Below are 71,931 nucleotides of genomic sequence, written 5' to 3' on the forward strand. Positions count from 1 at the left end.
CGCTGTCAATACTTTGGATGCATTGTAAGAATGCCTCGACGGGGAAGCAAAGGGGTGATCTCTGCCACTGGTGAAGCAGTGAAAATAAGAAAATTAGACATAATAAAAGAAAAGGAACGATAAAAAAAAAATGAATCATAAAACAAAACATTTATCAATAAAAAACGCCGCTAAAGTAAAATAAACATCTTGAGAAAAAACTTAAAGCAAAGTAGTGTGAAACTGTTAAAAGCCATGCAAATAGAGCAGAGGGGCATCACATATAGTTTGCCCTTTAATCATTTTTGGCATATGAAGTCGTCTCGGTCACACCCTTCCCGGCTACTACCTTCCCTTACTCTGCCCGCCATCTTCTGGAGAAGGAGGAGGAGATACATGTAGTCCTGGCTTTAGCCGGATTAGCATTAGCTGCACACAGCTAGGCGGAGGCGCAACAAGCTCCTTGAACGCCGAAATAAGTTCTTAGTGGAGATTCCCCCCCCCCGCTTGGAATTAGCCTGATTGTTTGTGTTTCTTGAGTAACAGCATAACCGGGCATAGCGTAAAAACTACGGTGAGTGACGACTTGCTTTCATTTAGAGTTGTTTTGTTTTTCCAGGGTGTCCTGTAATCCAGTTGGCTCTGGTGATGTCTCCACCGAGCACCCGTCTTGGCTGCTAACTCGGAAGTGTTGCTAACTAGCATAGCATGCTAATGAAAATACGCTGGGGAGCTGCCTGGGGCGGCTGTGGACTTTGGTTCAGTAATAACAGCAGATTCAGAAAATAAAACTCTTGATATTACATATACGTGGTGAGTAAACAGTGATTGTTTTATGCTGAAGTATATGAAAAAGAGGAACAGCTAGCCGACATATCAGCTTGGTTAGCTTTTATCCAACTTTTTCAAAGCAGAGTTTTCACTTCCGAATTAACATACAGTTGTCATTAAACATTTATTCAGGCGTAAACAAGTAACTGGCAATGTTGAACGGTACAAAGTATGTCATGTTAATACAACCAACTTTGACAGACATGCTAGGGGTCTCTGCTGCTGAAGGAAACTAGTTAGCGAAAAAACCCAATTAAAGCCACAAGTGAACGCCGTTCGCTAGCTTGGGTTGCTGGCTAACGAAAAGTATTTATCGCAAGTTTGCGATTAAGTTGTTAACATTAGCGGACCGCATGTGGGGATTTTTTTGAGTAGATGTTTAAAGTTGACGTTGCTTAAAGTTAGATATGTGCTATACTCATCATTAAACCGTGAGTCGGATGTCGATAAAATACAATTGACTAATCTTAGCTGACGCTACTTTAGCTTCTGTGCTATCAATCACATCACTTGAAGGCGGCACAATGATTCACGTTTGTTCTTTTTCTAAAAGTACAGCTTTCTTTTTTTTCCTGCGATTTGTTTGACTATACCGAATTGAATTTAACGACTGTGTCCTTGCAGCGATCATCGGAGTAACTGTAATAACAATGTAATGGGAATTCTTCTCAGTTTGGGCGCTGTCTCTGTTCAGCTGTGTTACTTGGTTAGTCTTCCCGAAGATGTTTAACGCTGGCCGCTTTAGCTGGTTTTTAATGCACGGGCAGAGATTTGTGTTCAGATTTGCGCGTATTAGCGGTTTCGCAGATGTCATTACTAACATAGCCAAAGAAGGGCCACGGCTTTATCTATTGTCAGAATAATCAGTCACAGTGACTGACAAATGCATCATCACCGTCCTCCTTCCGTCCCTGTCTATATGGGACAGCCAGGGAGGACAAAGGGCCATCACAAAGTGGGTTCTCCTGTCTTTCCCTAGTATTTAATGGTTGATCTTTATAATACCTAGAATTCATGTTTTTTTTTTTTGGATCTTCAGTTTTTTTTTTGTAGGGTCATAAAGTTGTAAAATAATAATAATTTGTGGTTATGATAATTGCTAAGTCACTAAAAGGAAGTCTCTGTGTGGTTCAGAAACAGGCTAGATGACTTGATGTAGCGCTGAGCTTGCTACATCAAGTCATCTAGCCTGTTTCTGAACCAGGCTAGATGTCACACTCATACACAGGTGCCTGGTTGCACAAGATTTTCTTTCACTAGATCAGCTTTAGTCTCTGTGTGACAAGGTGGACCTGTTCTCTGAGTGCTGCCTTATCGACCTTTAATGCTAATCACAGTTTACCTGGGTTTTGCCAAGACACACACACCAACTCACTCCCATACTGGTAAGCCATATAAGTCACTGCAGTTTATCTCACACTTGTGAAAAAGTCTTTTTTTGCACAATTTCTCACATTTAGCCTTGGCTGCACTAGCTTTCCAGAGTTTGATTCTGTGAAAAGACAATTTCAAACAAAGTTAAATGTTTTTGTGCTTTTTAGTTCACTTGCAGGACTGTGCGGTTTTTGTTTCTATCCGTGGAAAGAAATTGTCAGCTGTTGGACTTGAAGTAAACATTGTAGAACTGGGAAGAGGCCAGGCATTTTATCGTTGATGCCCCAGGAATCTGACAGATTCAGTCTTGATCTCTGAATGTGAAGATGTCTTTGTTGTGAATTATAAGTCAGCATGGGAATTTAACTTGTTGCTTATGTCAATCATACCAGTGGGAATGTGCATTTCTTGGAATAAAGATGAGGTTTATTTCTTTTTGCATTTGAGTAGTACTGCTAATGTAGGGCTTGCATTTAGAGTAGTTTTTGGTTTATTTATTTAAGAATAAAAGTGTGACTTATTGTTATGGATGTTATTTGAAAGCTGCTTTTCAATCATACAGCCATCTGTTAAAGACGGTTTGTTTTGCCTCAAAACGTTTCCACCTGAGACAGATGCCATGGTAACGGGGATTCCTAGATCTTAAAAAAGACACATAAGCCAGTTCCTAATTTAGATGATCAAGACACGGGCAAAAGGGCAAGATTTTCTTTTAGCAGTCAAAACTAATTTGACTGAGTTCAATATGAAAATAAGGGTTTTGCTATTGTGTGAACTTGGAGTGTGAAAATACATGCAGTTTATGAACGTAACAGTTTTGGAGACCTAGGAATAGCCCTGTTTAATTAGTAGGAATAAGAATCTCAAGACGCTTGATGAATTGACTTAATTACAGTTCAGAAGGTCAAGATGTTGGATTATAAATCGATGATGGTAAATTGACCCAACACCCCCATACACAACTACAGGTCTATTAGTGATCTGTAACTAAAACTAAGTCCTTCTTAGTGAAATGTCTTTTCTCTGTTAGAGAAGTGTACTGCACCTTTGATGCTCTTGTTTGGAGCACTCTGCTGCACATCATAATATGCACAGCTATGGCGCGATAATGTTACAGCTATTTTACCTGCTTTTGATCCCGTCACTCTGTTTTGGTCTTGCTATAGTGCCTTGGGATCAGTATCTAAGTGTCTTTGAGGGAGGATGCTGTGTAAACGGTTTGCTCCATAGTGTTAAGGGAAACCTTTAACATTGCTAGCTTGATGGGCTTCTGGTTTACAGTGGCAGCAAAAGATCAGGTGTTTTTCTTTCATCCCCTGGGTCAAAACATGCAATATTGTTTCTCGCATCTGAAAAGATTGCCTTGTCCAAATGGTTTTCTCTTTGCATGTGACCTTGAATATTTACCGCAAACTGTCCGGGTGTCGCATTTACACGCTTCAGAGTTTCTGCATTCCTCAAAATTGTCGATGAAAGAGAATTTAAAATACACAGGTGTCATCTGCTTGTAAATTAGGAAGAGCAATGTAACAATATTAGATTATTGAAAATTATAATTTGTGGATGATCAGACATGGTAGGATTGTTTATAGCGTACATTCTATGCATTGCAGTTCTCTGCTCCTGCTCAGATGTACAAGTTTTGTTTTTCCTCCTCTTCCATCAGTTTCATAAATTAGCTTTAATGTAGTAGAGATGAAACGGTTACTTGTTTTCATGCTTAATTAAAACTATTTAATATTTAGTTAATATTTAGTTAGTATTACATTTTTATTTGAAACAGTTACTCTAACATTCAAACATCGGCTGTGCCTATGAAACAGATGGCAGTAAAGCAGGGACATTTAAACCACCAAAGCACCCGAAGTGTTTAATGTAGCAGTATTTTGGACTCTCTACTTTATGCACAGCAGGAGTGTCTAAAGTTGGGGCTCGATGGCTGGTGTCCTGCATGTTTTAGGTGTTTCCCTGCTTCAGCACACCTGATTTCCATTAATGACTGATTAACAGGCTTTTGCTGAAATGCTATCACCTGAATCATGCGTGTTAAAGCATGGAAACATCTAAAACGTGCAGAACACTAGCCCTCGAGGACTGACTTTGGACACCCCTCCAGCAAGCACTACCTGCTTAGCAATTAATGTCAAGTAAGCTAACTAATACTTCATAGAAGTTTGCTGTGATCTCCTTGGACTTTTTTAAACTTGTCACCAGTTTGGAATATCAGCAGTGTAGTGGAAGGTCTGCTTTAACTCAGCCAAAAGCCTAAAAATCCTGCAAAATCCTTTGCAGTGTCAAGTAGGGTTGGGCATCAAAAATCAGTTGGAACTGGGACTAACATTCCCATTCTTCGTGTATGTGTACAACCATGGACAGTGTGTGGCAGTGATCTATAGTGTGTCTTAGCTATATTCAAAGAAATGACCAGTCGGCTCAGTCCAGCACTTGCAGTAGAATTATATCATGGAAAGGAGGGTGCATCGGTAAACAGCTCCTGATTAATGGTGTAGAAGTAACAGAGTGGGGCACGGTGCTGGTGGTGTAGGGGTTAAGCACGTGACCATGTGCAGAGGCTATAGTCCTCGATGCGGCTGTCCCAGGTTCAAGTCCCGGACTCGATGACCTTTGCTGAATGTCTCCCCCTCTCTTTGCCCTCTTTTCTGTCTACCTACTGTTGGAAAAATGAAAAAGTAAAGGCCTCTAGTGCCGCAAAAAAAATATTTAAAAAAGAAGCAAGAGTGCCCTGTTTTTCACATGCTGTGCTGGCCTTTCTCCGGTTCTGCCAATCCTACAGCACCACACTGCAGTCAGAATCAATTAAGTAAAACAATACAATATCTCCAAATGTACCAACTTAGAGGCAGCTAACAAGTTATACTCAACCTGAAACGGTGGATCAACTCAAATGCCAATACCCAACTAATGTTAAGCCATGTATTTTTTTGTGGCGTAAATTGTCTCTCAGGTTTTTTGTTCCTTCCCTTAAATCAAACATTTTATTTGTTTCAATTGTGAGACTGTCGTGGGCAAAGAGCAATCCATCCTCTCAACCTGTGTTTTCTTCCACACAGCTGTACCACATTCCCTGAGTAGATCTTTGGTGGAGAAGTACTGCTCCAAAGATCATACTATTTTCTTTTACTGCGGTGGCATTAAGCAGCCACACATCCATTCAACATATTCCTTTTGAAAATGTCTTTTCTGTTTAAGAAAACTATTTGTCTACAGCCATTGCAACTCACAGGCTTTAAAGACAATGCGGTTAAAGATAAATACATTTATCATTTCTATATGGTAGTGTCTTCCTGGCATGACTTAAAAGTCTCTTGTGTGTCAGAAAAGTGCATTTTAAAACGACTTATTGGGTTTGATAACCAATGGAATGGCTGTTTTCTGATTTATTTGTATTTCTTTTTTTATGTTTTCTGGCTTTAAAAATATATATATATTCCCCTTGAATCCATTAATTTCTTATACATGTTGTTATTATAACCAGAATGCTTAACATTAAGGTGGAAAAGAGGCAATGTATGATATGGATAATGATGTAGAATAAGAATCACTGTTTTAGCTGTAGATGACGAAAAGGAAACTGGGTCGGAATGATTGTGTCCTTTGCGTTAGTCTGGTAGTCGGATGAATCCAGAACGAGGGAAGAGGAAGTGGAATGTTTGGCAGCATGTGAACTCAGATTTTGAGGTTAAATTACCCCACTATTTTACATGGCTTACTGAAAATGACAGGATTGATGACAGAATCAATCATTTAGAGATAGCTGACTTTCCCTGACACACGAATATGCATTTCAGCAGACACACAAGCTGTGCGCTGCATCTTCTAGACCTACTCTGAGTGCAGCCCAGGACAGAGCAAAGCCAAGGCTGCTTGTGGGGGTTGAGCGGCGCTGTTCCAGGACAAGAAGGGGTTGCAGGAGGGGGGTTGTATGGACAGACTCTCCTCTCTTCCTCCTGTCAGCTTTGGGTGAATAGGTGATTATAGCAGCAGATGTGTCATTAGGTCTGAGCTGTATTCATGCGGATGCAGCGGGGTGGAGGGTGATGAGGGATTTTGGAGGGAGGGCGTGCTCCTCTGGGATCACGTTTCGCTGGTGTTAAGTGAATTTATGGGATGTGCCAAGTTGTTTTATTATCCCTTAAAAACATACTCTTTGTTTCCTTTCCTGTATTGCCTTCAGCTGTGTGTCTGTGGCACTACTTTACAGGAAGTCTATGAAATAATCACAAATGCAAGTGCAAATAGCCACTTGATGGTTTAAAAGAAAGTACAAATTACATTGTTAAGTCTTAACACTTATTCTCTAGAGAAACTGAAAAGAAAAACAAATTATTGTGAAAGCGCTTGTTGGTTCATGCTCGATGTGGAGATCAGATTACAGAGTTGCATAAGTCATCATTGGTGTACCTAAATGGCAGACGGACACGCGGAGGGCACAGAAAGCATTCAGCGACTTAAACGAGATCAGCAGAGTCGGTATGCATTATGCAACTTTCAAATAAACCTCGTATTTCATAGAATTGGTTTTCTTTACTTTCCAGCTGACTGCCACATTTGAGTATTAAAAGCACCACTTGTTAAAAAATAGATTAATTGCACTACCAAGTGTTTCCATGCCACACAGAGGTTCTCATGGTCAAAAGTTTTCATGTGGAACATGGATGTGTAGGTTATGCAGCTGCAAGTATACTCTCACTTTCTATATTTGTCAGGAAGTGGTTACAAGATGAGCTGTTTACCTTTTCATAGGCTGTTTCTGTGCAGGAACAATGAAGTCTACATTTGTGTTTTTGAGAATCTAATAGGAGAGAAAATAATAAAATTACATGTAAATTTATAGCAGTGAAGAGCCACAAGTGGGAAATTCAAATGTGTAAAAATGTTCAGTAGCATTTATTAGATCAATAGATTAAAGCTACTAGGTTACTACTACTTGATTCTTTTAACACTTTTTATGCCTTTTTAGAGATAGAAAAATGCGAACATTTGAATTCAGCATTTTGCCTCATTGTAAGTACTCGTACTCGTACTCGTCGTCTTCCGCTTATCCGGAACCGGGTCGCGGGGGCAGCAGACTCAGCAGAGACACCTCCTCCAGGGGGATCCCAAGGCATTCCCAGGCCAGCCGAGAGACATAGTCCCTCCAGCGTGTCCTGGGCCGTCCCCTGGGCCTCCTCTTAGTGGGACGTGCCTGGAACACCTCCCAAGGAAGGCGTCCAGGAGGCATCCGGTATAGATGCCCGAGCCACCTCAACTGGCTCCTCTCGATGTGGAGGAGCAGCGGCTCTACTCCGAGCCCCTCCCAGATGGCCAAGCTCCTCACCCTATCTCTAAGGGTTGTGGTGAAGAGAGAGCTGAGCTGAAAAGCAAAGCTCTCAATTTACCGGTCGGTCTACGTTCCTACCCTCACCTATGGCCATGAACTTTGGGTCATGACCGAAAGAACGAGATCCTGGATACAAGCGGCTGAAATGAGCTTCCTCCATAGGGTGGCCGGGCACTCCCTTAGAGATAGGGTGAGGAGCTCATTGTAAGTAAATATTTAAAAATCTGTGTGTATTTTTATTTATACACTGCTCAAAAAAATAAAGGGAAAACTCAAATAACACATCCTAGATCTGAATGAATGAAATATTCTCATTGAATACTTTGTTCTGTACAAAGTTGAATGTGCTGACAACAAAATCACACAAAAATCATCAATGGAAATCAAATTTATTAACCAACGGAGGCCTGGATTTGGAGTCACACAAAATTAAAGTGGAAAAACACACTACAGGCTGATCCAACTTTGATGTAATGTCCTTAAAACAAGTCAAAATGAGGCTCAGTATTGTGTGTGGCCTCCAGGTGTCTGTATGACCTCCCTACAACGCCTGGGTATGCTCCTGATGAGACGGTGGATGGTCTCCTGAGGGATCTCCTCCCAGACCTGGACTAAAGCATCCACCAACTCCTGGACAGTCTGTGGTGCAACGTGACGTTGGTGGATGGAGCGAGACATGATGTCCCAGATGTGCTCAATCAGATTCAGGTCTGGGGAACGGGCAGGCCAGTCCATAGCTTCAATGTCTTCATCTTGCAGGAACTGCTGACACACTCCAGCCACATGAGGTCTAACATTGTCCTGCATTAGGAGGAACCCAGGGCCAACCGTACCAGTATATGGTCTCACAAGGGGTCTGAGGATCTCATTTCGGTACCTAATGGCAGTCAGGCTACCTCTGGCGAGTACATGGAAAGAAATGCCACCCCACACCATTACTGACCCACTGCCAAACCGGTCATGCTGAAGGATGTTGCAGGCAGCAGATCGCTCTCCACGGTGTCTCCAGACTCTGTCACATCTGTCACATGTGCTCAGTGTGAACCTGCTTTCATCTGTGAAGAGCTCAGGGCGCCAGTGGCGAATTTGCCAATCCTGGTGTTCTCTGGCAAATGCCAAGCATCCTGCACGGTGTTGGGCTGTGAGCACAACCCCCATTTGTGGACATCGGACCCTCATACCATCCTCATGGAGTCGTTTCTAACCGTTTGTGCAGACACATGCACATTTGTGGCTTGCTGGAGGTCATTTTGCAGGGTTCTGGCAGTGCTCCTCCTGTTCCTCCTTGCATAAAGATGGAGGTAGAGGTCCTGCTGCTGGGTTGTTGCCCTCCTACGACCTCCTCCACGTCTCCTGGTGTACTGGCCTGTCTCCTGGTAGCGCCTCCAGGCTCTGGACACTACGCTGACAGACACAGCAAACCTTCTTGCCACAGCTCGCATTGATGTGCCATCCTGGATGAGCTGCACTACCTGAGCCACTTGTGTGGGTTGTAGAGTCCGTCTCATGCTACCACGAGTGTGAAAGCACCACCAACATTCAAAAGAGACCAAAACATCATCCAGAAAGCATCGGTACTGAGAAGTGGTCTGTGGTCCCACCTGCAGAACCACTCCTTTATTGAGTGTCTTGCTAATCGCCAAAGATTTCCCCCTGTTGTCTATTCCATTTGTACAACAACATGTGAAATTGATTGTCAATCAGTGTTGCTTCCTAAGTGGACAGTTTGATTTCACAGAAGTTTGATTTACTTGGAGTTATATTGTGTTTAAGTGTTCCCTTTATTTTTTTTGAGCAGTGTATATTGCAAGAGAAACACCGATCAGGATATTCCAGACTGACTCAGATCTATCGCAATTTTGATAGATTGATAAGAGAAAAGTATTTGTAAATTTTCTTTATCTATTAACAAATGTGTGTCACTTTTGCACAGGAAGCTCAAGCTGTCATGTCTACATCGTTTAGATTTCTTATAGTAATCTTGAATGAAAGCAACTGCTTAATACTTTCACATTAGTTTAGGAAACACTACATGCTTTTATATTTTTTTTTTATTCAACCTTTTTTACAAATTTTTTCCATTTATATTATGGATGCTGTCGCTGAGACAATAAGACTTTAAGTTGGGTGTTTTTTATTGTCAGCAACGTATTTTAAAATGAAGTCTGAGAGGGTGCATAAATGTGCAAAGCTCAAAGCAAACTGTAGTGTTGACACTGCAAGAAAGTGCAGATAACTGGAACTATACACAGTGAAACAGTGTTGCTCAGATTTATCTTTCTGAGCTTTCAAACACTTTCATGGAACATGGTGGATTTGGAAATGTTGGCGTTAGTGATGCTAGCTGCACTGGAGGCTAATGTAAGATGCTAAAGTCTGTTATTTTGTCTTTGCTTTTGCTAAATATTCCTAAAACTCTGTTTTACAGCTTCTGCTCTTGGACACACATGGCAGATTTCCAGTATGCTCCTAAATTCATTTGTTACCACTAAAAACAGGAAGGGTAGAAAAATATATTTTGATGACTGATTTATATATGCTTTTGTCATAGTTGGACAGACATTTTGAAACAGAAGTACAACAGGAATGAGCCTCTTTTTTTCTTTACTTAAGAAAGCAACAATAGGAACCTCCTTTTCCTTTTTTATTGCATAATTGGTTGGACAGTGCTATGTAAATATATAATAATTGTTTACTCCGAAGTTGAAATTTCCAAATTTAATATTAGAAATGCATGAAGTTGTGGTATTATTAGTCTTGCGATGATAACAATTAACTCGCATTCTCTGCACTTCTTTCCTTTACATCTTAGCTACGGCCCCACCATTATCCTTGAGCTTTAGCATCACTCGCATCTATATCCTGTTTGCACATAAAGGACAGTAATAGTCAATCCAGGTGGCCCAGTATATTACCGGCAAGCAGAGTTTGTGTGCAGACCCACTGAGATACTGTAACCTACCAATCATTGATTGTGATATTTGCACAAATTGAATTTTCGAAGCTTATGATTTGGTATATAGTTCAGCTCTACCACCTTGCATCTAAAGTTAGCAATAGCTGCAGTAAATAATTTCTTTCTTTACCTTTTGTTAATTATTTTTTTTTTATCTTATTAAATTTTCTCACAGCATTGTACAGCCCGCTTGAGTGAGCATGTTGCTGTAGTGTCTCCAAGGTCCAAAATCCAGAAAATTAGTAATTCCCACTGCTTATTTAAGTTGGAACGGGAATATAGTTAAGTTGGGTTTGGATGTTATTCGAAGAAGTTTCATCTTCGAGGCAAAAAGATCGCAGCATATGTTGCCATCAGTTCTTGTTCCTGGTTTACTGTGGTCCACTTCGGTTTGTGACGGAAGTTGTTGAATTTTCTCTGCTGCTCTTTGAGATCTTTCTGATGAAACAATTGAACAACTGCTCATTAGCTCTACACACAATTGTTTGTTGGTAATTTCGTTGCAGAAATGGTAGCAAAATTACACTACAGGCTGCCCAAGTAGAACGTTTTGAGAACCACGCGTCTAAACCAAGTATTTCAGACTTTAAATGTACTTGGTAAGCTGGTCTCTGAATCCAGATGTGTGCAAGTTCATTATTGCAGAGTTTTTCCACACGTTCTTCATTTAATTTCCCTGAAAGCCCACCATGTGTGCAACTTTACCACCTGAATTTCCCTGAGAAGCTTGAACATGGATGGAGAGCTAACTCTTCAGACATTACTCATCTTCAGTACCTTACCTTGTAATTTGCCATTGTGTCAAGTTATTGTAAACGTAAGTGATCTTGTAAAAGCTGAAACGCAGCTCTTTTCACAACACTAAGGCCCTGTGTGATCTGAAGTGGGCAGGTGTGGAAAATGCCTATCTAAGTCTGAAAGTATGAAACATGTTTGTCTGGTTTCAAAATAGAAGCAACTACAGCTGCCTATATAAATACAATTCAGCATGATCTTTTTGTTGAGATGTGTCAATTAGGATCGCAGTGAGATTCGTGAATGCAGTCAAATGTTTGTAGTTAGCCAGAAAGCTAATTCATTTTATACTTTTTAGCCTTTTTTTTCCTGTACACTCATTGGCTATCTGTCTTGTTTTAGGTGATGGCGTGGTCTTGTGTACTGCCTGCGTTACGTGTGTGGAGATGGTTTTAACAGATGCTCTTCTGGAGGACTCGGGAACACTGCACTGGCCTGGAGAAACCTCTTAAGCATACATAACACACTTCGATACAAAAGGATAAACATCAGTATAGCCCTGCTACAACTGTGCAGTAATAGAGGACACTGACACGTGGACTAGACAAAGTTCTTCTCAAGGATAAAAGTGTTTTTTTTTTTGTTTTTTTTTTACCACAGTACTGCTAGAGCCCAAGCTTCTCTCCATTTTTTTTATTTCTTCCTGTCTGTCCCATCTTCACCGCCACCATGCCAAGCACCATCCGCCGGCAGATGAAAAACATGGTCAACAATTACTCTGATGCCGAGAAGAAGGTCAGAGAGGCTACGTCCAACGACCCCTGGGGCCCGTCGTCTTCGCTCATGTCCGAGATCGCGGACCTCACCTACAACGTGGTGGCCTTCAGTGAGATCATGAACATGATTTGGAAGCGGCTCAACGATCATGGGAAGAACTGGCGCCACGTCTACAAAGCCCTCACGCTCCTCGACTACCTGATAAAGACGGGTTCAGAGAGGGTGGCGTTGCAGTGTAAGGAGAATATCTTCGCCATCCAGACCCTGAAGGACTTCCAGTACGTTGACAAAGACGGCAAAGATCAGGGCATCAATGTCAGGGAGAAGAGCAAGCAGTTGGTGGTCCTACTCAAAGATGAGGAACGCCTTAAAGGAGAGAGGTGAGAGTATTGACAAATTTCAGAAAGAATATGTAAATAAAACTTTGTAAATTCAACTGAAACCTTGTTTTCTAGCTTTCAGCATTTATACAGCAAAGTCTTCTGTTTGACTTATTTTTCTGTAATGGTTAAGAAGATTGGGTGACACGATATCTTCCAGAATCCACTACGGCTTTAAAGAGACTAAATGTTTTGGACCTTTCATTGGTGGGAACTGTTAGAATGATGATTTTATAGCTCATGAATGGGAAAAAGAAAAATGTTGCTGTTAAATCTGAGTGTTTGTGGGAACTAGACGACCTGATTCTTATTCTGGGTTGCTAATAGACCTTGGGTTCCTACACAGTGTTGAATCAAGTGGAAAATGATTTAGGTGCTTTCCAAGTTTGGATAAGTATGAAAAAAGAAAACGAACTAAAAACATGTTTATTTCTTTACATCATTTCCTTTCCAATTGTTTAACTGTACTCCATTGTTCTGTTGTTTCATTTGTTCATACGTTTGCCATCCATCCATCCATCCATCCATCCATCCGTCTCCCTATTGTTTTTATCTTGTTGTCCGTCCATCTATCCATTTTTAATTTTGGTCAATTTTTTGTCGATTTGTTCATTTCCACTCAGTTTTTTGCATGTTTTTTTTTTTTTTTTTGTACAGTAGAAATATCTGCATTAATCAATAAATTTTGAATTTATATGGCCCAAAAATGAACATATGGCTTTGCTAATTTGAGTCTGTAACCCTGAATATTGGCCCTTGTGCTATCTCTTACTTGACTATTCCCCCAACTCAGATTTTAATACGCAGAGGTCAAAATAATATGAATATCTCTTATTTTTGCCATGTTAGGTCTCAGGCTTTGAAGACTAAGGAGCGTATGGCCCAGGTGTCCACAGGGAGCACTCAGATGGGTTTTGGCCGGGGCTCATCCCAACCCAACCTCTCCACATCCTACAGCGAGGAATACGGCAGATCAGAGGGCTCCCCTGCCTCCTACCATGGCTGTAAGTATGTCCTCATAAATACCTGGCAGATGTTACGCAGGCACACAGGGTTTGTTCTTGTTTAAACAACAAATCAAGAAGGATTATATCAGCTGTTAATACTGTATCTCAGTGACTGTAACTTCTGCCCTACTATGAAGCCCTCCCCTCCCCCTGTTCCATCTCTGCCTCGCCGTTCTGGACTAGGACTGCATTCCTGAGCTCATTTCCACCCCCCATCACACACACACACACACACACACACACACACACACACACACAAACAGAAGAGGCAGGAGATCCCCACCCACCAACCCCCCCCCTAAATTCATCTTTCATCCACATGACAGAGGAATCTGCTCATGTCTTCAGTGATGTGCTCATTTCTCCTGACACAGTGACAGTGTGGCAGGGAGAACGGACGACAATCATTTTAAGGGAACTGGATAGTCTATTCTAGTTTTTATAAAGAGTTGTGCACATTACTCTACAAGGAGTTGAATTCAGCCCTTGGGGACTTGTAATCTGTTGAAAAATGATGGCATGGACGTGGCCACGTATAAAAAGCATGAGTCAAATTTAGGAAGTAGGTTACCACAGAGAAGGACAGAGGAGATGAAATGAAAGGAGTGAACCCTGACCTCTTTTTCTTTTACACTCTGACCCCTATTTCTTTGCACCCAGCAGGATGACTGTCTGCAAGGATGGCTATTGGCTTGTTTGTCTGCTTATGGTTTTAGCCTGCATGTATTAGATGAAACTCATCCCTATCGAGGGCAGGAAGTGCCACAATTTAGTCAACATGTATATTATTTGAATAAATCTGGAAACGCATACATTAAATAAATGCATTTCTGTAGCCTTATCGCATAGTTGCCCAAGTCATACTTTGGCTTACATGACTTAGGCAATTATGCTAGACCCTAATGATTTATAAGCAAGTACATTTTAAAATAAGTTGGTGAATAAATGTGCAAATAATTAAATGTAAACCAATAAAAAAATGTTTTCAATAAATGCTAAATGATCAATGATTATTTAGACCATGTACATGTCATGAATTCTTTATATATTTTCCATAATGATATATATCAGCCTTATTAATTAAAGTCACTGGGCATGATTGACACTTATAGCCAAAGTGATGGGAGTGTAGTTTAGCTGCTGTACCAATCAGATGTTGGGGCCTGTTTTATGACCTATAATGGCTTGCATGTTTTTATTATGATGGATTGTAGGTACAGGAAATGAGTGAATAAATTATGAAATGACGCTATGTGACTTTAACACGATGTGTATTCAGATTTTAATTCATTTTGACTGATAAATATTTATTGTTTAATAAATTGACCCTTTCAGTTAATTTGATTTGTTCTTATATATTGAATACGGTTTTATTACAAGAATTACGCATATCAATGTTGATTAACAACTTGTTTTTTGGATTTCTAGCATGTTTTGTCCTCTACACAAATGCTCAAGCTTTTTGGCCTGAATCTTTCCTCTGAACGTTATGATCAGGGCAGCAGAGAACCAATTGGAGTTTAGCCAGGCAGTCTGTGTGGGGGGGGGATTTTTGTCATTCCAGTCAAACCTTCCGAGTATTGTTGTCCAGACGTGGTGTGAATAAATGAATGGTCCCACAGCTGTGAGAGCAGCTTTTAACCTGACCTACAGTATCCAACGTTTCTGAAAACTCCCTAGATTTCAGTTCAGTGCAGTTAAATTTATTGGATATATTGTAAATTAAATGGTGCACGCAGCATGGTTATATACATATTCAAGGGGGTGGGTACAAGTATAAACCTGTCCAACCCCTCCTCCAAACATAATCCGATTGATCACATCCTATTTAGATAAGCATATTTCAGTTTCATCGACTATAATGCAGTCCATATAAATATATACTTATCCATAAAAATATACTCTCGCAAAATCCAATAACATATACGGGCAAAAATATTTTGAGATGCACCATATATAGAACTTAATGACACTAGTAAATCATTCTCATTATCATCATTACTGAATAAGTCATGTTAATGTTTTTAAAATCTCAATTCAGTTTCTCCAGTGTCATATAAATCCCACGTAACATTTTAATACAGTTTTCTCTCTTTTTTTTTTTATCACACTGCTGAGCAACATTGAACAGGCATTTCTAATCTATCCTTCTCTCCAGGTTCTGATCAGAATGAAAGTTTAACATAAAGCATGGATATTAGTTTATGTACACATTGGACACTTCGTCCCACAACAGCTGCTAAATTCCTTCCCTGCAGGTGCGAATGAGATGGGATTTCATGATTGTTCTCGATCTAAAACGTTGTACACTACTATCGGTTCAGAAATCCACCAGACTATTTCACTGTCTGAAATTCATTCTTCTATTCATAATAAGAATTATGTAGCGCTCAGGGAGTCTTAAGTTGGCAGGAAATGGCAGAAGGATAGATGAGAATCAGTTTTAGACACCCCGCCCCTGTAGGCACAGCTGCATTTCAACAGGATGCCATATATGGTCTATTCCCACAGTTGTGTGTTTTAGTTGGCATGGGGTTTATATACCTTCAAAGCAGACATGCAGCTGCTTTTAGACATAGCTCAGCTTTAATTCAATTCAGTTCAAAAATACTTATTAATCCCAAAGGCCAATTAAATGTTGTTGTAGCTCATATTATGAAGGTTTCTTCAAAGAAACCTTCTAGATGCTGATGGCTGTGGGCAGGAAGGATCTCCTGTAGCGCTCCGTCTTACAGCAGATCTGAAGAAGCCTCTGACTGAAGACACTCTGTTGTTGTAGGACAGTCTCATGAAGAGGATGCTCAGAGTTCTCCATAATGTTCTTCATTTTATGAAGAATCGGTCTTTCCACAATGATCTCCAGAGGTTCCAGAGGAGTCCCCAGAACAGAACCAGCCTTCTTTATCAGCTTGTTTTTAAGTCCCTGGCTCTGATGCTGCAAAATCTGAAACATGAAAATATCTCTGCTAAACAAAGAAATGCTCCCGGTCACGATCCCTTGAGATGTGACGGGCACAGGCAGGCGTTGACAGAAATGAGGCGGAATGTAATATTCATGGAGATGTAAACAAGAATTAAATGATGTGAGGAGAGTGGACCACAAATCCGCAAATGTGAACAGAATGAGACTTATTTACTGAGTGTAAAGAAAAGACACAGGTATTATTTAGCACGGTTTAAAAATGTAATTTTTATCAGCAGATGTGTGGAGGAATGTGTTTGGCTTACATGCAAAATGCTAAATGTGGTGGAAAACCAACACTGCTCAATACATGAAAAACACCATCCCCGTAGTAAAAACCAATAGTGGCGGCACTCACAGTCCCCATATTGAAACACGGTGGTGGCAGCCTCCGGCTCTGGGGGACTCTATCTTTAGTAGTTGGAGTTGGTAGGAAGCTGGATGTAGCTAAATATCAGATGTCTTACAGATGCACCTATCCAGCTTTTCCAGGCCGATGGTAATTTCAGGTTTTCTTTGTGGTTTCAATTTTGACTGATTCCATTTTTTTCCTAAGTACTATAACACATAAGAAAAATGTAAAGCAAGTACTTTTCTTAATGTCATTAAGTTACCACTACTTTTGTTATTGTCTGGAGGATAAAAACAATGCATCATCAGATTGAAGCCGTGAATGCAGTCATTTTATTTAATGATTTTAAATGAGTCCATTTGAATGGATTCAGTACATTTTTTCTTTCCTAGTCAGCAGAACACATACGTGAGAGAATGTGCAGCAGATTCTTTTTTTTAGAGGTAGATGTATTTTAGTCCAACAGGAAAGATTGTGGATCAAAGCAATAGTCCCCCATCTTTTTTCGATAATTGTGAAGCTCAAAAAAATGTATCAAGAGTTTTGATGGATTTAGGATTTAGCCAATTAAGGGCAAACTGGCCATTTTGGACCTCCCGGCAATTAATTAAGGCATCTCTAATGCATTTATAAGAAATGTAGCCTTCTTGTTCGGCAGTGCAGCAAATGGAGAGTATGATGTGGCTCTATATGAGTCACAGGACTGTAGGTTTTTTTTAAGATCCCCTCTTGGGGCTTTGTATGATTAGAATATGAAGTTGTAAGCAGTGAAGGTCAGATTGATTGAATTTTTTTTAGGGTAAGGTTTTCATTTCTCCAGCAAATGGAACGATTTGACGTGTGCAGCGAGCAGACTGACGTCATCACAGGCGGGCGGATGTTAGTCATCTTTTGGAGTGTTGGGTATGAAGTTTGTCTCGTCACATAGGGAAACTGTCACAGCATATTTGTGTCAGTGTTGTTTTGTTCGGCTTTGTGTTGCAGCCTACGCATCATTCACATTTCTAGTCATGATGGAAAGAGATTTGGGGAAGCGTTAGGCTTTCATAAGCCCAAATCTCAACCCTAACTGAGTTCTTACTGTTCTGGGCAGTAAGAATGAATTAGGACAGCAAATACAGGAAAAACAGTAGCCTGAAAGAAAAAGGAAACATTTAGCTATTTAAATTATTGAAACATATTTAGATCTGTAGTATTTATATGAAAGAAAATATTCAGATTTCAGCTGTGAAACTGAAGGCTGAAGAAAAAAAGACACCTTGACAAACCCACATCTTTCACATGAATCATGATGTAAACATAGAGGCATTAACAGAGAAATGAAGTTTAGAAAACGTATTTAGAAATTTGTGGCTTCCACAAAAACCGCTCAGCTTTCACAAGTCAAAAATGGGCTTGGAGTAAACACAGCAGGCCCCATTAATGAGTACGCTCATAACGCATTGTCCTGGCCAGATTGAGTGTTTGTGTTTGCAACGTGGAGCGTGTGCGTTGTTGTTTTTTCGGCTGCCACATGGCTGTCCTAATCCAGTTATCTGAGTGGACCTATCGTCTCTCAGAGGCCTGGAGAAGACATGGATCCCAGGCAGTCACACAGGATCTAGTTAGACTCTCTTTAGTTTTTTTTTTTTAAGACTTTAACTAAAATGCTGCATTTAAATGTCTATTTCTCTATTCATCCTTGCATCCATCTGAAGTCTGCCTGTACCATATGCCTAAAAACAGTGCCCCGCCTTGGTGTTCTCACCTCCAAACCTCTCTGTTCATTTCCTGTTTTGGTGGTTTTGTGCTTTTCCCCCAAAGAGTTCAGTTTTGCTTTCATCTGACCAGAATCATTTTTTTCTTGTTTTTCAATGGATTTGAATGAATGGGGTCATTACATTTGCAGCAGTCCCCCATCCTGAGCAGGTATGTGGCACAAGTGGAAAGGAACAGCTTTGTTTTACCAGGAAAACATTTCCAGCAGAACCTGTCTCAAATGAGCTTCTGGATGCTTTTTCTTCTGCAGTGGAGTGTTGCGCATATTACATTGGTCATGTTATTACACATAAGTGGTTTTGTAGACTAATCTGTGTTGTGTTCTTAATGTGTGCATTACTGGGTTTGTTACCAACATAAAGCATTCATTAAATGTTATTAGACCCGTTGGAACTATTTTTACACACGCTGATGTGTTTAATACTTATTTTCTATGCTGAATATGTAGCCTATGGTGACTGTGACACTAACGCACGCTCTGGTTTTGTGTTTTAGCAACATCTCCCAATGCGGGTTCAGAGTTGGAACAGGCTAGACCTCAAACCAGTGGAGAAGAGGAACTACAGCTACAACTTGCTTTGGCCATGAGCAGAGAAGCTGCAGAGCAGGTATGCACACATAGTCTCAAATGCCTGCTCCAACATGCGTCCACTCCTTTGCTTTTGTGAGCCAAATCTTTTCTCTATGGATGAAAGACATTAGGGTAATACAAATAGATATTGATGTACATGAAGTGGCATTCATGTAGTTGAAGAAGTAAGTGGGCTGCTAATTCAGACCTGTGTGTTTAGGAGGAGCGCCTGCGCAGAGGTGACGACCTGAGACTACAGATGGCCTTGGAGGAGAGTAAAAAAGAAGATCCAGGCTCAGCAAAGCTGCCCAAGAAGAAGAAGGAGGTAAGACTCACTCAAGATCTCAAAGCAGCACCTCATCGTTATTCTGCCCGAATGCACAACTCGCTGTGTTTTTAAGGCACACAGAGCTCCTTTGAAAAATGCCTAAAAGACTTAACTATAAGCAGTGTGTCTGAGGAGTGAGTTGTGCTATACCTGTCTAGTGGATCCTGCTTAGTTTTCTTTCTGTAAATCTAGTTTCCATCTCGATGTTACTCCTATCTCTACAGGCTTTGTTTTTCCCTGTTCCCAGCTTCCTAAATTCTTTTTCTGTCTTTGTAGCCACAGTCATCTTTGATGGATCTAATGGATGTCCCTGAGCCAGGTGCCAAGGCTGACCCCTGGGGCATGGGGGGTGGAGCTAGAGCTGGAGCTGCAGCTGCATCAGCAGACCCGTGGCAGCCTTATGGTAAACACACACACACACACACACACACGCGTGAAAGGCATCGCTGCTCTCCACCTGCAGCTTGCTGGACTGTGACCCTTTGTTTAATAGGAATGCCGCTCGACTGGCTGGCAGCATTACTGCTCTGGGAGCAGGGAGGCAGTTAGAGGGAGACAGGGAGTGCAGAGCATTTGTGATGCAGGAAGGGATTCTTGGGGAGATAAAAGTATAACACTAATTTCAGTTAAGCAACAGGGTGCAGACCCATTCTGTTGGGAGGATATGTACTTTATTCCATTAAACTCACAGTAATAGGCCATGCTGGCTTCTCCTGCCTCATTACGTTAGTCATTTGGCTGTAAACCCTTCAAGACAAACACCCTTATTAAGCTGAACCAAGTAAGGTTAAAGTGAATGAATTTAAAATGAACTGGCAAATTGATTGGTTTGACTCATATTTGGCACCAAAGTAATGGTAGCTAAATAATGTAATTTGCAATCCTTCGTTGACATTTTCACATTTTGTCTCACTGGTGTTCCCTTGAGGTTTTATGTAAAGGACCAAAGCAAAGTAGTATATAGTTGTGAAGTAGAAGGAAAGGAATAAATGATTTTCAAAATATTTATACAAATAAAAATTTGAAAAGTGTGGTGTACAAATTGGTCCAGCCAGGGCACCCTTATAAATTCAAATGTGTTTTTTTTTTTTTCTTTACGTGACATCCCTGAGCTTTAGTGCTTTTCTGCTGACAGCAGGTACACTGCTGCTCTTAAGGGGCCAGAAATTCTTTCCTTTTTAAATCTGGACGTATTTACAGTAAACTGGGGTTCCTGAACTGCCGCACTGATCAGACGGTAGCTATTAACCAGTGTAACAAGACAGTAGCTATGTTTACACGCGCATAATTTCATGATCGGATTATGATGTATTCAGATTAATTAAAACAAAAAATAATCAGATTGTACCGTTTGTATGGACATAAGTAATCGAAATAAAATGGCCGATCGGACTAAAAATGTGTCATGTGATCTTGCTGATCGGCATCTAGCCAGAGCGACTAGCCACGCAAGTCGGAAATACGCCAAGTTGACGCGGGGTGCACATAGGTCAGTTTGCCTCATTCAGAATAACTTGATCCTGTCTAATGTTTACATGCATGTCGATCGGATTGTCAGTCGGTGTAAACCACCCCTCTTAAACGAATTACAATTTCATTCCGATCCTGCCGAATCCAATCAGAATATTCCAACTGACATGTTTACGTGACACATTTTCAGTCCGATCAGCTATTTATTCTGATTACTTATGTCCATGCAAATTTAGCTATTGTTGCTGTTTTTGCAGTGGTTATACAACATAAAATAATGTTATGCATTTTTTTGTGTGGTAGTGGTGGCCTTTTGTTTGTTATTTTTCTAAAGTAGCTAGACAGGAAGTGGGGTGGAGAGAGGGGGTCTCCAGGGTCAGGACTCAAACCTGGGACGGCTGCATCAAGGACTAAAGCCTCAGTATATGGGTCGCTACGACCTGCACCGTGCCCCATGTTATGCATTTCTAATAGTTGTTGATGTTTTTGGCATTTTTTTATTTATGCCTTGGAATACATACTACCTCCCTACCAGAGCTGTTCTCATGAACTTTGTTGTTTGTCTCATTTATGAGACGGAAAAACGTTATTGTGGATAAAACTCACTTTTACTCCTCAACTCTCCTCTCAGGATCTGCCCCTAAACCATCAGTGCCAGCAGACCCATGGGCTGCTCCTTCATCTCTGCCTGCCATGAAGGCCAGCGACCCCTGGGCCAACTCCAGTCCTGCATCTGATCCGTGGGGTTCTGGAGCTGGCCGGTCTAAGACCTCCAACACAGGTAAAAAAATATTTTATTTTCTCTCCACGCAAGCACATACACTTCATTCACCCAATAATCACAAAGAAGCTTTAAATCTCAGTACTTAGTTAACCTGTGAACAAGAAATAGGAAAATGGTGAACTGTAGGGTGGTTACTGTCTCTGGTCTTTGTTGGAAGGGAGCCCTAATGAACACTCAGTAGGGCTCTAACAGTCCACATTTAAGCAGGATTACACCCATCTGCATGCTTCCTTGGTTATATATTGTTAATAAAGATATCCACACACATTTGGTCTTGTAATGTCTCCATTTATCTGTGTTTTGTTTCTGCTGTATATGTAATTTTTGTACACTTTGTGTATTTTCCTCTCTGTGTGTGTACACATGTTTGTGTGGACGGGTTTGTCTCCTTTCAGGTAACTTTGACCTGTTCAGTACCTCCAATGGTACATCCAAGGAAGACTTCTCAGAGTTTGACAGCCTGCGCTCTTCCTCCTCTGTCCCCACTGGTACTCACCCTGTCTTCGTCCATCTAATGACACGGATTCTGTGTTTTCTTCCCCTCAGTGTCTCAGAAGATGTCCCACTGCAGACATAACCTCTCTGCAGGGGGCACAGACACACTGTCCCGTCTTTGTATAAATGTACCAACAGACTTGAGCAAAGGCAGCATTTGTACAAAATTAAGTTTTTCCATGGCAGATAAAAAAAAACACATATTTCTCTGTAGAAATAAACTGCCTGGCTCAATTCTGTTTTTTCATATCACTACGATGTGATCTTTTTTTTGTTCCCACAGGCTAAATTATGGAAACCCTCTCAGATCTGCTGTGATATTCCATTAAAATTGAAAACACATTTTTGCAGTAATCAAAATGAACAAATGTGAAACTTTATTCAGGTTCTGACCGCGTTTCAGTTAACTGCTTTGGCACATCTAAGTGGTTTTTTTTGTTGTTTAGTTTTTAAAGGTGTGGGGCAATTTTGGTGGCTGGATCTAAGCTTTAGCTCAACACTGTTATAAAGAAGAAGGAAGAAGGACCTGAAGAGAATAAAACATGTTTGTTTTTAATAAATATTATTCAGTTCTGATTGAAATGAACATAAAAAATGAACACAGACATTATGTTTGAGTTTCTTATTAGTATTTTTGGAGCTCAGATTATGTCAACCTTCCTGTTATGTGAAAACAGTTTTTGTCTTTTATATTTCTGTGTGTTTGCAGGTATCTAAAGGTTGTTAATGCATTAATGATTGTCTTCCCTGCTATCTGACTGTTGCCACAAGTAACAGCCAGTCTGTCTGCTTCTGATATTCCCTTCATAATGGCATCATCTTTTATATGGCATATTGATTTTGTTTTCATTTTTGGGTGAATGTGAATAGACGTTCTTAAGTGCAGATGGAGACTCTTCTGTGTTCTAGTGGACTGGGAGTGAATGTGCAAAAAATATGGCCATTAGAGAGATGCAAGTTTCTACACTGCTCAAAGGGAACTCAAATAACACATCCTAGATCTGAATGAATGAAATATTCTCATTGAATACTTTGTTCTGTACAAAGTTGAATGTGCTGACAACAAAATAACCCAAAATCATCAATGGAAATCAAATTTATTAACCAATGGAGGCCTGGATTTGGAGTCACACACAAAATTAAAGTGGAAAAACACACTACAGGCTGATCCAACTTTGATGTAATGTCCTTATAACAAGTCAAAATGAGGCTCAGTATTGTGTGTGTGGCCTCCACGTGTCTGTATGACCTCCCTACAACGCCTGGACATGCTCCTGATGAGACGGTGGATGGTCTCCTGAGGGATCTCCTCCGAGACCTGGACTAAAGCATCCGCCAACTCCTGGACAGTCTGTGGTGCAACGTGACGTTGGTGGATGGAGCGAGACATGATGTCCCAGATGTGCTCAATCGGATTCAGGTCTGGGGAATAATGGGCGGGCCAGTCCATAGCTTCAATGTCTTCATCTTGCAGGAACTGCTGACACACTCCAGCCACATGAGGTCTAGCATTGTCCTCCATTAGGAGGAACCCAGGGCCAACCGCACCAGCATATGGTCTCACAAGGGGTCTGAGGATCTCATCTTGGTACCTAATGGCAGTCAGGATACCTCTGGCAAGCACATGGAGGGTCATGTGGGCCTCCAAGGAAATGTCACCCCACACCATTACTGACCCACTGCCAAACCGGTCATGCTGAAGGATGTTGCAGGCAGCAGATCTCTCTCCACGGTGTCTCCAGACTCTGTCACGTCTGTCACATGTGCTCAGTGTGAACCTGCTTTCATCTGTGAAGAGCACAGGGCGCCAGTGGTGAATTTGCCAATCCTGGTGTTCTCTGGCAAATGCCAAGCGTCCTGCACGGTGTTGGGCTGTGAGCACAACCCCCTTTTGTGGACGTCAGGCCCTCATACCATCCTCATGGAGTTGGTTTCTAACCGTTTGTGCAGACACATGCACATTTGTGGCCTGCTGGAGGTCATTTTGCAGGGTTCTGGCAGTGCTCCTCCTGTTCCTCCTTGCACAAAGATGGAGGTAGCGGTCCTGCTGCTGGGTTGTTGTCCTCCTACGGCCTCCTCCACGTCTCCTGGTTTACTGGACTGTCTCCTGGTAGCGCCTCCAGGCTCTGGACACTACGCTGACAGACACAGCAAACTTTCTTGCCACAGCTCACATTGATGTGCCATCCTGGATGAGCTGCTCTACCCGAGCTACTTGTGTGGGTTGTAGAGTCCGTCTCATGCTACCACGAGTGTGAAAGCACCACCAACATTCAAAAAAGACCAAAACATCAGCCAGAAAGCATCGGTACTGAGAAGTGGTCTGTGGTCCCCACCTGCAGAACCACTCCTTTATTGAGTGTCTTGCTAATCACCAAAGATTTCCCCCTGTTGTCTATTTAATTTACACAACAACATGTGAAATTGATTGTCAATCAGTGTTGCTTCCTAAGTGGACAGTTTGATTTCACAGAAGTTTGATTTACTTGGAGTTATATTGTGTTTAAGTGTTCCCTTTATTTTTTTGAGCAGTGTATATTAAAACTTTAGATAGGAGTTATTGGGGATCAGTGTTTTGCTCGCTCAATACAAAACTCTTTAATCTTTAAACTAAACATCCTCCTTCCTTTCTCCATTTCAGCTGATGGGGGCATAACGTCCTCTCTCCCCTCCCAAGTCAGTCTGGCTAGTAGCGGCAGCCTGGATCTCTTTGACCCTCTTCCCGCCTCTACTTCAATCTCCTTAAACCCAACTAGAAAGACTCCAGAGTCCTTCCTGGGGCCCAACGCCGCGCTGGTCAATCTGGACTCTCTGGTGACCAAACCAGCGCAGCCTCCACCAGTCGTTAACCCATTCTTGGCTACTACAGGTAAGAGTGCAAGGAATACAGTATGACATAGCTGTTCTCCACCTCCAACAGGTAGCTTTAGCAGGTACCTGTTGTATTTACTCTAAAGTGGACAGTTTTGTGTTAATGATGATGTTGAGACCATTCTTAATCTCATTAGTTGCATGCAGATCTTCACTCAATACTGTCCAAACATGTCAAAATAATGTCTGTGCATCTGATAGTATCTCTGTACCATCAAGATGTTTCTGGAAGGATACAGTGCCTTCTAAAAGTATTCATTTCCATTGAATGTTTTCTAATTCTGTCCCATTACATCATCAAACTGCAATTTCTTTTATTGCGGTTTTAGGTAATAGACCAGTAGAAAGCAGCGCATAATTGTGAAGCGGAAATGGAAACATATGGAGAACATTTGTGAACATCCGTTTTCAACTCTTGCCATGGTTTCAGAATGGGATTTAGGTCTGGACTTTGACTAGGCCATTCTAGTACATGATCTCCCCCTTTCCCACTTCAAACATTCTGTAGGAGCTCTGGCTGTATAGGTAGTCTTCCTGCTGGAAGGCGAACCTCTGCCCCGGTCCCGTCCTGTATTTAGCTCCATGTCTGACCAGCTGCCCTGCATCTGCTGGGGAAGAAAAGCTCAATGCAGCCACTGCCGTGTTTCACAGTGGCGATTGTGGTCAAGCAGGCCTTCACATTGCTGCAGATTTTAATTAGCGGTATAAGAATACGGGGGGTTTGAATAGATAAGGCAACGCCGCACTCAGTTTTCTATTCATCAAACATTTTGAAAACCGTGCATCATTTTTTCTTTCACTTCAATTATTCACTACTTTGTATTGGTCTATCCCCTAAAATTATTACAATAAAATACATAAAAAACATATAAGAACTTTGTGATTTTCTGCAGTATTGACTATCTGTTTGCTTTATTCAGGTGGCCCTGCTCCAGCTCCGACTGCCAACCCGTTCCAAGTGAGCCAGCCGGTTCCTCCTACACTCAACCAGATGCGTGTCAGCCCGATGCCCTCTGGCTTCGGTAGCATTGCGGAGCCCATGCCCCTGGCCTCCGTGCCCGCTCAGCCCGTTGCCATGGTCCCCCTGGCGGGGATGGCCCCAATGGGCCGGGGAATGCCCGGATTGGGAGCCGGTGGTGTAGGCGGAAGCGCAGGGATCCCACCCTCTATGTCAATGCCTCAACCACTGATGAGCATGCCCCCCCAGGCAGGGGCACAACCCGCCGGAACCACCAACCCCTTCCTTTTGTGAAAGGATTAGTCAGGGGAAAAAACCTACTTCTTCTTCATTTGCTCCTTAAGAAGCTTCAACATGAACTAAGAGATATCCTATCCCATGTAACCATTTATAAGCCACTCCCAGCCAGGCGCCCTACTAAATGACCCCACTTCCTGACTCCTTTCTGCTCTTCTGCTCCTCAGCTACAAGCTGCCTAGTCTTGTGAGTTCCAGTCTGAATCTAATATGGTGCTGGTGACCACAAAGGTTTTGTACTTGTCTGTAGACTTTAGATTCTCCACTGGGGTGGGACTGGACCCAGTTTCATCCGTTCTTCCTCTTGTTAAGCTGGCTCCTCACCCTTTAGACCGCTCCTCTCCTCTTTTGTGATGGGGTGACAGTAGTCAGCCTGTACTAATTCACAGATCTTATCTGGTCTCTAGAACTAATCTTTTATAAGCCCCATCAGTTGTAGTGTGTCTGTTTGAGTGCACATCTCAGTGCTTTTACACTGTGTATATTCCAGTGAGTTTAACTCTAACTCGCTGGATCAAGGATGAGAGATGTTTATACTCCCTGCATGTATGTTGTGTTTATTACAAAGCAGGAATTTTGCACAATTTTTGCTTTTTTGTTTTGTTTTTCTTTCATCGACTGTTGGACTCACCGTTACACCTTAGCTCACAGAGGAAGTCTGATTAAACAAACAAGGCACACCCTTATACTGCCTTGGCTCTTGGTACTACTCAGTCCCAACCCTTCATCTTCCCCTTGGACCTTTTTTCCAACCTTCCACATGACCCCTGAAAGGTCACAACCTTAAACATGAACACTCCCCAGGAGGAAATGGAACTGCTCATTTTAGTCCTAAAAGACTGCAGAGAGGCGAGAAAAGATGTTTTTTTTTTATATATATATATGTACGTGCTCGTATGCTGGTGTACTGTTACTGCTCAGATACTAACGACCACATGTCAAACCATTTTCTACTGCTTCTCCATCCCAGTCATGATTTTTAGAAGAGAAGATGAAAAGTGTCAGTATTTTCTGAATGGAACAAGTGGATGCAGCCGTGAAACAAATTTTTTTTTTCTAGGGTTTCTAGGGTCAAAGGGATGAGGGAATATGTGTGAGTGTGCATTTAGCCTCCAAGTGTACTTTACTGGGCAAGTTTTTTTTTTTTTTTCTGATTTCACCCCGTTAGAATTTGCAACCCAAAACAAAGGTCATTTTAGTTAACTTATTAGCCTTAAGTTGGTTTTTGGCGAAGAGGTCTCAGCATTGCGAAGAACCTTTATCACCAACAGGATTTTTTCTGTGGTCAATCGGTCTCTTGGAACATCCATCAGTGCTGTCTCTAACACACACAGTTTCACATAGAACTATGGGTAGCGCAGGCGAGTCCCCACAGCAAACGGCAACGTAAGGCAACGGTTGTTTCTTCTGTTGTCCTTTTTGTTATTTACCAGTTAGAAAAGCCGTGCATCATCTTGGTTCTGTAATTGCGCCATTCTCTTTCTTTCATTCTGGTTTTGTTTTTGGTTCCCTCTATGGGTAGGTCATGTTACTCTCTTCACTTAGAAGCACAACTAGTCATAGTGACTGTGATGTTTGAGGACAAGTGGAAAAAGTTGGAACAGTAAGGTAACACTTCACTAGCATTACGTTTATTTGCTTGTTTGTTTATTAATATCCATGAATTAAGAGGTTCTATGATGAAATGGTTTTATAACTGTGCTAATTTACAACTTTGTCAAGTGTTTGTGTAATTAAACTGTTACTTATGGCTGATTATCATCAGAAGTTGAGCAGCTGGTTGATAAGTGGGTGGATGAATTATGGCTTAAAATAAAATGCACAGGTTTTGTAGACCCCCCCCCCCCCCTTTTTTGTTTTGGTCCTCTTTTCTAACGGGGCATATTTGGTTTTTTTTTGGATGTGAAGTTCTGTTCAGTTATTAATAGTACCGTATTTTCCGCACTATAAGGCGCACTTAAAAACCATTAATTTTCTCAAAAAATGACTTAGCGCCTTATATATGGATCAATTGGTTAATTGGTTGATCCATACTGGTTGTACACGGCGCTCTGTCAAAATGTTTCAGTACGACTGGTAAACTACAAAGTCGCACCGCTTGCAGCATTACGGCTACCGTAGTCAGGGGCGTCGCCGAAGTAATAGTACTGTGCTTACTCCTAGTCCAACACCACCTGTGTGTGTATAACGACCCCAAAATTGCACCTTTCAAGAGACACGCTTACGATGCTGAGTTCAAACTCAAGGCTGTCAGCTACGCAGTCGAACATGGGAATAGAGCAGCAGCGAGAGAATTCAACTGTTAACGCTACTATATTGTGAATGTACTAACGTTTGATTTAGTGCATCAAACTGTTTCTTTTACGTGTTTACTGAATCAGGGAAAAGTTCCTTTTCACGTTTTAACTAACGTTTGATTTCAACTTCAACTTCATAGACTCCAATGCTTTCCTAACGTGAGGTTGGCTCTATTCCTTACCACGAGAGTGAATGGAGTTATCAGAACGCTGGTTTGTAGTGTATTAATAAAGTTTGACTGACTGACTTATCTGACTGTTTTGTTGACATTCTCTTTAGCTCCATCTAGTGGATGCATAACGCAACCCCAGTCAAACGTTTGACTGCAGTAGCTTCTATTCTATGCGCCTTATAATCCGGTGCGCCTTATAGTGCGGAAAATACGGTAATAGGTTTCTTACCTGTAGCAGACTGATGTCTTATCACAATGAATGACAGGCTTTCTTCCTTTTTCTACAAGTTCATTGTGATAAGACGACAAACAGGCTACACAAATGGAACCCACCCCCCATTTTAGCTGATTTTAGTCATTTAAAACAAATAATGTTCGTATCTATAAGATACAGAGCTGTATTAACTGATATAGGTTTTCTGCCAAACATCCACTGTGTATCCATGCTGAAGTTACAGCTGTATGCTGTATCAGTCCACCTCATCAGCTGATCATGGGTCTGCTGTAATAATTTCCAGGCACCTATAAAACCTGAAAAAGCACAGGACTGTGCCATCTTCCAAGGCCCATTGCACAAATGAAACATTTACTCCTCTCTTTCCTGACAAGTACAATGAATGGAGTGATGCAGCTATTTTAACCTCAGCGTAGAAACACGTGCGCAGCTGAGAAACCCGTCACATTATGGCGTTAATGGGTTCCTACGCAGTCCAAAAAAGTTGGAGATTTGAGCATTTTCCAAGTATGAATAAAAGGGGGAAAAGAAAATGTAGTGTGGAAAACTGAGTTTCAAGACTTTATTCCTTATTCTATAGCCTAAATAAAAACAAATTTTCGATTTTATATTGATTTACATTTGCATGATGCCGTTTATCTATGAATTGCCACATCACAACTTTAGAGTTACTCACAGGAGCTACAGAATCACAAAAGCAAAATCGCTGCTATGCGTTGCTTTCTAGACCCTCTTTGAACAAGGTTTGTCGATCAAGGTTGATTCGGATTTAGAATAATAATGACAATTTTCTGAATTTCTACTAAAAAAGGGTGAATCTGATCCAGGCTAGATTTGATATGTCAAAGTGTAAAATATTTTGAAATGTTCATAAAAATGGCAGAAAAATTGTGAAATGGCAAATCAGACGCCCCCATTGAGTTGTTTCATGATTTGCAGAATATGTGAGAAATGTTATGTGCACAGTTGTCCAGAACAGCCAGAGAAATCCAGGAATTGGGGTCTGGAAAAGTATGGAATTATGAAACAAAACATTCATTGGAACCCTGGCGGTATTCCATGGTTAAAACCTTCAATTTAAGATGTTTTAAGTTTGTCACCCTTCTATAAAACTACTGCGATACTTACATCTGTCTACTACAAGTTGGTGATCTATTATAACTTCACAGAACTTCACTTCAGAAAAGTCTAAACAACCCTTTCAAGTTTTTTTATGTCATTTTTAAATTGCTTTAAATTTTTAGTGGGTTGGTGCCTCCTTGTGGGATGATGTGCTGTGCTGGCTTCACTGCAGAACTTGGGATGTTTCCACTGAACGCAGACCACGTGTTTCTCTCAGGCAAAAAGGAGGAGCTGCTCCAGGCGTGTAAGATATGTTTGAGATGGCAATGAGGAGGGTTTGTGCTCGGACCCTTGACTGAATGGATGTGAAACGTACTCGCAAACCAGCAAACATGTTTAATCTCTACAAAACATTATGCAAGAGTAGGGAGAGTAAGAAGTGAAAAAGGACTGCAGTGAAACAAGGAGGGAAAAGGCTTTAGCCTTATTGGATAAATTAAACACTCCCAGTGTGTGCAGTTCCTCACCTTTATTTGATTTCTGGCAGATTTCCTCACTGGTTCAGTGATGTACCGAGTGCTTTTTCCCCAGAGGACTAACTGATTTTATGAGTTGTCTTGTCAATATATGCATAAACTGACTCCTTTTATTCCTCTTTCATGTCTAACTAGTTATATTTTTCTTAGTACTGGGAGCAAACTGCATTTTTTTTTATTGGATTTGTGCTCAACCCGTTGGCATTATAACTGTATAATATAATTTATCATTTGTATTATTGTAACATACTGTTCTTCTGTATACCTTATTATTCTGTGTAATGGGTTTTTGTAGGAAAAAGTTGTGGTATTTTAACGGCCTCTAAACGAGCAAACGCAGCTGGCCGCTCCCTGTTGGATGAGGACGAGGACAACTGTAACGGCATTGGTTCAAAAATAAAACGTATTTCACTTCAGCTCTGTAGCTTTTAGTTTTTATTTTCTTGATTTTGGTGTTCCAAAAGTAAATCAGAATGAATCTGGAGCAAACACCAATGTTTGAGTTTTATTTAAAAAACAAAATGGAAAAAAAGGTACAACTTTACAAAGCAGAATGTGTCTGAAATGACCACATCAACTCATTCATGGCTGCTGGACTGCAGTGCTTGGATTTACACCAATCCGCTGTAAGAGTGTCAAGTAACTGTTTGCTGCTCACCTTTATGATTTAAATGTAAGACCTAGATTAATTATAGCTTTCTAGATACCAGAAGATGCTTTTACAGCTTGGCTACTTAAAAGCTTCTACAGTACAAAGTAGGTTAAAGCAAACCTTTCCAATGGTGGTTCTAATGGAAAGCCAGATCTAACTAAACATACAGTTTTTTATGATAAAGGAGCTATTAGTAAATAACAGAGCATCTCACAATGTAACACCTGAAATCAGCAGCTAGTATTTAAAATCAGACCAATGAATGAATCTTTCCTCAAAGAAAGATGAACAATTAAAACCACATTTTCTAATTTTTCTGTTACAAACATACAAATGTAAGAGTTAACAAATAATTTAAGACCTAGTATGACAAATCAAAAAGGCCTAAATTTAAGACTTTTTCTGTTCTCTGTCCATACTGGACTGCTGGGAGCTCACTCAGGATGATAACTGATATGTAGCCCGGTTAGGTCTTATGTTATTTCGCATATGATTCCACCTCCGTTGACCAACCAGAACTGGCAGACTGGACGGTTGATGGGGTCGATGGTCCCGTGTCGTAGCCCATCTTCTTCATGTCTTTGGTCATTATGTGAAAGGAGACGGTAACAGAACCTTGAGATCGAACCCTTGTCACTGAAACAGAAAATCATTTTAAAACGTGCAAACGTGATTTTGGCTGTATGATCATAAGCAGTTTATGGACACTGCTGTTTACTCTGATCTTTACTGCTGAACTGAAGCTGCGGAAAATGCAGGGAAACCAATAAACAGCTGTTTGGTACGTTAACGAAATGTAAGCATGACAGACCTTCTCGACCCTCCCCCTGTGCCACCACTTTAGGGTCGGTGTACTCCGGCCGCCGTCCTAACAACCAACTGAGCAGGAGAAAAGAAATCTGAAAAAACAGTTTTATATAATGCCCTGCAAAATTATTCACACCCTTCTACTTTCACACATTTTGTCATTCGAGAACCAGAAACTTTAAAGTATTTAGGTGTATTTGTATCCTGAGTCAACAGTTTGAAGAACCACCATTTGCTGCAGTTAAAACTGTACATCTAATGGTCTCTATTGGAGCTCTGGAGGTCTAGAGACTGAAACATTTGCCTATTTTATGCAAAATACTTCAAAATCACTAAGATATTTCACACCCTTGCAGGTTAGCCCACAACCCTGTAAGGACAAGCTAGTATGTGTATTTGTTGTATTATTGTTTGGACTTTAACTGGGCCATTCATGAAAACCCTTTGATCTAAGCAATGATCGTAAACATTTCTGGCTGAATGTTTGGAGTCATTGTCCAGGTTAAAGGTGCTCCTTTTGTCCTCTACCTTTGAGAAATTATTCCCCCTGTATTCAGTTAGTTCTATCCTTGCTGACATAAAGCATCCCCACAGCATGATGCTACCACTGCCATGTTTCACAGTGAGGATGGTGTGTTTAGGGTGATGTGCAGTATTAGTTTTTCTTCATATAAAGTAGCATTTACAGGCCCAAATATTCAATTTGGACTATTTGCCAATTAGGTGACATCTGAAGAGTAACTTTTTGCCTCAGATTTTATTTAGGGGCATCAGAGTAAAGTGGTCTGGTTATAGCTGCATGCAACATTTTCTTTTAGATTTTTCTATTTACTGTTTACAATTATGCACTACTTTGCTTTGGTCTATCAGATAAATCCCAGCGGTGGGGAGACACAGCTCACTCTGTGAACCTTTGAAGCCTCCACGTGGGCTCTGGAACAAACATGGGGATGGTTCTTGTATGTCTGAGAAAAGGGAACAGACTCTTTTCATTATTTAGTCATTTTCTAAACTGAAACAAATACAAAGTTTATACCTTAGGTTCCTTAAACATCAGCAACGTTAACATGCTTGAAGTAGGAGTAGGGTCGATGAAAGCTATACTCACTGTCCAGGTGTGAAGGGGATGTGTGTTGCTCCGTAACCCCTGACCACATCATTGCCAAAAACATCTGGTCCGTAGACACTCACCACAAGCTGAGGCCCTGGAAAATGTACAGAAAGTTACACCTCAGTAGTAGCAGGAATGCTCCTACCAGCGAGACCTTTAATGATCTAGTTGCTTGATTAGTGAATATGCAACCGGCTGAGCGGCCCCCTCAAAAACAGCTTTTTATTTGCCTTTGCTGACCGCAGGCTTGAGAATTCCTGTTTATAACTTGAAATAAACGTAACCCAGAATCTAATTTGTTATCTATGATGGAGGCTGAATTGTGAGAGCTCCTATTGAACTCTGGGGGAGGTGTGAGTGGTACATGGTGCTGGCCGGGATGTCCCGGTATTCTGTCTTGATGCTCAAGGTTTGGTTTGGGTGCCTTCTGTCCCTCTTTGCGGTTGCTGTGGCGGCTCTGCTTCTTGGCTGTGGTCGGCCTGTGCTGGGTCGCAGGTGGACTGCTGTTGAGGGTCCTGGTGGCATGGGTGCACCTGGACTGGCTCTTTGGTGTTGATGTAGGGGATCTGGGTGCCTGTCCTGGTGTGATGTTTTGCCCTTTCCTTCCCAACTGGTTCTCCGGGGTCTCTGGGTTTCTGTTCTCCCCCTGTCACTGGGAGGTAAATGTGGTGATTGGTTGGGGAGCCTGGTGGGATGGTTATATTGTTGGATTGCAGCACAGATGGATGAGGGGGGAGGGTCTGAATGCTGTCTGGCTGCTTGTTGTATATGGGCGTGAATGTGTACCTATGTTTGACCACCTCTCAAAGAATTGTGTTGTGACAAACAGACTATGAAAAAAAGCAGAAGACCTTGTGAAGATGCTGGCTGAAGCTACTATGAGAACGGATGAACTATGAGAATTATGAACAATGACAAGAATTATATACAAATATGGACTGAAAAGCCAATCAGCAAGCAAAAAGCCATTACTCGAAAAACAACAAAATATGTCAGATTACAACTTTCAAATGCATGAGGACATATAGCATAATTTTTAGAAACATATCCTGTGGTCTGATAAAACTAAAATTTAAGTGTTTGGACATTATGGCCATCAATACATTTGAACGAAATAGAAGGAAACTTGCAATCTTGGGAGCGCTATCAGAAATGTTAAATACGGGTATATCAGTATCAGGTTGTATGTTTTTTTTTGTTGCAAGGGGGGTGGTATACCTCATAAAATAGAGGGCATCACTGGAAAACAACACCATTTGGAAATATTGAAGCAGCGTCTCAAGACATGACCCAGGACGTTAAAGCCTGAGCGCAGAAAGGTCTTCCATACAATGACCCTAAGAATGCTGCCAAATTATGACCAAGCGGCAAGATCACAAGAGGCCATGTTTTTGAAGGGAACTTACAAGATGGCGCCTCACACGGCTATAGAAAATTTGTTGGCTGAGCTGAAAGGTGCGTCACCAAGCAGAACTAAAAACATGACTGAGTTACACCAGTTCTGATAGGAGGAATGGGCCAGAATTCCAGTAGGACCAAAGACATACCAGCTTAAAAGGTAATTCTACCAAATACTAAAGAAATGTATGTTAGCCTCTAACTTTGAACTAATTAACACAAAAATATGAAAAAAAGTCATTATTCTGGCATTTAATATTTAGATATGATGTTGGTTATCTTAAATGATATTTTAAAAAAAAAGATTTGTTCTCAAACAGTGAGAAAAAAAGGGTTATGTATCTTTTTACACAGTGTATGTAGATTTCTGGTTTTAATTTTATCTTTTGAGTTTTAGATTCAGTGAGGGGACATTGTTTCTGTTATAAAATGTATACCCTATAATCCAAATCACTTGAAAATAGTGCAAATATTTCAGAAATAAAGAGGATGATGTCGGTAACTGCTAGAAATCATAAAGTTTAAGTGTGAAATGCTTACACCCAGAAGGATTTGTGCTCTTGAATGTTGTCTCCAAAGGAAAGTTCCATATTAACCTGTGAGACTGGATGCTTTTAGAGGCTATCTGTGTGATGCCTTCTTCCAAACCCTAAAAAACCAAAACACACATATACAACACAACCCAATTTCTTCATGCATGCCTTATGCAAACTAGTCTGTCCTGTATGGTGTGTGGAGTTTTTCTGCTAGTCTTTCTAATGAGCAACAATTATAACATTAGATAAGAACATACTGCAAATGTTGCATCCGAAAGACTACTCACTGTGGTGGGAGCCCAGTCATGGCCGTAGACGTAACAATATTTGCAGTATAAATTGTCATAGTCTGGAAACTGGAGTGAAAGAAAAAAAATGTTAGAAACAAGACCAAAAGGGAAATGAAACGAAAGCATTTCGTTGCATTGGTGCTGCTAATGCTAATGCTAGTTGCTAAGCTAAAGCAATAAAAGAACCACTCACGTTCGCTCCTTCAATCTGTCCGTTCACCGTCAGAAGAAACACAGTTGTTTCCATCACAAATCTCAGCCAAATTTCTGCTAATTATCGTTTAAATGAAACCTGCTGATAATCTAATGTCTTAGCTTTTTCAAGCTCGTTGCTAAGGCAACGGTCGTGTTTCCCTACGGCTACTAGGTTGGATCAAACTGAACGAGAGCGCGAGGGTTTGTAATGAAATGATGAAGGTGACCACAAGAGGGCGGCAGTTTCCCAAAAATAAATCCAACGATAACTACAGGGATTGGACAATGAAACTGAAACACCTGGTTTTAGACCACAATAATTTATTAGTATGGTGTAGGGCCTCCTTTTGCGGCCAATACAGCGTCAATTCGTCATGGGAATGACATATACAAGTCCTGCACAGTGGTCAGAGGGATTTTAAGCAATTCTTCTTGCAGGATAGTGGCCAGGTCACTACGTGATACTGGTGGAGGAAAACGTTTCCTGACTCGCTCCTCCAAAACACCCCAAAGTGGCTCAATAATATTTAGATCTGGTGACTGTGCAGGCCATGGGAGATGTTCAACTTCACTTTCATGTTCATCAAACCAATCTTTCACCAGTCTTGCTGTGTGAATTGGTGCATTGTCATCCTGATACACGACACCACCTTCAGGATACAATGTTTGAACCATTGGATGCACATGGTCCTCAAGAATGGTTCGGTAGTCCTTGGCAGTGACGCGCCCATCTAGCACAAGTATTGGGCCAAGGGAATGCCATGATATGGCAGCCCAAACCATCACTGATCCACCCCCATGCTTCACTCTGGGCATGCAACAGTCTGGGTGGTACGCTTCTTTGAGGCTTCTCCACACCGTAACTCTCCTGGATGTGGGGAAAACAGTAAAGGTGGACTCATCAGAGAACAATACATGTTTCACATTGTCCACAGCCCAAGATTTGCGCTCCTTGCACCATTGAAACCGACGTTTGGCATTGGCATGAGTGACCAAAGGTTTGGCTATAGCAGCCCGGCCGTGTATATTGACCCTGTGGAGCTCCTGACGGACAGTTCTGGTGGAAACAGGAGAGTTGAGGAGCACATTTAATTCTGCTCTTACTGGTGCAATGTGCAATCAATGAAGACTGGCTACCAGGCTACCAGGCTGGTCCAATTTAGCCTTGAAACCTTGTACTCGTACTCGTCGTCTTCCACTTTATCCGGGACCGGGTCACGGGGTCAGCAGACTCAACAGAGACACCCAGACGTCCCTCTCTCCAGCTCCTCCGGGGGGAGCCCAAGGCGTTCCCAGGCCAGCCGAGAGACATAGTCCCACCAGCGTGTCCTGGGCCGTCCCCTGGGCCTCCTTCCAGTGGGACGTGCCTGGAACACCTCCCGAGGAAGGCGTCCAGGAGGCATCCATTCAAGAACCCCTCATGACGACTACGAAATCGAGGCACGTGACGTCGCCCGGTACGGCAGAGCCGGGGTCCCACCCTGGAGCCAGGCCTGGGGTCGGGATTCGTCGGAGAGCATTTTTTTCAGTTCTTTATTAGTCTGGTTACATAATGTATATAATGTTTGATATATAATGTACCCAATGGTTTTTGATGCAGTGCCATTTCAGGCTATTCTTGCTATTTAGGCTCTGAAAGTATGGTTCTTAGAATAATATATAAATATTTTTGTGCAGTTTTGTGAACTATGCACATCCTTTTAAATCTTTAAAGATATTTTTTTCAAATGCAACATTTATTTATTTGTCAAACACCTTCATATCTGTTGTGCCATCCCATATTTAAAATGTAAATCGTTTAAAATTGTTGTCACTTGATCTAAATTGCTTCTGTCCCAACTTGTTCTTGAGGATGTGTTGCGTGCCTAAATTGCATGAACAGATGTGTATTAGCAAATCAATTTAAGATCAGAAAGGCCAGCATGAAATATATAGAACTCTATCAAAGCACTAAAAGGAGAGTTACATTAACAGGAGCAGACCAAAAGACAAAATCCCAAATGCCTCAATATTGCATACATTACTCTGAGACTTTCATAGATCCAGCAAATAAAGGCAATTAGAGCAGTGAAGTTTATGTTACATCTCACACTCGGCACCGCTTCCTGAGCTTCATACTCCACTATACTAAGTGGTGGCACACATTTAGTTTGTATCCGACCACAAAACGCAAACAAGAAAAACAATAAGCCTTTGCTTCACCTAAAAAACTCTCGAACAGACTCAGCATGATTAAGTAATGCGCAAGGTCTGGATAACAAATAATGGATCAATTGTTCTTCTGAGCTTAAAGGATGCATTCATTGTCAAAAATGAAAAAGAAATAGAAAAAATAACTAAATTTGTTCATATATTTGGTGCTAACTAGAAAATTGTCTCTGTGGACACATCATGTATCTTCTATATAAAGTATACGAGTGTCAAATTTGACAAGTCTTATGGAAAACTGCTCCACTTGTTGTATTTGGGAAAAATGAACATGGTTGTCCACATAAAAGTAAAACACTGAGGTATGTAACTTAACTCCATTTAGAGAAAACCTTTTCGCCTTAATATCTTCCTTACATTACCTACACATACTTAGCAATGCTTTACCAAGATTTAGCATATAATGGCTATGCTAGAGTCTCCTATGGGACTAAAACAGAAATGTTGTTGAATCCTTGCAACTACAAAATGGCTACATGTTAATGATCACTAGAGTCAACTCTGTGCTGTAATATCAAGCTTAAAAAAGGCCAGTTAATTGCTATCCTATTTTGTTTTTTACCATTTATTGCCATTTGTTTTTTACCTAAAAATCTGAAAAGTTTGGGGAGCATTTGTACTCTGTACCCCTGAAATAAAATCAATTGCAACCAGCTGCATTTAGAAGTCAACCAATCAGTAAACAGTGATTTCCTGTGTGCAGTTTAAAATCAATATGAATCCAGCTGTTTTGTGAAAGCCTCAGAGAACATTAGTGAACAAACAGCATCACAAAGACCCAGAAAGTTGTAAAAAGTTTAAAGGAGAGTTCATTTTTACTTTACAGAGCACAGTTCAATCCATCGTCTGAAAATGGAAAGAGCATGTCACATATCCAAATCAGTCAAAACATGTCATTCACCTAAACTGTCAGGCTGGGCAAAGAGAGCAATTAACACAAGGAAGCAGCCCAGAAGTCCATGGTAACTCTGGAGGAGCTACAGAGATCCACAGGTCAGATGGGGGAATTTCTTGACAGTACAGTTACAAGTTGTAAACACCTATAAACCTGGTCTTTATGGAAGAGTGGCAAGAAGTGGACACAATTTGAAGGAGAACCTTGAGACTTCACATTTTTAGGCTGCCACAAGCCCTGTAAGAGGCACAGCAAACATGTGGTGTAACATGTCCTGTCAGATCAAACCAAAGTTGAACCTTTTGACCTACATGCAAACCAATATGTGCATCATAATCCAGCACTGCACACCAACCCCATGGGAAACATGGTGGTGGTAGAATCATGTTGTGATGATGCTTTTCTTTCGCAGGGACTAGGAAGCTTGTCAGAGTTAATGGAAAGCTGGACTAAATATAGTGCAGTAGGACAATCCTAAAGATACGCCAGAACTACGATGAAAAAGTTAAGATCAAGTGTATTCATACAAGATGAGGGCGTCTGTGTTTCATTGCTCCTTATGATAAAGCCTTGGGCATGAAATTAATCACACAGTTTAGAGACGGATGAATGTTGATGGATTTATGATCAAAATTTATTCAAAAATCTCCCTCTCAGATATTTGAAACCCCATGGCTTGATGTTCAAATCACTTGCTGTATTTTATTTTATTTTTTGGGTGTGGCCAGATCAGCTGTTTCAAACATAGCAGTAACCCCCACCCACCCAGGGTCTGTGTTGTTATTCTCCCCTGTTATTCATCCCTTTTTTCTCTTGCCTGTCTGATAGGTCTCTGTGTATCCAGCTGACTCGGAGGCCCACCCTGAGCCTCTGACCTTTGATGCTCCCCAAACAGCAGCTCTCTTTTCAACCACCGTTGGTTCATTCCTTTTTCATCTACGCTGTATCGGTTTTGTACCTTCAGCACTCTTTGCCAACAGCAGTTTGTGATTCGTCTTACTCGCTTGTCACTTTACAAAAGATTTACATTTATCTCTCTCAATCTCCTCCTTTAGTACCAATACATTTTTGGCATAATATTCTCCAGCCCCTCACCTGTAATGCTATCTCCATCAGTTTTTGTGACCTTATAAGCACTTCTCTGTCATTCCTTTAATACCTCTTTCATTCTTACTGACCAAATTGGACCTTATTTGATTTTTCTGACTCATCTTGAGAGCTTTGATGCCTCATGCTCCCATTGCCTATCTCTTTCATGCCCCTGTTTAGCCTGTTTCTGTTTTGTCTCATCTCTCTGACCCCCTTTCTTTCCCTTTCCCATCTCTGCAGCCCTTCTCGTTTCTGCCAAATGCCTGATTTAGATTCAGACAGCTTCATGGATGGTGGCCCAGTAAAAGTTATTGCAGTGCAGCCACTCCAAAGGGGCCACTTTTGGGCTAGGTGGGATTCGATTTCTTTGGACTTTTTCACTGAGTCAATGGTTCCAGAGTGTGCTTATAGAATTTTTTAGGCCAAAGGCATGTATCAGAGGGATGAACATGAAAGCCCATAGCGTGATATGTGATTGAAAGTGACATTTTGTTCTCTGCTTCCAGTGCTTTTATGGTGGAAATGTCCTGAGAAGAGGCTTTTAAAAATGGAAGCAAACTGTCATGACATATTTATATAATTAGCATAAAACAATTCTTTTGATCAAATCTTCGTCATTTTAATCTATAGTAGCTCTTTAAATGAACTGAAATAACTTTACCTCCCAAGTTAGGAAGGAAGTGGGCAGGGGGTAAGGTGGGGTCGACGATAAAGAGAGTAAAGAGAAGAGATGGAAAATGATTGATGAAGAACTAAAGGAAAAATGTTAATAGAAAGCTAAGTGAAAAAGAAGATGCTTCCCAGCCTCACCTGCTTCTGCCGGTCCTTCAGGAAGCTGGAGATCCACTGACAGGTGGAGGCTGGGACTTTGAGCTGGGTGAGCTTCTGGTGGAGGATGTCTGGGTTTTATAGTGTTGAAGAATGAGCTGAAGTCCACAAACAAGATTCTGGCATACATCCCTGGGTGGCTGAGGTGTTGCAGGATGAAGTGTAGTTCAGAGTTGAATTCGTCATCTGCTGACCTGTTTGGCTGGTAGGCAAACTGCAGAGGGTCCAGCAGGGGGCCTGTGATGCCCTTCAGATGCTTCAACACCAGGGGGTGGTTTGCGTATGGCAAGAATTTGTGTCTGAATGGGATGTGAAGGAGTTGGGTTGAGGTGTGAACTGCTGCTTTTCATACCTGCAGTAGAAGCTATTCAACTGCTTTGCCAGGGTTTCTGCTCAGGATTGGGTGAATGGCTCCTGTAGGCTGTCAGGTTTTTCAAACCAATCCAAACAGCAGAAGCCTTTCCATGTGAGAAGCTTTTCTTTAGCTTCTCACTGTAGCTTCTCTTTACTGCTTTGATCTCCTTGGTCAGTTTGTTCCTGGCCTGCTTGTACAGGGCCCGGTCCCTATGGGTGTGAGCCTCTTCCTTATCCCTGCACATCTGCCTCAGATAAGAAGTGAACCAAGGTTTATTGTTATTGTTTGTGCAGAAGGTTGTGGTCTGCACACACATGTCCTCACAGAAACTGATCAGAATCAGAATCAGAATCAGAAAAGCTTTATTGCCAAGTACGTTTTTGGACATACAAGGAATTTGTTTTGGCGTAGTCGGTGCAATACAGTACAAATTAAACAGTATAAACATATCTACAATATAATATAAATATATGTGCACAGTTTTAAGTGAGTGAGAGTAAATATAGAGCAGTATAAGATGCAAGAGCAATACAACAGTGCAGGTGATCATTGTGCAAGTATGGCAGTGCAAGTAAAGCAGGAGTCCATGCTGAGCGTTAATGTAACGCATAGAGTTACAGGTTACAGGTGTCCTGTCAGCAAAAAAAGGGGGGGTGTGGGGGAAAGGGAGAGTGTCAGGGTGGTTTCCGGGCTTTGTTAACCAGGCTGGTGGCAGATGGGAAAAAACTGTTCTTGTGGCGTGAGGTTTTGGTCCGGATGGACCGCAGCCTCCTGCCAGAGGGGAGAGTCTCAAAGAGTCCTTGACCGGGCTTGGAGGGATCAGCCAGAATCTTCCCTGCCCGCTTCAGGGTCCTGGAGGTGTACAGTTCCTGGAGCGACAGTAGACTGCAGCCAATCACCTTCTCAGCAGACCGAATGACACGCTGCAGCCTGCCCTTATCCTTGGCTTTAGCAGCGGCGTACCAGATGGTGATGGAGGAGGTGAGGATGGACTCAATGATGGCTGTGTAGAAGTGCACCATCATAGTCTTTGGCAGGTTGAATTTCTTCAGCTGCCGCAGGAAGAACATCCTCTGCTGGGCTTTCTTGATGAGGGAGCTGATGTTTGGCTCCCACTTGAGATCCTGGGAGATGATGGTTCCCAGGAAGCGGAAAGATTCCACAGTGTCAATTGTGGAGTCACAGAGGGTGATGGGGGCAGGTGGGGCTGGGTTCTGCCTGATGCATAATGTCATCACTTCAGTTAGTTGGTTTAAATCAGTGGCTGAAGTTTCAAAAGCAGTCCAATCTGTGCAGTCAAAGCAGGCCTGTAACATCTGCTTTGACTCATCAGTCCACTTTTTAACAGTCCAAACCACAGGTTTGAAAGATTTGAATTTCTGCCTGTAGGTTGGGTGAGATGGACCAGAGAGTGGTCAGAAAGTCCCAAGGCAGCCCTGGCGACAGCATGATATGCATATTTTAAAGTAGTGTAGTAGTGGTCCAGAGTTTTTTTTAAATCCCTGGTAGGACACTTAATGTGCTGTCTGTGTTTGGGAAAATCTCCCAGAATAACGATGAGAGAGTCTTGATGTTTTTACTCCACATCTACTATCAGCTCAGCCAATTGTTTTTCAACATTTACAGTGGAGCCTTGAGGTGGTATGTAAGCGCCAACCAGTTTAATTGAGAAGAACACCCTCATTGAATAAAACAGTTTACAGTTTATGAAAAAGGACTCCAGGTCAGGACTATATGTCTTCTTCAACACGTTGATATCTCTGCACCAGCCTTTGTTTATGTAAAAGCAGATTCCACCTTTTTTCCCCGATAAGTCGCTTTGCGGTCTGCTCTAAACAGCTGAAAGCCCAGTATCAGAAGTGTGCAGTCCGAGGTGTTATCACTCAGCCAGATTTTGGTAAACCCATTATAGGAAAGAATGTCATTCGTTCCTATTTAATGGTGCAATTGATGCTATGTATTAGCATATTTTTTCTATTTTTTGAAATTCAAACCATTATTACTTCAGTTCTTGATACACACAACAAAAATGCATGGGTTTTCCACATTTTCAACCCCCTAATTGCAGATTTTGTTGATTTAATTTTTTCTCCTGTCTAATCTTATCAATCCAATTCTTTCTAGGTTTACTCAATTTCAAACAAAAGCACAGTCTCTAAACAGAGTAGCAAATAAAATTCAAAAGAAATGGCTGATAAAAAGTTTATTTCATTGAGTGAAATAAATATTTGTTCCTCTATCAAAGCATGACTTTATTGACAAGCATAGCCCCCAGTCATTTTCTGTGGCTGATCGACAGGTTTTTACACATCTCGGGTATTTTTGCCCACTCCTCTTTAGTTTGTTGCTTGCTGCTGACAAATGGTCATGTTTTCTTTCATCAGTTTCCCAGCTGATATTCTTGGAGCCCAGTCAAGTCTAGTGCAGATCTACTGTCTTGTGCTTGACAACTTTTGACAGCTCTTTAATTGTTCCACGGTGGAGAGGTTGGAAATGAGGAAAACTGACTCTCAGTGGACAGGTAAGCTTTGAACACATAACAAGTTAAAGTCAGGAGTATCTGTATTCAGCATATGAACATAGCTAATCTGTGGGAGCCAGAATTTTCGGTGTGTTGTAGGGGATCAAATATTTATTTCATGCAAATTATTTTTTAAATTTTACGTAACATATGTTTTCTCAAATTTTCATAGAAATTCGGTGTATCCACGTTAAAATTAAATTACTATAATTAACTGAACTATGGTGTCAAATGCTGATTTAGAGATGATCTTTTTTTTCATCTCGTCTTCATTATTGCGACAGCCTTTTTATGAGCAGGAGTCAGTGGCACAGAAAATGCAGAAGGGACATTTATTTAGTTTAAAATGCATAAGTGTCTTGCCCAACAGCACATCAACATGGTGTGGCCCTTTAAGTAAACCCACAACTTTCTGATTGAAAGACTGACAGAAGAAACCCCAAAACATCTAATGGGTAAATGTGCAACTGTATTAAGTATCAAGTTTTACTCTGTATGTATACGTTTGTTAAGAAGTAATTTTAATACATTGACCGCTATTCTTGTCTTTTTTCAACACGTCTTTACACTGGGGTAGGTAAGAAACGTTTTTGTGTTTGGTGTATTTTTGCTAAGAAATAGTAAAAAGGTTTAGTATTATTTTCAAATGGGTAGAGGTTGAGAGCATTTCAAATCTAGTTTTGATTTATATTTGAGATCATTTTACCACCAAATTATGTTCACATTTTCACCATCTGACCCAAGGTTTCACCCTTAGATGAAAATAAACTGTCTGGGATTGTAATATCACTGTTTCTGTGCACAGGTTGTTTGGGTTGTTTCTGCTCTCTCACTTTGTCCAGGGTGTGACAGGCAGGTGCAGCCTCTGCAGCTGCAACTTTTTAAGGCTAGGATGTGAATAAGAGGGCCTGGATCCCCAGAACCAACGCCAGATTGTTTGTTCTCATGAATGGTAAACAGGCTCACCTCTTTATGTGTGTTTCTCTCCATTATCCAAGTTTGATCGTCTTTTTGTCCTCCTTCAGATCCTCCTGAAGATCTAAGCTTTATTATTGAATACCCGGAAGTCTCATTCCTTAAACAGGCATCTACTGGGAAATCATTGCGCTGACCTCCTTCCCAGTTTCACAGCTTATCTGGTGTTCACACAGAAACCTCCACCATCACCTCCCTCGTACTCACCTGCCTGTCCCCCCTCCATCTGAAACAAGAAAAAGAATATCATCACAGCTCAAACTCATGTCAAACAGGAGGGTGACAATCAGTCAATCAATCAGTTCAGTGACGTGACTTACTTTTCCCTGGTTCATCCTCCAACCCAAGAACAGTAAGAATGTCTACACTTATATTAACTCCTCATTTTCATTCACACCCAGCCTAACTGTTCCTCTCCCCCTAGTGGCCACCTGGAGACCTGCCTCGAGTCCAACCGATCTGCTCTCTCATCTTGTTGAAAGAACGGAAAATAAATCTTTTAAACCTTCCCTGCTTTGTCATGATTGTGACCAGTTCAGAATCTTTAAGAATCATTACGACAGGGATGTTCAAGAACAACACAGGAACCATCAAAGTTCAAGTCTAACATGACTTAGAAGATGCAGAGACATCAGTGTGACTGTAATGGTAAAGTTAAAGTTTTACCATTACAGTGGGCTGAGTTGTTTCTGACTAAGAAATCAGCGATTGCTCATAAGTCCACACTTTTAAGGTCAACAATGTGCACCAGCCCAGATGGACAAGCCAAATGCCATAAATTCAGATTGATAAAAGTGTCAAGTAAACTTCTGACCTCAAATGTATAGTTAGAGTGGCTTAGTTTATCCTGAGCTATCTTCCTTATTTTTTACCTCCGTCTTCTTCCCTCCCTGTTGGTTGGAGTAAGGGGGAGTCAGGTTTAGCCTAAACCGGCTCAGTTATGGTTGAGGTGCAAACACACACTCCATTTCTACTACCTGTATGACCCCTTCTCTTTTCCAAGGGTTATAATCAGTCTGACAGAGGGAGGTATCCCAATCATTGTGGTTTTTAGTATAACAATGACCATCAGTGGGACCCTTTGTGAGGTTCCTTGAGATGACATTGTTGTAAATAAGCAGCGTTTAACTAAATAATCTGAACTGAAACTATCTGTGTAGTTATGCTGCTATAGGCTTAGGCTGCTGGAGGACATAATGACCACTTTCACCCTCTTCGCTACATTCTCACACTACTCTCCAATTTTGCATTATTTGCTGTTATTTCAGCTTTTAACCTTGTTCTCTCTTTTCTCTTCCTAGAAGCTACACCTGGCCTGGCTCTGTGTCTGCCTGTGACACCTTTCTGGAGAGGGGAATTGTCCGAGCTTCTGCTGGCAACAACTTAATGCTCACCCTCTACCGATGATCCACATAGCCCCGTCTTTTAGTGTTTAACCCTTTCTCTCTCCTAGACATGGAAATTGACTGGGCTTTTACTGTAACTAATTATATGTGCTCTCTTTCAGACTCTAACCTTGAAAACTGGCTCAGAGTTTATCTGTTCTTTCTTTCTAGGTGAAACAACTAAAGCAGCTACATCCATTAACATTTACTTTTCCTTCCCATAGAAAGTACTTCTGGATCAGTGCTTCTGTGTTCTTTTTGTGTCTCTGCTCTGTTCTCTCAAACCCTCAGTCGGTCGTGGAAGATGGCCGCTCACACTGAGCCTGGTTCTGCTGGAGGTTTCTTCCTGTTAAAAGGGAGTTTTTCCTCTCCGCTGTCGCTACATGCATGCTCAGTATGAGGGATTGCTGCAAAGTCAACGCCAGTGACTGTCCACTGTCTCTACATGCTCATCCGGGAGGAGGGAATGCTGCAAGTCACTGACTGAATGCAATCTGCTGGGTTTCCTTAGACAGAAAAACTTTTTATCCAATTTGAATAAAAAGCTAACTCCGACTGCACTATTCAATGGTTAGGATTAATTGGAATGTATGTACCTGACTGTTGTGAAGTGCCTTGAGACAACATGTGTTGTGAATTGCCGCTATATAAATAAAACTGAATTGAATTGAATTGAATTGAAATGTAAGCTAATCCTTGTGTCAGAATTAATTTATATACTCCATGTCATACCTGTGCCTTAATCTACAATGACATACCTATAAAACAAAAGCAGTAAGGCGGACTCATGGGTAATCTCCAAATGTGGTATTTGCTTTTATTGCATTTTAAATGATCCTTTTGCTTAAAAGCCTAACTACATTTTAAATTGGTCTTCCTGCGATATCAGGCAACTACCAGCACAGCACTTCAATCTGACATTCACACATACAGGTTTGAGCATGAATGACACTTTTACCATCACCTCCTTCTTTATTGTGGAGGACAACTGCCTAATTTTAGGCTGCTGATCAACTTCTGTATTTCTGACTTGAGTAATATTGTAATCAGCAAAAAAGAAATGAATGAAATCATGAGCAGATTGACTGATAGTAAAAGCAACCACCACATCTGGTGCAGTGGATGTAGGAAGGTGGTGAGATAGGTGGGGTTTAAAGTGATTAGCTGAAATATTTCCTTAGAATCTTTTTGCATCTAAAATCATTATCTCTGCTGCCACACAAATCCTTTATTCAAAATGAGTCTAGCTATTAGAACAGGTTGTGCTGTACATCTATCCTTTTTTTTTCAATTCAAATTCAATTCAAAAATACTTTATTAATCCCAAAGGGAAATTAAATGTTGTTGTAGCTCATATTATGAAGGTTTCTTCAAAGAGCCATTGTAGATGCTGATGGCAGGAAGGATCTCCTGTAGCGCTCCGTCCTACAGCAGATCTGAAGAAGCCTCCGACTGAAGACACTCTGTTGTTGTAGGACAGTCTCATGAAGAGGATGCTCAGGGTTCTCCATAATGTTCTTCATTTTATGAAGAATCCTTCTTTGCACAATGATCTCCAGAGGTTCTAGAGGAGTCCCCAGAACAGAGCCACCCTTCTTTATCAGCTTGTTGAGCTTTTGTAAGTCCCTGGCATCTTGCTGCAATCACCAAAGGACCTAAGCTTCCTCATGAAATACAGTCTCCTCTGTCCCTTCTTGTAGATGGCTTCACAGTTGCATCTCCACTCTAGTCTATTGTCCAGGTGAACACCGAGGTATTTATACTCCTCCATCACCTCCACCTCTTCTCCCATGATAGAAATAGTTTTTGACTTATTCCTGTTTCCCTTAAAATATACAATCATCTTCTTTGTTTTAGTCACCTTCAAAATGAGATGATTGTTTCCACACCATGCCACAAAGCGGTCCACCACCTTCCTGTACTCAGCTTCTTGTCCATCTCTGATCCACCCCACGACTGCAGAATCATCCGAGTATTTCTGCAGATGACAGGAGTCTGTCTTGTACTGGAAGTCTGAGGTGTACAGAGTGAAAAGGAATGGTGAGAGTACAGTCCCCTGTGGTGCTCCTGCGCTGCTGACTACCTGGTTAGACTCACAACCCTTCAGTCTCACAAACTGTGGTCTGTTTGTCAGGTAGTCTTTGATCCAGGAGATTGTTGAGGCCTCCACCTGAGTCTTCTGGAGTTTCTGACAAAGCAAATCAGGTTGGATTGTGTTAAATGCACTGGAGGAATCAAACAACATGATCCTCACAGTGCTGCTGGCTTTGTCTAGATGACAGTGGGTTTGTTGAAGCAGGTGTATGATGGCATCTTCAACTCCAACTCCACAGCAATAAGCAAACTGAAGGGGGTCCTGATGGTTTACTGTTTGCTTACTCAGGTGGGCCAACAGGAGTCTCTCTAGGACCTTCATGATGTGGGATGTCAGGGAAACAGGTCTATAGTCATTGAGGACTGATGGATGAGCTTTCTTTGGTACCGGAACAAGACAGGAGGTCTTCCACAACACCGGAACCTTCTTCTGGGCCAGGCTAAGATTGAAGAGGTGCTGCAGAATCCCACAGAGCTGCTCTGCACAGGCCTTCAGGACTCTAGGGCTGACATGATCTGGACCTGCAGCCTTATTCCGATTCAGTCTCTCCAGTTGCATCTTCACTTGACTTCTTGAGACACACAGGTGGAAGGGGGAAGCAAAGGGAGCATCAGCATCTTCTGATATGGTTGAAGGCAAACATGTAGAAGCAGAAGGGTCTAGGGCTGAGGTGGAAGATAAAACATTTGAGGTGTTACTGGACAGCTGTGGGTCCTGTGGGTCAAAGGAGGGTGGAATGTCTGTTTGGCTGTGAGCAGGAGAGGAGGATGCAAAGCTTGTTTCTGAACTGAACCTATTGAAGAATGTGTTCAGTTCATTGGCTCTGTCTAGACCTTCATTGGTCTGATCATCCTTCTGCTTTAAGCCTGTGATCTTCTTCATCCCTGTCCACACATCTCTGATATTGTTTTGCTGGAACTTGCTCTCCAGCTTCTTCTTGTACACCTCCTTGCTGTCTCTTATTTTGACTTTAAATTGCTTCTGTATACTCCTCAATAATTCTCTGTCTCCCTCACTGAAGGCTCTTTTTTCTTGTTAAGCAGGTCCTTCAGGTCACTGGTGATCCAAGGTTTGTTATTGGGGAAGCATCTCACGGTTCTGGTGGGGATGATGTTATCCACACAGAAGTTTACATAGTCGGTTACACACTCAGTCATGGCATTGATGTCCTCTCCATGTGGCTGGCACAGTGCGTTCCAGTCTGTAGCCTCAAAGCAAACTTGCAGAGCTTCTTCAGCTTCCTGTGACCATTTTCTCACAGTCCTCTTTATTACAGGTTGCCTCTGAACAAGGGGCTTATATTTCGAGCAGAGAAAAACAAGATTGTGATCTGATTTGCCTAGAGGAGGTCTTGCTGTAGAGATGTATGAGTAATGATACACATTATTTCCACATCATCCTCTGGTGGCTTTTAAAGTCAACTACTGATGTCGAGACATCTGCAGCTGTCGAGACATTCTGTCTCTTAAGAAAACAGAAGTCCTAGCTGTTTGTTGCTGTCCTTCAAACCCAGTTTATTGAGTTGCTGCTGTTGCTGCTCATTCTCGACACCTGCCTTTGTTTCTGGTTAAACCATTTGTTGTCTAAATGTTCTTTTTCATCGCCTTACCTAGAATGCACTGCATCTAGCATGCATGACATTTTTTCAGTGCCCCAGTGTTTGTCAGTGCATGGGTGCATGTGTGTGTGTGTGTGTGTGTGTGTGTATGTGTGGTCCATATTTGGCCCAGTTAGAATTTTGTCTTCCCTCTGGGACAGGCACCAAAACTCCACATTGTATTTTTAAACTCCCCCCCCCCCCTCCCCTCCCACTCTCCGGCGGCCCTAACTGCCTTTGCCTCTCTCCAAATGTCTCTGGTTCAGACTTAGAGTCTCTCAAGGGCTTATGTGTCTGTAATCGGGCCTTTTATTAAAATGTTGGGCAATGTCATAAAAGCTTCTACAGCTGTGACCAGGTTTACTAATCAGCAGTGTTTGGCTTACATGTTTTTGAAAGTACATATTCTTACTCAGTGTCATGTTGAGCATTAGAGTAAAAGATAAATATTACATCAACATTTGCCCAATGAAAATGAGTTAATTCACTCAAATAACCATTGTTTATACATGTAAAGCATATAGCGCAGGGGGGCACTTAGAAACTGGACTGTGGAAAGGCTCACATGTAATACGTGTACAGTGAATCTCCAAAGTGCACACACCAGTTAAAATGTTAGGTTACCTTGCACAGCTTTAGTGTGAAATATCCTGAAGGATTCAATTGAAACACAAACAGATGTGATGAAGGGAACATGTAAAAAATGTAAAAGCAATAAGCTTGTTGGTGCACAATCTTATGCTTCTTCTTGCATCTTTCAACTCCATAACAGCATTTATTATTTTTTGGGGTCTATGAGCATACCATATCTTGACTTGGCAATACTGTACCTTTCAAAAAAATTGCTAAACCTTTTAGATTGTGAGGATATCTCTGGTTCCCAGTCCTCTTCAAGTTGCTCCACAGATTTTCTGTGCAATATAATTCTAGACTCTGGGCATTCCAGGTCTTGTGGAATCATTCTGTAATTGATTTGGATGTAAGTTTTCGGTCAAGACTGATTGTCATTTGGAACTATTCCCCTCCTTGAACTGCCACCTTAACGTGGTGGAGGGGTTTGAGTGCTCAAATGATCCTAGGGGCTATGTTGTCTGGGGCCTGAGGTCGGGACTCGCCGGAGAGTGCCTGGTGGCCAAGCCCGAACGAGAGACGCGAGGACATCCCCCAGTGGGCCCACCACCTGCAGGGGGAAACGTGAGGGACCGGTGCAAAGAGGATTGGGTGGCGGATGAAGGTGGCGACCTCAGCGGCCAGATCCCCGGATGCTTAGGATGGCTCTAGGGACATGGAATGTCACCTTGCTGGGGTGGAAGGAGCCTGAGCTTGTGCGGGAGGTCGAGAGATATCAACTGGAAATAGTCGGGCTCATCTCCACGCACAGCGTGGGCTCTGGAACCCATCTCCTTGAGAGGGGTTGGACTCTCTTCTACTCTGGAGTGGCCCATGGGGAGAGCCGGCGGGCTGGTGTGGGTTTGCTTGTGCTCAGCTGTCTTGTGTTGGGGTTTACCCCGGTGGATGAGAGGGTCGCATCCCTGTGCCTTTGGGTTGGGGATGGGTCTCTGACTGTCGTTTCGGCCTACGGGCCAAGCAGTAGTGCGGAGTACCCGGCCTTCTTGGTGTCCCTGCCGGGGGTGCTGGATAGTGAACCTCCCGGGGACTCCATTATTCTGCTGGAGGACTTCAACACCCATGTGGGAAACGACATTGACACCTGGAGAGGCGTGATCGGGAGGAATGGCCTCCCCGATCTGAATCCGAGTGGTGTTTTGTTATTGGACTTCTGTGCTAGTCACGGATTGTCCATAGTGAACACCATGTTTAAACATAAGGGTGTCCATCAGTGCACTTGGCACCAGGACACCCTAGGCAGGAGGTCAATGATTGACTTTGTTGTCGTATCATCAGACCTTCGGCCGCATGTTTTGGACACTCGGGTGGAGAGAGGGGCTGAGCCGTCCACTGATCACCACCTGGTGGTGAGTTGGATCCGCTGGAGGAGGAGAAAGCCAGACAGACTTGGCAGGAATCAGTGTGGTTTTTGTCCCGACCATGTAACACAGGACCAGCTCTATACCTTCTGCAGGGTACTTGAGGGTTCATGGGAGTTTGCCCAACTGGTCCACATGGGTTTTGTGGACCTGGAGAAGGCATTTGACTGTGTCCCTCGTGGTGCCCCATGGTGGTGCTCCAGGAGTATGGAATCGGGGACCCTTTTATTAGGGGCCATCCGGTCCCTGTACAAGCGGAGCAGGAGTTTGGTCAGCTTTGCTGGCACTAAGTCGGACCTGTTCCCGGTTCATGTTGGACTCCGGCAGGGCTGCCCTTTGTCACCGGTCCTGTTCATAACTTTTATGGACAGGATTTCTAGACGTAGCCAAGGGCCGGAGGGGGTCTGGTTTGGGGACCAGTGGATTTCGTCTCTTCTTTTTGCAGATGACATGGTCCTGCTGGCCCCCTCTAGCCAAGACCTACAGCAAGTGCTGTGGCGGTTCGCAGCCGAGTGTGAAGCGGCTGGGATGAAGATCGGCTCCTCCAAGTCAGAGGCCATGGTACTCGACCGGAAAATGGTCGCTTGTCTTCTTCAGGTTGTAGAGGAGTTCCTGCCTCAAGTGGAGGAGTTCAAGTATCTTGGGGGCTTGTTCACGAGTGAGGGAAGAATGGAGATCAACAGAAGGATTGGTGCGGCTGCCGCAGTAATGGGGGCACTGTGCCGGTCTGTTGTGGTGAAGAGAGAGCTGAACCGAAAAGTGAAGCTCTCGATTTACCGGTGGGTTTATGTTCCTACCCTCACCTATGGCCATGAACTTTGGTTCATGACCGAAAGAACGACATCCCGGATACAAGCGGCTGAAATGAGCTTCCTCCATAGGGTGGCCGGGCACACCCTTAGAGATAGGGTGAGGAGCTTGGCCGTCCGGGAGGGGCTCGGAGTAGAGCCGCTGCTCCTCCACATCGAGAGGAGCCAGTTGAGGTAGCTCGGGCATCTATACCGGATGCCTCCTGGACACCTTCCTCAGGAGGTGTTCCAGGCACGTCCCATCAGGAGGAGGCCTAGGGGATGGCCCAGGACGCTCGGCTGACGAGTACGAGTACGACAAAATTTCATTCACTAGTTCTATCTGGAAAAAAACTGAATCCCACAGAATTATGCTGTCACCACTGTCTTTCCCTGTGAGTTCTTTTGTTTATGCTTGATTTGGTGCCCAAGCTACAATCTTGTTTGTAACTCATTCACTCTCTGACTCACTTCCTTTGGTTATTTCAATTATTTCACTGCTTGTTATTTGCTTTTTATCATTCAGTTTATGATTTTCCTAAATTTCCCTTGAAATAACTGTCCGTACTGTGCCATGTTTTTTGTAACCTTCTCCTGACTAATACCTTTGCACAAAGAGATAATTTTGCCATCACTGCTGAATTTTATTTCAGGTAAATCGGATTAACTAAAATTAATGTAAGATGGTAAAACTGCATCAAAATACAAGTCAACAAGTCATGTGACAAAAATGACTAAAATGACACTTTTTCTTTCATATATAAGAATCAAATTTAACCATAAACAAATACATTAAAAGTCAAGTTTAACTTCCACACTTGATTCACTCTAATTACATTTAGACAGTGATAAATGTCTTTTTGTGGGCATCTCTGCACCTTTCAGTTTTCACCTTTGCACTATGTTAGGGCAAAATATTACACCAGCTTTTCATTGTATTCTCAAAAAACGTTTGCCCAGAGGGATATTGCACAATAATTACTTGTTGATTTCTAAGCATATGGAACAGAATCACCTCTTTAAAATGAAAGAGACCTAATCAGTTAAGCATGGTTTGAGGCCCCTATATGAAACACTCTTACCATAACATGCTGTAATATTCCTCTTCTTGTGTAGTTCATCTTGTTGGCCATCCATCCATCCATCCATCCATCCATCCAGTAATATGGGTTCTCAAGACAGATACTTCCCCCGTCTCTCAGGTTCCGGTTCTGCCCTGGCATCCTTGTCCAATGGGACATGCCTAGAAAACCATAAAATGTAGGGTTTGAATTTTATTTTCTTAGAATACACAATTATTGACAAAAGGTTATATCATCGGGCTGCATGGTGGTGCAGTTGGTAGCACTGTTGCCTTGCAGCAAGAAGATCCTGGGTTTGATACCCAGCCGGGGGGTCTTTCTGCATGGAGTTTGCATGTTCTCTCCGTACATGCGTGGGTTCTCACCAGGTACTCCAGCTTCCTCCCACAGTCCAAAGACATGTCTGTTAGGTTAATTGGTCTCTCTAAATTGCCCTTAGGTGTATGAATGAGTGTGTGCATGGTTGTTTGTGTGTTGCCCTGCGATGGACTGGTGACCTGCCCAGGGTGGACACTGCCTCTCGCCCATAGACTGCTGGAGATAGGCACCAGCTTCCTCGTGATCCACTATGAAATACGTGGTAGAAAATGACTGACTGACTGAGGTTATATTATCAATACAGTCAAATAAACAATTACCTTTTTTGTTTATGTACTCAGGCAGCCCTTATCACCCACTTCCACCACTTTGGTTTATTTTGCCAATTTACTAAACCCTCTCTGCTCTGTTTTAAACTATTTACTGTAAGCTATCACATGGCTTTTTAATCTTCTTTCCGAAATTTTACCTTTTATGGCTAAAGATTGAACACATTTTTCTTCACTTTTCGTTTTGTAGAACAAAATGTTTTTTGGCTTTCTTGTGCAAAAGTTAGCCTAGCAGCATTTACATATCGGGCTTACATACATAATGGCTCCATATTACTTTTCTTTGCACGATCAGTTCAATTTGAATCTACCTAAAAAGTGGGAGCCATATATGTCTTGGAAGCATTGCCTATTTTCTAAATACCTAAAGAAGGTGCTCAACTGGTTTTGCCAAAATATGTATGTATGTATGTATATGTTTGTATGTATTTAATCCAAGTGGGTCCCATACATGAAGCCTGTTATGAGCACAGGCCCACTTAGTTCCCATTTCTTAGCAAAATCCACATGGGGCCACATTTTTACTGGGTGCAACCATTATGGAAAATTCCCTTAGACACACTCCTCTTCTAAACCACCTTAACCAAAACTCAGTCAGTTATTAAAGGTGAATGACTGGTGAGAGAGGCCCCTATAAAGAACATTTCTAGGAAACATTAGCCTTGTCCTCAATTTTTGAGAGCAGTGTTTGCCTGCAGGCTAACACTGAATGTTGTAACCTCTACTGTCCTTTACAGAGGAAAGGACAACCAGAGATGAGAGAAGGAAGGGAGGGAGGGGGCAAGGTGACACGGGAGTAAAATACAGGGAGAGTTGAAAAAGCTACTTGCTTAAAAGAGTCAGATGCTTTCTTGCTCCATCAGGAAGCATACAATGAGAATAGAATAACAAATCAAACAGCTGTTAAGTAGGAAAAAGGGAAGGGGGCTATTTAAATATTCAGCACTGGAGTCAATCTTTAAGGTCAGCCTGGTTTACAGAGCTCCCAGTGGATGAAATAGAAGGTCATGATGCTTTTTACTGTAACAGGCAGACTCTCTGTTTATGTGGAAAACATTTTAATACTGAAACCAATATTCTTATCTGTGATTTGTTGACTATCTCAGTGATTTGTTGACTATCTCAGCTTCTTGTCCATTCCAGTGTTATTCTGCACATCTATCATGCTTTCAGTGCTCTGTGATGCACTATTGATTTCTTGTAATGTGGATTACTGGAATTAGGTTCATCCTTTAATTGTTGTTCTCAGAGACGTCAGCATGAAAGTGTTGGCTAAATGCTTATAGGATGAAATAAGGTGGAGGCAGTGAATTCTTAGAGTGGTCACAAAATCAGGTTGCTTACCAATCATTACTTTTAGGCACAGGGTCCCATCTAATAAAAGTCCCAAATCCAGAATTTTGTGCAATAATCATAGCGAAAAAAGTAAAATTCGAATATCACTATTACAGGTCCTTCTCAAAATATTAGCATATTGTGATAAAGTTCATTATTTTCCATAATGTCATGATGAAAATTTAACATTCATATATTTTAGATTCATTGCACACTAACTGAAATATTTCAGGTCTTTTATTGTCTTAATACAGATGATTTTGGCATACAGCTCATGAAAACCCAAAATTCCTATCTCACAAAATTAGCATATTTCATCCGACCAATAAAAGAAAAGTGTTTTTAATACAAAAAACGTCAACCTTCAAATAATCATGTACAGTTATGCACTCAATACTTGGTCGGGAATCCTTTTGCAGAAATGACTGCTTCAATGCGGCGTGGCATGGAGGCAATCAGCCTGTGGCACTGCTGAGGTCTTATGGAGGCCCAGGATGCTTTGATAGCGGCCTTTAGCTCATCCAGAGTGTTGGGTCTTGAGTCTCTCAACGTTCTCTTCACAATATCCCACAGATTCTCTATGGGGTTCAGGTCAGGAGAGTTGGCAGGCCAATTGAGCCCGGTGATACCATGGTCAGTAAACCATTTACCAGTGGTTTTGGCACTGTGAGCAGGTGCCAGGTCATACTGAAAAATGAAATCTTCATCTCCATAAAGCTTTTCAGCAGATGGAAGCATGAAGTGCTCCAAAATCTCCTGATAGCTAGCTGCATTGACCCTGCCCTTGATAAAACACAGTGGACCAACACCAGCAGCTGACACAGCACCAAAGACCATCACTGACTGTGGGTACTTGGCACTGGACTTCTGGCATTTCGGCATTTCCTTCTCCCCAGTCTTCCTCCAGACTCTGGCCCCTTGATTTCCGAATGACATGCAGAATTTGCTTTCATCCGAAAAAAGTACTTTGGACCACTGAGCAACAGTCCAGTGCTGCTTCTCTGTAGACCAGGTCAGGCGCTTCTGCTGCTGTTTCTGGTTCAAAAGTGGCTTGACCTGGGGAATGCGGCACCTGTAGCCCATTTCCTGCACACACCTGTGCACGGTGGCTCTGGATGTTTCTACTCCAGACTCAGTCCACTGCTTCCGCAGGTCCCCCAAGGTCTGGAATGGGCCCTTCTCCACAATCTTCCTCAGGGTCCGGTCACCTCTTCTCGTTGTGCAGCGTTTTCTGCCACACTTTTTCCTTCCCACAGACTTCCCACTGAGGTGCCTTGATACAGCACTCTGGGAACAGCCTATTCATTCAGAAATTTCTTTCTGTGTCTTACCCTCTTGCTTGAGGGTGTCAATAGTGGCCTTCTGGACAGCAGTCAGGTCGGCAGTCTTACCCATGATTGGGGTTTTGAGTGATGAACCAGGCTGGGAGTTTTAAAGGCCTCAGGAATCTTTTGCAGGTGTTTAGAGTTAACTCGTTGATTCAGATGATTAGGTTCATAGCTCGTTTAGAGACCCTTTTAATGATATGCTAATTTTGTGAGATAGGAATTTTGGGTTTTCATGAGCTGTATGCCAAAATCATCTGTATTAAGACAATAAAAGACCTGAAATATTTCAGTTAGTGTGCAATGAATCTAAATATATGAATGTTAAATTTTCATCATGACATTATGGAAAATAATGAACTTTATCACAATATGCTAATATTTTGAGAAGGACCTGTATGTCCATGCACACTTTAAAGACTAAGTTAATTTTGGGATAAGTGTTGAAATGCACATGTTGGCTTTCGACAGAGATAAGGATGACCTTCAATGATGGTGGATAGCTTGTTGTGGAACAGGGGCTACATGGCAGAGTTTTGAGGGCGTGACCCAGCTGGGCAAGTGAGGACGCTGCATGCGTGGAAAATACTGGGTAGCAAAACTGTTGACCAAGGATGGCCTAAAGCTTACTTCCAGAAAACATCTAGACAATTACTTCCTCACTCTGATGTTCAACCGTTGGACAACAGGGATTGATTATTTCTATATGCAAGTACAAACGAAGCATACACACCCACAGGTAAGTGACTGCTGCATTTTTGTTTTTGACTGTTTTCATGTAAATCAACCAGCTGCAGGGTCAGTTTGGCCCTCACTTGTAGACCAATTTCATACCTTCATACTTCTGTTTTGTACCCTTTTTTAACTCATATATTTAATGCATGTATTTTGGTTTTATTGTGTTAGTAGTTAAGTATTTTCGTTATTTAGATTAATCATCAAAACAACGTTCAAGTTTCACATTTAATTTAATTTTATTGAAGTCATACAGACTTCTTAGAGGTGTTGGGGGTTATGATTATTGGTTGATTAATCTTGATCAATAATTATAATTACAAATCATAATTTGACAAAATCAATTTCTTAACCAAAATCCTCATTTATGAATCGAGACCAGAGATGTTTCTGGTGTTGTAATTGCGGCTCAACTCCTTTGACAATTACAACAGTTAAATACTCAGTAATAATTAATAACTATTACCGGAGATGTTACTGTTTAATCGACCGTTTCTGCCGAAACGTGTGGAACTTTTAACCTTATCTTGACTGACAAATCACTTTTTGCACACAATGAACACAAAACGCTCTCTCTTTATCTATGTGCATATTTATTAATCTTCACCTACTCAACATGCAAAATTCTACATAACAAGGGTAACACATCTAAATAAGCAAAATAAAGAACACAGCAGTGGGTGTTGAATCAACCAGAATTTATGGCAAAATTGAGAATATGGCGAAGAGGTGTGGGGTGAGTGGAGAGTGGGCGGGGGCGCAACTCCAACTGTATTCAGTGATGTCTTGATCATAAAACTTCCCCCAACTCCTGAGCAGACAAAGAGTTATAAACCTTTTGGCGGCAAGCTAGCAAGCAGTGAGGTTGAAGACAAAGGAAAATGGAGAATTTTACCATGAGGTGATTTTAACAGTCCAGTCTTACCACACACCTGCGTTGACTCTCATGTGGTAAAACACGCACAGAGCTAGGAACGCGGCAGCTCCAGATATCAAAATAACACATCAAAGTTTCAATAACAAGGTTACATGCATATATCGTTCAGAACACATGAGATCCTAACTAGCGATTCTGATCGCTTCTACAACCTCTGACCCTGCCCAGGCCTTCTAATAAAGAAATAGAAATAAAGGATGGGTTTTACTTGGTGAAGTTTCCTTCTGGGTCAGCGAGTGGGAGGGAAAGATGGGGGGTTGAAGCGTTGTGCGCGTCCGCAGCTCAACTCCAGGAAAGCGGTCAGTCCCCGTCCTTTGGCCTTCTTGACGAAAAGGAAAAATATGATCTGACCATCAAAGTCGACTTGGGATGAAAACACGGTGGCGGTTCATTCCTCGAACTCCGTGTTTTTAGTTACGTGTTAAACTCACGTCTTTGATCGGCAAAGTGAAATTTCTGGCCTTCCTAGTCCAGAAACCTCAGTTATGAATTGTTCGTTGGCCAACAAGAGAGAATAAATGAAGACTCCACGTGGGATCTCTTCTTCTCCAGAGGATGCTTCAGTTGCGTGGTAACCGTGTCAAGATTTCCAGCTGAAGGCAGGGTTTTCAACATGGAGGCCTCCATATATAGCGCCCTGTGACGTCAGACTTGGGGCGTGTCATATCAGCCGCCATGTCCTGGATACAAAATGGCCGAAAGCACCAGGAGGCCTGGTGTCTGTGCAAGTAGTCCAATATTCAGCAACAAGTGGTCCAACAGAGGCAACACCCAATTTTGGGCACATGACACAGGCCAGAAAATTATTATTTTCTATTATTTTTGTTTTAAACAACCTGCTCTAGGAATGCCTTACATTCCACTGGCTCAAAAAAATAAAAATGAAAGAGTTTTTGAGTAGCCTAGTCAAAATCTGGACTTAAACCGGATTTAAATACTGTAGCATGACTTTAAACAGGCTTTTCAACAACCCTTACAAGGGTGTTGAATTAAAAACAAGCTGCAAGAATGTGCTTAAATTTCTCCACATCAATATAAAATACTCATTGCCAATCACTACAGGTGTGTGATGCCAGCTGACAATCTTGTCACACAGAGGCAGGTTGTTTTGTGTTTTATTTTTCATTAATAAATTAAATTAGAAACATCTCATCCTATTTACTCAAGCTTTTTGGTCTGATATAAAACTGTATTTTATCAAATAAAAACAACACAAAAAGCAAAAAGAGGATCTTTAAGAACATGGTAAAAACCTCTTTACTGGAAATGTTGAAAGATTTGGGTTGCACACTAGGTGGCTTTACTATAAGACAGCAGGTAAATCTAAAAGCTGTGCCATTTGGACCTCTGAAGGCTCAAACTATGGCATGTTTAGTGTGTAATGACACTAAAAACCATCAGTTAGTCATTAAACACGATTACCCTGTATATGGACAAAGTGAAATAATCAGATACATAATTCAGTTGCCAGAACTAATCTATAGTGGTTCAAAGCTGATGAATGTGGGAAATCCCATTCCAGGGTGGAAGGGCAATTTACACAGGATATTCCCACATCAGGTCCCGAACCTTAGCCAGAATGCTGAAATATCAGCAGAGTCTGGTCATTTATCATCTACCACATAAAACAATTACGAAAAACATTATATAGTTGAAGAAAAAAACTATGCAAATTAACAAACCTTTCTAAAGGTTTCTGATCATCAGTTTCAACAGATGATGAATCCCATTGAGAATCTGCTGTATCACTGAACAGTATGCTTAGATAGCATTGACTTTTTCTCAGGCATTTTACACGTTTCATACAAGTTTATTGTGCTGCATTTAGCAGCGCTAAATAATAAAAAGAGGAGGACGCAACAGATAAGGTGAGATGCAGGAGATCATCCACTGTCAAGAACCAAAAGTTGTTATCTTATAGAAAGTAAGGCAGTGTATAAAACAATAGTGTTTACAGCTGTCATATTTTGTTTTTTTAATCTGCTTTACTGTTCTAGAAAACTGCGAGTTGGAAAACTAATCTCTGTTTCATCAATGTGAAATCAAGTGGCTGCCAAACTGGTCTTTGTCTTGCATGCCCAGACATGTCTGCAGTTCACTCAGGCTGTAAGAGAACGAGAGTGAGAGTTTTAAAGCAGACAACAGGAAGGCTGAATTGAGTACAGCAAAGTTGTTCTGTTTTCACATTTTGAGCTTTTAACCTCAGTAAGTCATGCAACATGCTGGATTTGGAAATTTTAGCAGCCTTTTGGAAATCTCATGGTTAAGGTAAGCATCCTAATTCTGCATATACACAGAGACTGCTGTTTTAGTATTGCTAACTCTGCTAATCACTTGTTTAGGTCGCTAATAACAGTTCCAAGTGTCAACTCTGTAATCTTATTGTACTTAATTTGTTATTTTCTCTCTAAATAGTAAAACCCTGTTCTGCAGCAACTTCTCTTTTACACACAGTGTAAATTTGTCCTGCTACTATACCAGAGGGTAGTTTCTTCTGCAGAATTACTACTTGAAAATAGAATAAAACAAAAATGTTGAAAGGGATATGTTTGACAAAGATATTCAACATGTAATGTCCTACATTGACTGCATTCATTTCCACTTCACACCGGGCTTGATTTCTGAAAACTCACATGGACAGGATTTCGCCTGCTTGATTTAGATATGACCTGAGACAGTTGAGAGAGACATTCATCTTTGTCGGTTAAAGTTTTGTGAAAGAGACTTGATGCCTTTAAACATTTTCAGTTGTGGTGTGCATTTTAGCACAAATATATGCCACATTGTGTTCATGTGTTTGGGTCACAGAAAAAAAAAACTTCCTCATTGGCAGGATGGATGGATGGATTGACGCATGGATGGATAAAAAGTGACATAAATCCTGAGAAAGTTGTTACTGAATTAAAATGCACAACATACATGGCATTCTTTGCTTACCAGCTGAATCCATACATCCATCAACCATCCATCATGCTCCTTTCTACCCCACAGTGATATTTCCTCAGACTGACATGTTCGATTTCCTACGTCACTTATTGCAAAGATCTGGCAGTGCTTGGAAAGTACCAATATAGAGAGCCAGATATATTGTGACAGACATATAACGGCTTCAAAACAGTAAAAATGGTACCCTGGTACATGCAAATCCTTTCAACTAATGTGTACTAACCTGCTTTCCTTTCAGCACAAGCCTTCTTAGTATCCATCTGTGTTAAAAAATTTATGTGGCATCACCATTTGACTGATCATGATTTATTTCTGCTTGGAGTACACCGAGTGCATAAGTCTGCTACACAAAAACAGCTCATGCCTATCACACTGTCTGCAGTTTCTTTTTGCTTACAGAAATTAACTACTTGTCCTCCATAAAACTTTAATCAATAGGGGACAGGGCTCTCCTGGAGTTCCCATCAATGCAACTGTGCCTATGCGTGCATCGACAAATGAGTAAAAGAGGAGGTCAAGTACAAGTGTCATCAGTTTATAGCTGGAGTCAGATGAATGAAGGTGCCATTGTTTATGAATGCTATGCATGCATATCTAGATGCGTACAGAGTAAAAAACAACTGCAGATGGAGGGGACACACCATCATCATCATCAAGATGGCTTCTCCATTAGCTTGAGTGCTTCTCTGACAACATAATGGCCGTCACCCAGACAATAGGGTCACCCGCAACTGCTGTTGTCAGTCAAGAAAATTTACTACTAAAATCCTGCTCCACAAACGTACTGATGTAGAGCAGGGCAACTCTGTGGGATGTGAGAGGTTTTTGAAACAAATCAATAATGAACAAACTGAGGACAGGAAATGAAAGCAAGAGCTTGAACATGTGGTTGAACAAGAATTACTGGAGGGAAATGGCAATGATAAAACAGAAAGAGACAGTGGCATGGAACAAGCATCCCATGAGAGTTATTTACATGAAAGCCCAGTTTACTATGAAACCATAGAGGCCCATTCTCCCAAAATGCATCTCAGTGGAAAAATGGTCTGCTCTCTTGTAAACCAATAGAGAAGTGCTCGGGATAGCCCTGCAGTTACCAACTTGCATTTGCTGTGCTGTAAACTTGTTCAAATGGATTCTTAAAATACTGATGGAAATAGGAGGAGCAGTTGTGAAAGGTAGGTCGCTCTCAGAACTCAACTGTTATTGGTATTATCACATAGTGGATGCAATTCAGGATGACAGCAGCTCTGCAATAAAGCGGTAGGCCAAATAAAATCACAAAGCAGGGTCACCAACCTTCTGTAAGATATACAGTAGCTACAGACCTCCAAACTTTATGAGGGCTTCAGATTAGCTCAAGAACAGTGTGTATGCAGCTTTACAGAGTATGTTCACATGGCTGAGCAACTTCATCCAAGCCTCACATCATAAAGTCCAATGCAAAGTGTTGGATGCAGTGGTGTTAAACACTGGATTGTAGAGTGGTAGGAATCATGCTTCCCTGTCTGGCAATCCAGTGCATGAGTCTTTGGCATGAGTCTTTTTAGCAGGAGAACAACCTTTGTCTTACTGAATTGTGTCAAGTGTAAATTGTGGTTCAGAGGTTTATCTGGTGTTGGGCTGTTAATCAGGAGTTGGGCCTTGCCCCTTAGTTACAGTTAAAGGAACCTGCTAATATTTCAGTTTACCAAAACATTTTGGACAAATTAATATTCCCAAGTTAGTGGAAACAGTATGGGGTATCCCCTTCCTGTTCCAAGATGACCACCAGGTCACAAAGTATGGTCCATAAAGACATGAATGAGTGAGCTGGGAGTGGAAGAACTTGACTGCCTTGCACAAAGTCCTGACCACAGAGCACCTTTAGGAAGAATTACAGCAGAGACTTTGAGTCAGACCTTTGCATCCAACATCAATTTGCAAGTCTGATCTCATAAATTTGCTTCTAGAAATTTGAACCAAATAAGAACATTGCAGATCCAAATAGATGCTATGCAATGAACAGTTTTGCTTTATTATTAAACATAAATGTTTAATGATTTGGCTGACTTGTGGTAGTCTCGTGTCCCTCTCCCATCTCTTAGCTGCTCCCCTACCTGTTGTCAGTGAAACTGCTGATCTCTCTCTCTCTCTCTTTTGGGTGGAGCTTGCCTATCGTCAATCTACCGACCTGTTCGTCATTCCCTCATCAGCCACCAGCAGCACAAGGGACGAGCAAGAACACCGCTTTTTTCTGCTAATGGTTGCAGAAATAAAAGAAGATTCGAATTTTTTTTGTGTGTTTTCCAGTAGGGACTAGTTAGTCATGAAAAAGAAAACTCCCCTCAATCTCCTCAAATGCCTTCTTCCAGTTTATTTTCTTTTCGTTCTGTCTTATTCACTTAGTTTGTTTTCTTCTCTGTGATTTCCTTGTAATCTTTAGAAAATTCCTCTTAGGAATTTGTTTGCGATTCGACGAATATTTTGGTCACTAGTCTTTATTTTTTCCATTAAAAGGTTTGATTGAAAACACTTTTTAAATGAGCATAGTAGACCTTTTGTTACAAATGCTATGGCAAATAGTTTTACACACATTTTGTTTACATAAAGTAGAGAAAATCCATCCATCTATTTTCTATACCCGCTTCTTCCATATCTTGTCGTGGGGCCTAACTCCAGCAGGCGAGAGTCGGGGTACACCCTGGACAGGTCACCAGTTGTAGACTTTCTATTATTAGATAACTAAGAATGAGCTTTTATGGCTAAGAAATTATTAAAATACCATTCAATTTCTATTTGTGCAGACAACTTCCTTTTTATTTTATTTTTGCATCTGGCATAACTGTCTCTCAGACACAGACTTTTGTATTCTGGTAGTTCAATTAGAAACAGATTACAAACAGTTGATGACGAATTTCTTGCAAATAACAGGAGGGAACTATTCATTTGTTCTGAAATAGATTTCTGGGGTGTACACATGTTCTGTTTAGTAATGCTTCTTTCAGTTCAGTGCAGTTTTGTGCTTTTTTGTGCAACGTTTGTTGAGATCAGCAGTAACAGAGTTTAGAGGTTTGGAATGATATTCACAAAGGCTGCAGTTCAGTCTATACTAATGAACTAATACTATCAAAGTAAAAAACACAGTAAAATAAGTCAATGAATAACATATTTTTTTTGCTATATTGAGAGATTACCCTTGTTTCCTTAACTAACAAGCCAAGAGACATAAAGCTGAGTGTGTTTTTGTCTTTAAGTGTATCAGTGCAGCAGGCAGCATCCCACTGTTGATAAAATCTATATTTCAAGAGCTGCAGAGCTTCTGTAGAGTTCTGCCTGCTGCTTTGAAGACCAAGAGAGTGGGTGGGGGTGGGGTAAAAAAGGGCTGGGGTGGGGGTGTTGGAGAGTGAAAGAGCCGATGTTCGAAATAGAGGCCAAGGACTCCAGGGAGAGAGATGGACTGCTGAAAAGTGTAATGAACAGAGTAGGAAAGGAACAACAGGAGAAAACTGAACCAACCACCATAGTCAACAAAAGCAGGCAATAATGGTAAAGAAATAATGCCAAATTCCATGCTGATAAAATAACACCCTACTCAATAGCTGGTCTTGGTGCTGTTCAGCCAATGAATTATTTAAACCTTATCTGTTTTCTCTTCGCTGACATTGTCAAATATCTTCTTGACAGTTTTGACAAAAAGCCCTCCTCCACTAACTTTGAACTGCATTACCTCACAATGTTGAACACTACCTTCTATCTACTCGCATCTCATTCATACTGGTGTAAACAAACCAGTATAGGATGTAAGGGCAGCGCCTGTGAGTGGGCAGCAAAGCCTCGGTGACCCGTCACGGATGGGTTGTACTGGAATTCTAATTTCCCCTCGGGGATCAATAAAGTATCTTTGAATTGAATTGAATTGAATAGCAATTTGCACTCTTTTGGCTTTTAATCAGATGGAAGGAATCTAAAAGAGATACAAAAAAACTAAACACCCCAAAACCCCCCCCCCGAAGAACTCTATAAAGTGTCTTGGCCTAATTATTGCTACCAGTGACGATCCGGACAATCTGGAAACAAGTGCAGGTTCTTGCCGGTCTTTACTGGCAGTCCTGGAATCATAACATGGTTAAACTTACATCTGCATTCTTGTCACATGAGGGTGTTTTTTCCTGATCTGTTTAGCCTGAAGATAAGAATTTAAGAATAAACAGTGCTATCCTAGTACTTGTTACAACGAATAATGCCTGTGTTAAACATGAATATGCCTATTAAATCAAAAGCGGAGAACACTCAGGTATATTTATTTAATATCAAAAACTGAAAGCCCAAGCTACTACTTTTACTGGAGATTTACCTGCAGACTGGTTTATACATTTGTGAGACTTTTCTGGTCAGTCACATGGGAGCAGAACAAAACTTTCTGACAAGAGTTCAGATTATTTTTCTGATTTAGGATTCCTTAGGGGGGATTTCTATCACAATGACAACAGAGGCACAATCAAACAATTGGGGACGAACAGCCAATAAAAGCATTAACTTCTCAATGGCAAAGAGGCAGAGAGAGAGTTTCATACAACAGGATCACACAGACAAGGATACCTCTGAACGCTTGTTTGTGTGTCAGATTAAAGCACCTTTTGCATGTGCGTGGGTGCGTGCATGTTTGTGTGTACATGAAAGTGTGTAGACATGCATTAAGTCATATCAGAGCGAATGCTTATACTCTATAACAGCACAGCCTGGTTGCATAGCAACAAAAGCACCCATTCTTCCAGCCCCCCTTTGCCTCTTCTTTTGCCTCTCCTCTATGTGAGCATCTGAACTGCAGCGTAACCTGAAAAATATCCATACATCTTCTGCACAAACTGGCCTCTGAGTGTGCCACCTTGCTCGCGACGCAATACAGCGCATGCTCATGTTTGTGGTTGTTTGGATTTAGAGTTAAGAAAGCTGTACACAGGAATGAAAAGGAGGAAGAAGTTATCCATCGCTGCTGTGTTATGGGTCAGTTAGAGAAAGAAAAAAGTAGAAGGGCAAAAAATAAGTCAAGCTTCATCCCATGTTTTAATATTTAAAGTCTTAGAATTTTGGTTGCTTTTTCATCTTCCACTGTCTTTCTTCATGCATCTTTTCTTTATTTCCTTCTCTTCTCTCCAATACACAGAGCCACAGCTAAAGTGGGAATTCTGCATGTCTTGGCAATCACATTACCTCCTTCAACCGCATCATGCTCCCTCCCTTCTTCCCCTGTGGCCTAGTTAGGGAAATATGCATAACTCCTTCATTTACCACTGCAGATGCATGAGTACACCAGATAATTCCCTGTACCAACAGATGCAGCAGAGCTGAGTTTTATTAGACACTCAACTGCTGTGATAACCTCCTGATGTTACACTGTTGCTTGTGTCACTGTGTTAGACAACACACGGATTTATTGGTGTATGTCATACAAGTAGCCTGCAGGCATCATCTCCATAGTGAAAAGTAATCATGACACAATTCAAAACAGCTACATCCCCCCGCTACCTCACCCCTTCTTTCCACCATTTTAACTCCAGATTGGGCTCATATCTGTGCTGTAATTCTGTGTTCACAGATGTGCCACTGCGTGCATCTGCTCCCACTGTTTAATGTAAGCAGAGACTGCAGATGTGAGACAGCGCCCCGTGTCGGCGGCTGCCGGGGCAAGCGCCACTTTGTGTGTTTGACAATGTGAGACGATTGGATTTGGATAAATGACTGTAATGTGGTATCTTGCCGTGCAGCAATGGAAAGAGGTTGTTATGACCCAGTAATTCAAACATTGATAAAAACTTAAATCCTGCCAGAGCAAGGACAAACAAAGTGGGGATGAGGGATGCTAATGCTGCCAGGGACATTCCCCTGCATAAAGGCAAGCTCTCAAGCGAAATGCTTTGATAAGAGCTAAGAACGAATGTTCTTCAAATGACTTGACATATGAACAATTTGTTATGTTTTATTTCTTCCTGGGAGCTGAACAAGTCCTAAATGGATATTATATTGCTCCAGTATGTGTTTCTCCGAAACTTTTTTTACATTTTGTAATGTTCCAACCACAAACTTCAATGTGTTTTATTGGAATTTTATGTGATAAACCAACAAAAATAGGGCAGAATTCTGAAAGTAAAATCTTTACACATGAAAATGTGGCATGCATAGTTTTTCACCCCCTTGAATAACTTTGTAGAACTACCTTTTGCTGAAATTACAGCTGCAAATCTTTAGGTGTAATGCCTCTTTTCCATTCACGGTTCCAGCACCGCACGGCTCCACTCCATTCTATCTCGCTCTGGTCATCACTTAACCTGTAGTGTTTCCATTGACGCACCTGCGCATTTCAGCGTCTTGTGCTGTGCAAAGCAAAATAAACACTCACCGTTACACATCATGTCCTTTTAAAACAGTGAGGTTGCAGAGTCCAGAACGCCCTGCCGTAAAAAAAACTCGTGGGACGATGGCCTATAAATGATTTGGAGCCTTTCGGTATGACCTACTCTGGCCCTTGTGGTTCTTAATAATTTTGCGGTGGCACTTGAGTTTAATATCCATAGCTTGTCAATCTCTTCGCTACCTCGATGAACACTTTCTCATGCCACTGACATATGGCTGACCACGCTCATGACCAATCAGTGAGCAGCACCTTGTTCGTGTCACATTTCGGCCCTGCTCAGCTCTGATTGGACCTGCTGAAGAGCAAGGCTCAAGAAAGCCCGTACCAGGCTGGAAAAACCAGTAAAGGAAATGGTGGCAAAGCAGACTGAGTGGAGTGGCGAGGGACAAAGTGGAGCCCATGGAAAAAGGGGCATATGTCTACCATCTTTGCACATCTAGAGGCTGAGGCTGTTACTCATTTTTACTTTGCAAAGTAGCTCAAGTTCGGTCATATTGGAGAAAGAGTGTCTGTAAACATCTTTTTTCAAGCCTTTTCATAAATCGCCACTACATAAAAGTTTGTGGAAGTTCAGTCAGTTAATCTGGTGGATCTCTGCAGCTCCTCCAGGTTTACCATGGGCCTCTTGGCTGCTTCTGTGGTTAATGCTCTCCTTGCCCAGCCTCTCAGTTTAGGTGGTTGGACATGTCTTGGTAGGTCTGCAGCTGTGCCATGCTCTCTCCACTATCAGATGATGAATTGAACAATGTTCTGTGAGATGTGGGATTTTGTTTTACAACCTAACCCTGCTTTAAACCTCTCTGCAATTTTATAACTGACCTGTTTGCTGTGTTTCTTGGTCTTTATGATGCTATTTGTTCACTAATCTCTACAAACCTCTGAGGCCTTCACAGAATAGCTGGATTCATATTGAGAGCTTTACTAATTAGCTGGATAACATCTCCAGACGATTAGTTGCACTGGTTTTATATATGGGTGTCATAGTGTGTTTTATGTTTTATGCATATGTGTTTCCTTGTTGCTCTACCATCTACCCAATACAGTCTAGTTTAGTTTTTAGCTGTCATGTGACTGTAGAGCAGAGCTAAAGACATTTGGGAATAAAACTGCATTAAAAATGTGTGCTTGTCAGGTCTTTAACAGTTATTTTTGCCAAGGATCTGACATTCCAAATGACCACTGAAGGAAGAAGTGATTCAAACTTCCACCTTCATGCTCTTAGCTTTGATCCTGACTTTCATCTTGAATGTCACATCTTTAACCTGTTGAAGATTGTGTGTCCTATTCTGGGCATTGGGGATTTGGGAAGCTCAGTCAGATGATCCTTACTATACTGCAAAGAAGAATGGACAAGAGTTGTACTATCTATGTCTTGCAGCTATAATTTCAGGGAAATGTGACTGCAAATTATTGACTCAGAGGTGCTGGGTATAAATGGATAACATAAAATCCCAATAAAATACATGGAGGTTTGATGCTGGAATATGTAGAAAATTGAAAAAGGTAAGAATACTTTTTTGAGGCAGGATATGTCTTACTTTCAAAGAGATTGTTTCAAAATAACAAAATAGAAAATTCTGTGTAAACCAACTGTTTAGCATAAAAATAAAAATCATAACATTTATTTTAAAGAAGTTCACCAATGTTAAAGGGCTTAAGCACTGATGGAAGAGATTTTACAGGAGAACAAAACAAAATTTCTCCACAAAGGAAACAAAGATCAATAAAGTTTTAAAACACTCTGTTCTTTGTTTCCAGTTTTATGCTCTAACAGTACAATTCCAAATCAAACACACACGTTGAAATAAAGTACAACCAAATAAAGGTGAATCTATTTAAATCTGATGATGTAAACTGTCAAAACCTATTTGTCATGTATCCTCAGTTTCAGAATACAAAGTAATAAATGTGAACAACAGAGAAAAACAATTAGGAATCAGGCACAGCAGGGCAGGGGATGTTTTATGGTCTTACTGTTCTCTCTCCATCCCTGATGTCTTCCCTTTCATCTCAAATTGGTTCTCCTCTGTCTCCCCCAGTTTTTCTCCCAGTTCATTTCACAATGCGGTCATTTATCAGCTCATCCTGTGTATTGTAAAACAGGATTGCACACTGTATCACATCTAAGATACATGCTTTTTGATTAAGTGTTAACCTATGTTCAATGTGTGGCTTAGCCATCATCCACTTCATAAAGGGCTTATCAAGGATCTCACACGCTTTGAATCTGCTCCACTTTATGCCCATTTATTGATAATTTTAACTTACCAGTGTCTCTGATGCTGGTTTGTTGAATAGAAAACTATGGTAAAAAGTATAGGTCTTGGTCTCATTTATGACCCTGGACGTACTCATAGTAAGATAGCAAAATTGCAGTCCACTGGGAATTAAATTACAACTGAACTGTAGGGAGGAAGTGTTTCTGTGCTGTACTTTACAGAGATAGTCATTCAAGAACTGCCAACGTGGCATACCTGCAAAGCAACTAAACATATAGAGAGCAGATTTGTTTTGCAATGTTTTATGATCAGATGTATGAAGATATTTTGCTATCAACTGTACAAATCCGTAGTGACATATGTTATTTATTAATATTCTTTAATCATTTACACATCTACATCTGGTTGTGGCTCATGGTGGGCTGATTAATTGTTTGATAGTTTCAGGTTGTCAGTTTAATTCCAGCTTCCTCACCATGTCATGTTCCTTGAACCCCAAGTTGCCTCAATCTGCAAATCTCTATGTATGCGAAAATATGATTTGTGGTGTGTTATTTGTATTGTCATGTTTTTATTCAATAGGCTGGTGTTGTGTATTCCTTTAAAATCCCTGTTACACCAAAAACATGCGTACCACTCTTACACAATTAATGCAACCATGACTTATAATTATGGCAGCAGACCCATTGTTTCTGCTGCAGCTTTAGAACTTAATATCCTTTGGACTCGCAATGTTGTGTTTGAATAGGGAATAAAGGTGGAGAGAAATATGGAAATAAGTGTCGTGCACACGATTTCATTAGTGATGACTCTGTGTTGGGTTACCCAAATATATAGGAGCCAGATATTTCGCCTTCTCAGATGGGTATGAAAATCCTGTCCATTGAAGGGATGTGTTTAATGTCTGCTTGCTGAAGACAACTGGACGGAACTCTGGGATGCCTCTTCTGCCAAGAGAGTCAGGTATAATTTGTTTAATTTGTTAATTGTTGGCTTCACGCTGTACACAATTTGAACCACTAAGATGAAAGATAACAGTTTTTTTTTTTTTTTTACTTTGGCTTTTAGTTCTTTTTGTTCATTTTATAATTTTTTGGAAATAACATCCAGCTAATTGCATTGTCCCTTCTTGGTTGCAAAATTGCACACTCATTCTTATCTCACAAGCATTAACCTCTTTTGCATAAACTCACAATGGTCGGCATTATATAGATGCAGATGCAGATTTAAATGTATATTCTGCCATGCGGAGCTTATGTTTAAAGACCCAGTTTTCAAGGTTGATCCCTGGGAAAGGTTTTATTTTGATCAATGCTCCTTGTACATTTTGCTGCTTTCTAAGTATGTACTTACAGAACCAAGTGATCACTCATAAAACCCTGCCTGACTCCAGACTGGAAATGGGATCCATGTAAAAATTAACACTGAATAAAAGGACCAATTTCACAAATTTTAAAACTAAACACTCAATCAAGCATGAAAGGAATAGCGGGCTCATAAATACACCTGTGATAATTGATAAGTAGAAGCAGTTGAACTGTAAAGTAAGAGGAAGGGAAAACAGGTGCATTAATCAGCAAACAAGATACAGGAGCTGCACCTGGAAAAGAGCAAGAATAGAAATAGAGAATAAGAAAAACATAAGAAAAACTGAAGCGAAAATCCTAGATTCTGGGTTACATTCATATTATGTTTTTTTATTCAGTTGATCATAAAAAAAAATCCTTAGTATATAATGTATATTATTGTTTAAGTGGGTTGTGCTACCAAAGCCTTGGTACAGATCGAACAGGCACTCCACAGGAGGATAGGATGAACTCTTTAATTCTTCCATTTTGACAATGCAACTACTAACTTTAATGTTTAACCAGCATTTAAGTTTACTAATTAAAACATCTATGGTAGTGATGAATCATAACAACACTGTTGAGGACTCAGATATGATTGAGTGAAAGATCCTGCCTAAAAAATCAAATCCTCATGCCTGGGCTTTGGAAAAAACAGGAAGGTGCATCAATGGCAAACAGAATATATTTTGTTTTTGCTTTCTATCACTATAAAGTCAGATTT

The 71,931-nt window shown here is 41.4% G+C and overlaps 2 protein-coding genes across 8 annotated transcripts; one reads left to right on the forward strand and one right to left on the reverse strand.

The window, feature by feature from the left end:
- Positions 1–448: 448 nt before the first annotated feature.
- LOC124862324 (epsin-2-like) lies at positions 449–27,986 on the forward strand. 3 transcript variants are annotated; one of them, XM_047356167.1, is made up of 9 exons: positions 449–553; positions 11,619–12,373; positions 13,223–13,377; positions 18,948–19,060; positions 19,244–19,348; positions 19,628–19,754; positions 21,453–21,602; positions 24,742–24,969; positions 25,892–27,986. In XM_047356167.1, exons 2-9 carry the CDS (start codon positions 11,946–11,948, stop codon positions 26,221–26,223), a joined length of 1,638 nt encoding a protein of 545 aa, XP_047212123.1. In that variant the 5' UTR covers positions 449–553; positions 11,619–11,945; the 3' UTR covers positions 26,224–27,986. The 3 variants fall into 3 exon arrangements, with proteins under 3 accessions (XP_047212123.1, XP_047212121.1, XP_047212124.1); XM_047356165.1 differs by lacking the exon at positions 449–553 and adding an exon at positions 664–792; XM_047356168.1 differs by lacking the exons at positions 449–553; positions 24,742–24,969; positions 25,892–27,986 and adding exons at positions 664–792; positions 22,001–22,792.
- A 3,020-nt stretch (positions 27,987–31,006) lies between these two features.
- LOC124863191 (B9 domain-containing protein 1-like) lies at positions 31,007–35,704 on the reverse strand. Of its 5 annotated transcripts, none has more exons than XM_047357475.1 (7): positions 35,516–35,704; positions 35,320–35,388; positions 35,037–35,145; positions 33,096–33,192; positions 32,899–32,952; positions 31,992–32,059; positions 31,007–31,816 (listed from the first exon to the last, which is right to left on the reverse strand). In XM_047357475.1, the coding sequence occupies exons 1-7, from the start codon at positions 35,567–35,569 to the stop codon at positions 31,659–31,661; spliced, it is 609 nt and encodes a 202-aa protein (XP_047213431.1). In that variant the 5' UTR covers positions 35,570–35,704; the 3' UTR covers positions 31,007–31,658. The 5 variants fall into 5 exon arrangements, with proteins under 5 accessions (XP_047213431.1, XP_047213429.1, XP_047213428.1 ...); XM_047357473.1 differs by having other exon boundaries at positions 32,899–32,970; XM_047357472.1 differs by having other exon boundaries at positions 32,890–32,970.
- Between the last annotated feature and the right edge of the window lie 36,227 nt (positions 35,705–71,931).

The sequence above is a fragment of the Girardinichthys multiradiatus genome, chromosome X (assembly GCF_021462225.1).
Source record: "Girardinichthys multiradiatus isolate DD_20200921_A chromosome X, DD_fGirMul_XY1, whole genome shotgun sequence".
NCBI classification, from domain to species: domain Eukaryota; kingdom Metazoa; phylum Chordata; class Actinopteri; order Cyprinodontiformes; family Goodeidae; genus Girardinichthys; species Girardinichthys multiradiatus.

What these genes read in the sequence shown, in the direction of transcription:
- LOC124862324 (XM_047356167.1), top strand. Translation starts at nt 11,946, where the DNA reads ATGCCAAGCACCATCCGCCGGCAGATGAAAAACATGGTCAACAATTAC. An exon ending in GCAGAGAAGCTGCAGAGCAG is followed by an intron (nt 19,061 to 19,243) that starts GTATGCACACAT and finishes CTGTGTGTTTAG; the next exon opens with GAGGAGCGCCTGCGCAGAGG. An exon ending in CCCATTCTTGGCTACTACAG is followed by an intron (nt 24,970 to 25,891) that starts GTAAGAGTGCAA and finishes TGCTTTATTCAG; the next exon opens with GTGGCCCTGCTCCAGCTCCG.
- LOC124863191 (XM_047357472.1), bottom strand. Translation starts at nt 35,569, where the DNA reads ATGGAAACAACTGTGTTTCTTCTGACGGTGAACGGACAGATTGAAGGA. An exon ending in GAGCACAAATCCTTCTGGGT is followed by an intron (nt 33,193 to 35,036) that starts GTAAGCATTTCA and finishes TACATTTTCCAG; the next exon opens with GGCCTCAGCTTGTGGTGAGT. An exon ending in ATCCCCTTCACACCTGGACA is followed by an intron (nt 32,971 to 33,095) that starts GTGAGTATAGCT and finishes TAATGAAAAGAG; the next exon opens with TCTGTTCCCTTTTCTCAGAC.